Source organism: Leptidea sinapis, chromosome 1, assembly GCF_905404315.1.
Source record: "Leptidea sinapis chromosome 1, ilLepSina1.1, whole genome shotgun sequence".
NCBI classification, from domain to species: Eukaryota; Metazoa; Arthropoda; class Insecta; order Lepidoptera; family Pieridae; genus Leptidea; species Leptidea sinapis.
In genome coordinates, this window is record NC_066265.1 from 1,320,368 (window position 1) to 1,392,456 (window position 72,089).

Below are 72,089 nucleotides of genomic sequence, written 5' to 3' on the forward strand. Positions count from 1 at the left end.
TTTCCAACGGACGGCCCTCCCTTAATAATTCATCAACAATTCGGCTTTCGTGCTAAACACTCTTGTCCTCAGCAAGTCCACCGCATTGTAGAGTACATCTACAGCGGATTCTATCCCAAACGTAAGAAGACAATGGCTGTCTTCTTCGACGTCGCCAAGGCTTTTGACAAAGTCTGGCACGAAGGCCTAATATATAAACTCCACGCTGTATGCCTCCCATCCCGATTAGTCCGCATAGTGGCTTCTTATCTTCACAAACGTAACTTTCGTTTCAGACACGAAGGTGTCCTCTCCTCCCCTCGCCTGCTCACGGCTGGGGTACCACAGGGCTCAGTGCTCTCACCACTTCTATACATATCGTATACCAACGATATTCCCATCCCTAGAATTGGAGTCCAACTCTCTCTCTTCGCTGACGATACCGCTCTCTACGTCCAGTCCCAACAGATATCTTCAGTCCTCTCCAGGCTCCAACGCTCAGTTAATGAGCTAGGTGACTGGTTTAGGAAATGGCGTATTGAGGTCAACCCGGATAAAAGCTCCGCAGTCCGTTTTGATTTTAAGCGCAGACGCTTCTCCCGGGATCGACCCATTCATCTATTAGGCTCCCCTATCCCCTTCAGGTCCACAACCAAGTACTTGGGTGTGACCCTCGACTCACCTTCAGGCCTCACGTCAAGAAGGTGACCGGAACCGCCCGCTTCTCTCTGTACCGCCTAAACAGTATGTTAGGTAGGCACAGTAAAATGTCTTTTAGGAACAAGCGAACACTCTTCAAGGTTTGCATTCGACCGGTTATGACTTACGCCGCTCCAGTTTTCGCTCATGCGAAACCCAATATTATAGATAAACTCCAAACAGTCCAATCCATTTTCTGCCGTAAGGCAGTCAATGCCCACTGGTGCGTTAGAAACGCAGACCTTCACCGGGACTTAGAGCTCCCCACAATCCAACAACACCTTAAGTGCTTGTCTGAAACTTTCTTTAAGTCCTCAGACAACCACCCAAATCCCCTGATTAAGGAGGCAGCGGATTATACCGCCTCCCCTCCTTCACGTTATCAAGCCCTCTCCGATCCCCCTAACAAACTCTCGTCTGACCTGGAACGCCTCTTGTCATCTGGGGACAATCAGACGCATTTAGATTCACCTCTATTTTGTGATCATCCTTCTGATGTCACTAGTCCCAATTAGATAGCACCCTCTGTGCAATATCCCAGCGGAAACTCCATAGGGAGTGCCGCTTGCGCCTCTCTCTCCCCAAGAGAAGGTCCCCTTCGATGTAGGCTTAGAGGGCACCTGCCCAAAGCCAACTGCAGGTGGTGTTTAGTGGGTAGGCACCTAGGTTTTCACGTGAGTCCCACATAACCAACGCAGACTTAGGCTGCGTTGGTATGCAGGAGCATTCACCACCTCCCTCCCGTCGTTATCCCGGAGGGTAGCCCATTCCCTTGCTTGGGCGCAAAAAAAAAAAAAATCATATCTTCCATATATCTTCCACATATTCCTCACAGTCAAGCAGTTGTTTTATTTAATCGCCAAACGCTCAGTCTCTAAAATCGGTTTACGGTAAATACTAAATTATATGTAAGAATTAATCTCTGATTTGCTAAATGATCTCATAAGATCGGTAACGGTATGGAAGCTATATTTTATCTCAATGAAATGGATACTGGGCTCAATTGGCTCCTACTGATGGAGATTTTTAAGAGTCAACACAGATATTCAACGTTTACCAGCTTCCAAGGATAGAATGCCAAACATTAGTGTGCAAGCAATACTCGTATCTACTCACGGTGATGAGAGCGCAATTGCAGTGGTGTTCAGAATTTTATGGTTGTCAAGAATTGTGCGGCACTACATTGTAATGAGCAGGATGTATCATTTACCATTAAATGGCCTTGCTCGCCTTGTCAATTCTCATTAAATAATAACATTAATATATTATTAGCTAGTTTAGAATTTCGCAATGGTTACCACAAACATTTAAACCCCCATACGGATACGATTATAATTGCTTGTATGTAGTGCTTATTAATGACGGAGTAAGGTGAATAAAACAATATAGGATAAAATATAACACTTTTTTTTAATTCACAAATAATTTTGTTATAGAAGCTTATAGGTACGACACTTCCCTTTACAAGGTACATTAACCTTAACCCTATTCCAATCGCTTCCTTTTATAGTTACCCAACCGCTTGCATGCGGCCATAATAGTACCAAAAGTTTAAAATAACTACACTTAAATAGACAGTTACGGGAAATTTCCCGTGATTTTCATGTGATGATCATTCATTATATATTATACGAGAACACATCATCGTAGACACAGAAAAACTATTCCTGGTAATAAACAAAAAATACATTGTATAAATGTATTATTATGAAAAAAAAAACCCCCGCTGTGTTTGTTGCACCCGTTCTTCTCAGGTCTGAGGCATTGTTTTTGGAATGGGTGGTAGTTTTTGACTTTCAATAACTGATGTCACATATTATTTTGAATAAAAATATTTGAATTAGAATTTAAATTTGTATTAGAGGGTAATTGTAAAAAGGGTAATTATACACTAGTCAGAGTCGAACTCAATAGTTATCGAAAACTTGATCGGACTGAAAGAGCTCTTACTGGCGGATGCGTTCTTCGAGCTGATTGTACAGATCCGCTTGTACGCTGAGATCTGAGACTTGTACTGGTCGTACCGCGACGAGTTATCCTGTTGGCTCCAATTAAATCTGTGAACAATACACTATATTAGCTATGTACTACATTGAATCTATACTACAATACAGTAAGAGAACAGTAGCTTAACTCAGTGGTTCACTTGAAATTTATACCCACATCTGGGTGGATCGCTAGGGTAGGTACATACAACAAGATTGCCGAAGCGGAAGCGCGGCTCAACGCAGCTAATTTAACTCGGTCTGCGACCAGTCTCGGCGGCATACGGCATGGCACTCAAATATTTTGTTAACTGCCTTCAAAAAGGAACTAGTTTCTCAATTCGATCGGTATTTTTTTTTATGTATGTACACCGATTACGCTGAGATTAATTATCCGAAGTATGTAATTCTTCTTTAGTTCGATGCGGAATAGATGCCATTTGGTCCTATAAAAATTTTTCCTAGTTTGGCCCACTGGTTTTCATTTTATGGAAATTTTTTATGAAATTTTTTATCTACGTGGATGACATCATTGTTTTGACTTCTCAAGATTGCTTAGCGGCCGTGTAAATCATGTTGTGTATGTGTGAGTGCGTCGATTCGAGTTTAGTGCACCTATTCTTTCAGGCCTGAGGCATATCTATATAATATAGATTTTGTATGAAGAAATATGATTCGGATAGGATAACAATTTTATTTAGAGCTGTGCGTAGTACGGACTTACCCGACATAGGCAATCCATCGCCACTACACCTGGGACGAGTGTCTGCAATGGCGTCCATATTGGAACGAAGCAAACAACTAATAGCCTGGAATGATACACATTACTATGCGCAATTTGTCACTCAAGAAAGTATTTGAAATTTACGTTTGAAACAATGACGTTCTATATATACTTATAGACAAATCACGTCGAATAAAAAATTGCAATTAAAATATTTTGGGGGTATTTTTTGTTTTCGAGAGGAGGAAAATACATTTACGTATTGAAGGGGGCGAAAACTCGAGTCCGACATATGGGCCCCGAAGCGAGGCTCATATGTCGGAATCGAGTGTCCGCATAAGCGGACACCCCCTACCGACTAAATACATCCTCTATGCTGTTAGCCCTGAAGGCTTTTACAGCGACATAGGACTTTGGCCGTGGAGGCCGCATAGACTATGCAACAACAGTCGCGGGGCGTCTCCTATGGAAAATAGATTACCATTAATTCTAAGACTTGTCAAACATTCATATAAAATATTATAAAATCGATCTAGCCGTTTTGGAGGAGTATGGATTGAACCCTGATGCCAAACGGCATCATTATTTTATACATTTGGGTGTCAAATGTGTGTACGTTATGTCACCTGATTAGGTATAATAGTACCGGCGCCAATTTTCTCTTCCAACAAGGAAGGAATGACAGAAACAACTTTTCATTTCACAGTTTGAAGAAAATTCCGCTTTGTGGAGGAACGCCAAATGAACCTTCAAATTGTGACAATCCAGGAGCTGAAATCTATACTTTAAATATTTGAAATCTTATCGGTAAGGCGTATAATTCACCGTGACACCATACGGACACCAGAATCATGACGCGTCCGAGTCAGTCGCGCCACCAAATTCCATTGGGGCAGGCTCCTTTGCTTCGGATGCTGGCTAGATTATGGGTACCACAACGGCGCCTATTGCTGCTGTGTAGCAGTAATGTGTCAACATTATTGTGTTTCGGTCTGAAGGGCGCCGTAGCTAGTGAAATTACTGGGCAAATGGCACTTGATATCTTATGTCTCAAGATGACGAGCGTAGTTGTAATGCCGCTCAGAATTTTTGGATTTTTCAATAAACTTGAGCGTCGCTGCAATGTTATGCTCAATGCTCAGGGCATATTAGTTACCATCAGCTGAACGTCCCGCTCGTCTCGTCCCTTAATTTCATAAAAAAAATTGGTTGCGCAACCAAACTTACTCCAGGTAAGTAACTCCCTATACAGTTGTATATATTTTTTCTTTAAGGAATCTTGCTGTGCGAGAAACTGCTCATATTTAATTCAGTAGTTACTCGCTCTTACCTGTTGAAATCCTCGTCGATATCTGGAGTTCATGTAACAGTATATGACGGGGTTGTAGCAGCAGTGTGACATAGCCAGCCAGTGGGCGGCAAACCACACGTACGGCATTCCGGGCCACATAGCCCACTCCATGTCCTGCTCATGAATTGTCCAGAGAATCTACAAATTGCCAAAAAAAAGTGTGTGTGTACTTATGTATGCACGCAAGAAGTTTTACTTCTTAGGCCTAACAAAGCAAAAATCCTTAAAATTATTTTTTCCTCGTGCTATTCTACGTGTGTAGAAAAAATAATAATGTAAAAATCTTGCAACAATGGCTTTGACAATTGATTATTAAATAACGAATACGGCTGTACGGGATTGAACCCTTTGCCTATCCTAATAATGGACGAAGAAACCAAAAACAAAATAACGAATGTCGCAAACGTCAGAAAATTTTAGGAACCAACTTCACTTTTGTGTTACAGTGATGCGAACGCTTCCTTAAATTTCACTCTCGTCATTTTTTCATAACGCGGCTAGTAAAGTATAACTTCAAAATATTATTTGCGTTACTGCTGCTACTATAATTTTTGGAGGAGAATCATTAGATTATTTTCAACCTCATAGATATCTTTTAAGATGTTTTTCGTAGTATCTAAAGCCCCTCCCATTAGTCAAAGACAAATATTTCTAATTAAGTAGGTCCATTAACGCTTTTGGAGCACCAATTACATTTTTAGTACCTGTACCTTCTTGTAAAGCTGTTTGTTGAGAATAATTGGCAATAAATTCCACAATTCCTCGTTGAAAAGTTATATCAGTGTGAAACGATAGTTAATCAATATAATACAAGTATTATTTATTATAACAATTACATATTGTATAAAATAAAAAGAAGGTATACAATTGAAAACATAATGATCAGGAATTAAGAAACACTACAGAAACGGGTTCATCATTTAGCATTGCTGTTTGGTACGGAGTTAGTTTGGAACCACACTTTATATTATTATAGTGTAGTTTTCCAATTACAGAGCATAATGCGACTCAAGGCTGGTTTAAATGTACTAAGTAGTTAAGTAATTTACTAAATTTTAAGTGACTTATCGTGTGTAAACAGTGAATTTAGTAACAAGTTGCCACTTAAAATTTAGTGTCACTTGCGTCAAAGTAGAATAGAATTTTGTCTAATTTTCGGGTAAGTTGGTGGTCGGAGCTTATCACTTGACACGTTTGGACAGGTACAATTTAGGTAGATGCATAAGTTCGCGAATCGGTGTTGGGTCAAGAGTTCGTGTGGGTATTTCCTTGTAAAAGTGGAAGCATAAATATCTATTTCGGTATTGTGATATCCCTACTTATTTCATCTTTAATTTCGTCCAAATCCGCACTAATTAGAAAACTAAGAACAGAATTTACGACTTCCTGGCGTTGTTCATCGGCCATCTTTAGTGAACTAAAGAGCTAAACTACTTAAATATGTTTGGACACGCACTTAAACTCAAGTCACTTAAGATTTACTTAAAATTAAGTCGACTACTTATCTACGCGTAATTCAGCCTTCAGTGCCGCACAATGCCGAATTATGCTGATGTTTAATTGGCACGTGAATTCGTTTTCAAATGTACCAGCAGAGTGCGCTAAGTTCAGTGTTGAGAAAAAAATTAATAGAGTTAGCAACCTAATAATAAAATAAGATGTTGTCTTCTTCATTTTGATTGTAATATGTTCTTTTCCAAGAAAACATTTATTATTGGCTGCTTTATTTAATGATTCGATCAAACCATTGCAATATTGACAAAAGTTTATTTCTGTAAAATCAATGTTTACTATTATTGTGTTGCGAATTGCATTTGAATAATATCTGACCAATCAGTACGCTCGACGTCTCACACTGCTAAGTTCATTTGTAATATACATAGATTTATTATAAATAGCCGGACGACCGAGTCTTGCTCGAATTTTTAACAATGCACAAAACTTTAACAAAAAGAAAACTTATCATCTGATATGGATACGAACCGGGGTCTTCTGCTTTCCGGATCACCCAATGTTCCATCTGAGCTATTATAGTGGCGAAATTTACCTTTGTGTTCTAATGTTCCTCATTGAAACACGGATAAATCTACATTTTTTTAAATTGACCTAATTATCTAGCTAGATCGATTTATCGCCCTCGGAATTCCCTTTATACTAAATTTTATGAAAATCGCTGGTGCCGTTTCCGAGATTCAGATTATAAATTTATATATACAAGAATTGCTCGTTTAAATTTATAAGATGTCCATGTGACATTACAATGACACTAAAAGCAGGCCGTTAAATTGTAAGAAATGAAGTCGATTGACAATCTACCGGTAAATTACAATATCACTAGTGAAATTATAATATAACAGCTTTGAGAATATACCTGCGACATATACATCACTTGCTATGAAGTACCAAGGCAACATAACATCAAACATGCTTAAAACTTTGTCCACTCATGAAGCTTCGAATTAATTAATAATTACATTGAAGGAGCAAATTACTGTTCTTTATTGTCAATTGTCAATTTTCGAGAATAAATTGACATTTCACATCACTATTATAATATTTCAAAACGGCCATCATAGCGTGCCGCTAGTATAGTATCGTTCACTGTGTATGCATGTTACGGGCAAGGGTGTTGAAAATTTATTTAATTGAAATTACTTACGATAAATACGTTGAGAGGAAGCCAGCACACGGTGAACACCACAACTACAGTCACCATCATCCTTATCATCTATATAATAAAAAGAATATCTGCTGCAGTAACTGCACTTTTAATGATAAAGTAAAAAAATCGATAATATTTTTTTTAGAAAGAAACAATTCGTGAATTCTCAGAATTTCACAATCGAAAAAATTCAAACATCAAAGAACACTACGAGTGGTACGGACCAGTAAAAGTAGAGTTCATATACGATTTTAGCTAGAAAACACAGAATTGTATGAAGTAAAACGCAGGAAGTTTGAGATTATCTGACTGCCTGCGGTTGAAAATTAACGAGGAAGAGTTTATTGTTGACTTCTTCGCATATTAAGTAGAAGAGTTAGAGGGTGAAACGGCCCCGACATACGCTTTCTGTATTAATTGAACCCTTTGTACTGAGCGATGCTGAATACACAAAAAAAGGTAAATATTTTACTTCACAACTAACTCATATATTAGAGCCACTGATTGAGCAGCAAGCAAGGACTGATTTAAAAACAAAGGTAGTTTAAACGTCTCCAATGTGTGATTAAGTGTGTCTTGTTTTTAATCAGAAACAAAATTGTGTACTTTTTTTGCAGGTATGAAATCCCGTATCAGGTACTTATGAAATCCCTTCATCGAAATAAAACCGCATACTCGTAAATATATAGCAGTCATCTGCCTTCCCGTGGGGCAATTTACTGTTGAATAATATACGGATTATTTAAAAACTTCACAAGTAGTAACTGTTCTAAGTCTATCTCAGAGAGGATGTAAGTACTGTAATATGAGGCGGGACTCCCTAAGTAAAAATTGAAATTTAGTTCAATATGAAACGTGTAGTCATTTGATATAAGTTTGACATATAAGTAATTACAGTATGGTGATTGTCGACGAAATACAATTCGGGTAAGTTTGAACGCGAACAGTTCCTTAAAACGTAGTGGATTTTGGCTATCTCCATTTTTTACAAGCTTATAGCCGTCATCTGTTAATCTATCAATGACTACACGTTTCATACAATCGAGTGAATCGCTTTTTTCTTAGAGTTTCGCTAGGTTGGCTAAAGTCTAAGCGGTAGCTATAAGCGGTAGACGACTAACGTCGGTATTTACTATGTATCATTGAAAAATTCAAATTCACAACAAAAAAAGTGGACTTTTGAAATTGAAAACGTTACATGGGCAGTCAGTCATATGTTACTAAAACAGGCACAGATAACTTGATGGTGATCGCGCTGTATTTTGTTGTGAATGTTTGTAACATATTGTGTAGGGGCCTTGTCAGTTAAATTTTTATTCTCTTTGGTTCAAATGGAAAATTGTTCTATGGGTGCTTGAGAATATGAGATGAACGAACCATTCGAACTATTCAGAAGACTATCACTATAAAAGAGAGAGTACACTTTAAAAAAATAACAAATTGCTTAGATTTGAAAGAGCGATATCTCATGTCAATTTCCTAATATGCAAATATTGGGGTGAGCAGGTTATCAACTGTAAAGTAGATCCTGTAGATGAAGCTGCAACCTGAGAGTTGAACAAGACATTTTAGAGATTTATGAACAATACGTTACTCGAATGGTTGACTCAGTCGAAGAGCGCTCACGCAAGTTCGAGTCCCGCATCGTTTATAAATTTTGTTTTCAAATAAACTCTACAGAAAATAAATTAAATTGGTTTGGTGTATTTGTCAATGAAGGATGACTGGGAAGTGATTTTGATTACTGGTGATTTCACACGTTCACAGGTGACCGATTTTTGATCCACAAACATCGATATATAATAACCCTAGATATTAAATTCTATTCAAAACTTACACTTAAAACTGTCCGCTTCTAAATCTAATGAAAACATACTCAAATCAGATTTAGTCAATAAGTTCAAGAAATGTCACATAATGTCAAAAGTTATACTTATTACATTTTAACATTTAACACACTGGGTGTTTATAGAAGTGTCTCGAGAGGTTGAGTTTTAATGAGAAGAAGTGGCGAGAAGTTCATTGCCACTCTTAAATGTTTTTTTACAGATTCGCCATATTATTACAAAAACAATTATTATTTTAAAAACAATCCATGTGTAGCCATGCATCAACAATATTCAAACGTAATTATTATAATTATATAAAAAAAGGTATTATTTATTTTAGCCCCTTAACATCAGAAGGATTGTCTACTTTTCCTCCTGAACAAGTTAAAATAAAAATCCAATTGGCGGATGTAATTAAAATGTATGTAATTGGCGAAGCTGGCATAAACAAAAAATACGACGATACGACATGAGAAACTTACAAAAAAAAAGCGCGGATACCTTCCTTAAAGGCCGGCAACGCTCCTGTGATTCCTCTGGTGTTGCAAGAGAATGTGGGCAGTGGTGATCACTTAACACCAGGTGACCCGTACGCTTGTTTGTACTCCTTTTATATAGAAATATTTTCTATATGATCAAAATCTACCTTTCTTTTTGCCAATTGTAGACGCAAATCTCTTACAGTCTGAGCTTCACCAGGAGGTCTACCTCCCCACACCATGTGTGCAATCCTGGTGTATGTCAACACTAGTGCTGTGAGCGGTAGACCAAACTGCAGCAGCATCAAGACGCAGGAGTACTGATGACTTTGTTCTACATACTCCCACTGTTCAAGGCATACATCGCTGTAAATATACACATAATTCAATTAATTCCAGAGCTGTAAGCTTGAGCTGTGAGTTTTTGTAAGCTTATAATGCATACTACTCGGCTAAATCGAGCTAGTAAGTCTTTTGGGGCGATGTATATGCCTTTACAACAAGATCCCAGAAAATGTTCAAAACAAAAATATTATGTTATTCAAAAGAATGGTTAAAAAATGATCACACAAATTGGGAATGGAGCGACCGCCCTCAGGCTATTAAATAGTAAGTTTAATTGTACAATGTTACTTTGTAAACATATTTTTTTGATGAATAAAAAAGCCCGCTGAGTTTGTTGCGCCCGTTTTTCTCATGCCTGAGGCATTCATATTTGAATGGGTGGTAGTTTTTTAACTTTCAATATGTGACGTCACATACTATTTTGAATAAAAATATTTGAATTTGAATTTGTATTTTGATTAAACCAATTATTTTGCCTTTTGTTTCTATGCTATTCTTATGTGTATATTAAATGATGAAAATACGACACAGAGTAACTCAAGATTGCAGATAATTAATATGCTCTATATATAAGTTATTGTTTTTTTTGCTATTAAATTATGTACCATCGACAAAGTGGATCATGAATCAATTTTGTCGATGGTGCATAGATTTTCTGTGTGTTTATCAACATTTAAGAGATTTCCACCTATGTATTCAATCATCACGATATCACTCGAACCATAAGGCGGAGAGACTTGAAATTTGGTAGGAATATAGTTTTATTAGTATATGTATAATTTAAGTAAACATTTTTTAAAGTAAATGTAATGCTAATTTTAAGCAGACAACTTTTAACGGCTAAATTTCAAGACCCTGCTACATTATTTCCAGTTACATTAACATTGTTTCGGCTACATATCATATTTGATCGCGCGACTATAAAAAAAATCCACAAATCGCTCGATATTTTCACAATTTTCAACGCGTTCTAAATTGCACGTAATTCCAGGAAAACGTTCCGAACCACAATCATGTCGGAATTGGAGTTAAGAACACAAAACTGGTCACGTGATTCATATTAACAGACTTAACAAAACAATGACAGCCCTACTGTCACTCTTTAAATGACATCATGACTTAGTATCCCAACCCACATGTATGGAATACACTAATGTTTATTAAACTTTCAACACGAATTCCTTAAAATATGATGTTTGTGGCTTGGAACGTTTTTCAAGAACTACGTCAAGCAAAAGTTATTAATTTATTAATGCGATATACATATTGTTCGGGAATTATTGTAAAGCCGGCACATTAAATAACAATATTATTGCAATATTTAGCCATATTATGATTCGGTAAAAGTACAGCAAGCTTAGAGGTCTCATAAATTTGTAATTATACTTACGCCTCACAGATGTCATGCCAAGAAGTCGGTCTTTTGATATTTGAAACAACAAATATCGGCGCTGCAGTAGCACATGCGCCTGCCCATACAAAACTCACTATAAACTTCGCTGCTACACTTCCCAAACGTGGCTTCAATGGCCTCATCACAGCCAAATACCTATCTATTGATATAGCTAACAATGTATATGAACTAACAAACACAGACACGGCCTGAGAATAATTCACTACTTTACACATCACCATACCAAAAGGCCAATACCTTAACACTAGCATTGATACAAATGAAAATGGAATACACAGAATCGTCATTAGAATATCTCCAACCGCTAAGTTCATAATGAAATAATTTGTGACAGTCTTCATCCGTGGTGATGAATGGACAATAAAACACACAAGTCCATTTCCAATTAATGCTACAACAAACACTGAGCAGTACATGAAATATACAATGAGATGGAATACTGCAGATGATAAGAAATTACTTCCGTCTGTAGTACAAATTTCATTAAGCGTGTTTTCAGTTGCATTTGGCTCATTAAATACATCTCCTGTAAAATTACGACTTTCATTGTAAGCTTGCAACATAATGATGATGAAATGCCATTACCCTCCCAGCTCCTCTGATCTATTTTTCACGCATCTGTAACAAAAGATTACCTTAATATGACGATCGATAATTTGAATTTCAAAAGTAAGATTTTTCGGTCGATAAGATTACTACTATTATGCACTATCAGAGTTATATTTTACCTTACAAATCCTAGTCTTTTCGACTAGCTATGTAGGAAGCTAGCGACCGACGTAAATCGTTTAATGTAAAGAACTTTATCGACCTATATATTGTGAATAGTGACTTTGGGCAGTTCCTTTTTACTTTTTAGGATACTTTTAAAATAATACACATACAAACTGCTCTTTGCGCTGCTGGCAGCGCTCTTCATATTATACAGCGCATATACCTTGTCATTGTAGACAGTCTCTTTAATAATATTTCCCTGTGAACTTTAATCTCCCATTTCATCTCCATGTAGGTCAAAGTAAAAAAATACTCGAATAAATGTTAATAAATTATTTATATCGAGTGGCGTAATTTAAAGTTTAATGATTTTATCTTCGATAATAACGAATTTCCATACAAACTGCCATCCCCTATTTCAACCCCTCCATTTATTTTTTTTGCAATAAAAGGTAGCAAATTTCCCTTTTAAGGTCTAGTCTATCTCTGTGCTGTTGTCTGAAAGTTTTATTAAAATCGTTTCGGTTATAGATGTGAGTCAACTGTTGGTTGAGTCAGGGGCGTGCATTCCATATATGCCTTTAGGCATTGCCTACCTCGTTATGAAAGTATTAAATAAAATAAATAAATACAGTTACTCAATATATAATAAAAATAAAATATGAAATAATAAAGTTGATTAAGGTGCTTCCGTTATTCTATAACCAAACTTCTATTGAACACCGACTCATTCAATATTTCCTTACGCTAGAAATACATACTACATTCGTACGGTAGGCAGTCCCAAAAATGCCTATACGACGCAACGAGTATTTCATAGATCTTATTTAGAAAAGTATTGGTCACAGTTAAACGATATTCAGCAATGTATGGGCGGCTAGGTAGGCATGCCTACTTACGATTTGTAGAGAGATAAACCGATTACCCCACATCTGTCTCACTTCCTCCATATTAGGAGTTTATGGCTATTTCGCTTTTTTGTCTTCGTGAGAATCAGTAGATTAAATAGGTATATTCATTGATTAATAATTAATATTTTATTTTTATTATAGTTCACTCCGTCATCCGTGACCCGTGATTAAAAGTTGATGTGTGATTTGTGTTTAAAATAGGTATTGGTCTTAAAAATATAAGTAATAGATAAATTAAATTTGTGTGCCGGTTATGATATAGGTAACTACAGTTTCAATAATAAATAAAATAAAAAATTTTTCTTTTAATAGACCAGTACTTTTACGAGTAATGTTCAAGCATTTTTGAGATATTTGTGTTGGTGAAAAATTACCGTTCGACCGACCCATAACTAATGTTATAGTAATCAAAACAAGTTACAGCCCGAAAAAACCGGCAAAAGAAGTGGTAAGTGAATTTATAGATATATATATCAAGTAGGCATAATAATATTATCTCGAAAAGCTAAGGAATAGTATTAAAATTATAATATGAACTAAGAAGCCGACAGCGCTTTTTTGAAACCACAAACGTTTCAAAATAATATTACTTTATTAAGAGTTTTCAATAATAATTAAAGGTATAAATATTATCATAAACGCATGAAATTTTAGATTTGTGAGTAAATGGCGGCAAAAATGAAAATATGTGTAATCTTAGAATTTTACTATCAAATATTTTTTGTTAAATGAACAGGCATGGTTAGGTTATTGAGATAAAATAAGAAAGCAGTTTAAGGTATACTTGTTCCTTGAATGACACAAACTCTAATATTAGGTTGATCATATTTGGTTTGCCCTGTACTTTTCCCGGGGCGTAAACGGAATAGCCCCAGGCCCATGGGTGTCGTAAGAGGCGACTAAGGGCTTTTTAGAAGTGGGAGAGTCACGCTGCCGTCTTTTGACGTCAGCAATCGGGCCAGACTCGTCCGGGTTAATTACCACACTCACGCAGAATACCGGCGTGAAGTAGCGGCCTAATGCCGCTATGTTTCGCATAGGTTAGTGTCGAGGACCGGTGGCCATTGTTTACATAGTTTACATTGGCGTATGGTCTGTCCCAATTGGTTGAGTCGCCAACGTGGCTCCCGGATGTGGATAGCCACAAGGCGTCCTTACCGGATCTTCTGCTGACTACACATCCTGATGGTTACCAGGTCTTTGTCGACGACCCTCTCGGAACGTGCGACCATTGCCTGGTCAGGAGTGTAGTGCCTATCCGACGCCAACGTCGCAGACCACCAGCGACCCGCCGCGTTTGGCACTACAAGTCAGCAGATTGGGATAGGATGCGTTCCTTTTTTGCATCCTACCCTTGGGGCAGGGTTTGTTTCCTCTTAAGCCATAACCCTCTAAGTCCATGCCGCCGTTGCACATGAGGAATGACACCCTGGCCCATACGGCAAAAGAGAAAGCCGATCTCTTGTGCACTCTTTTCGCCTCCAACTCGACTCTTGACGACAACGGAAAAACACCGCCGACCATCCCGCGGTGTCAGAGCTCTATGCCTGAAGTACAGTTCAGACAAAAAACTGTTAGGCGAGCTCTGTTTTCGTTGGACGTCAGGAAGTCGAGCGGGCCGGATGGCATTTCTCCAATCGTGCTCAGAACGTGTGCCCCTGAGTTGACGCCGGTGCTAACGCGTTTATTCCGGCACTCTTATTCTGAAGGCGTAGTCCCTGAATCATGGAAGTCTGCCCTTGTCCATCCGATCCAAAAAAAAGGAGACAGTTCGGATCCGGCAAACTACAGGCCTATTGCCATCACCTCCCTGCTCTCCTAAATCATGGAGAGCATAATTAGCCGTCAGCTCTTGGTATACCTAGAGGGTCACGAGTTGATCAACGACCGACAATACGAGTTTCGCCATGGTCGGTCGGCAGGTGATCTTCTGGTATACCTGACACATAGATGGGCTGCGGCTATTGAAAGCAAGGGGGAAGGCCTGGCAGTTAGCCTGGATATAGCGACGGCCTTTGATCGTGTATGGCACAAGGCGCTCCTCTCCAAACTTCCATCATTTGGGCTTCCCGAGAGCTTATGCAAGTGGACCTCCAGCTTCCTCACTGGGCGTAGCATACAGGTCGTTGTCGACGGATATTGCTCGAACCCGAAGCCCGTGAATTCTGCAGTGCCCCAAGGCTGTGTGCTGTCTCCCACGCTGTTTCTTCTGCATATCAATGATATGTTGGACACCTCCAACATTCATTGCTATGCAGACGACAGCACTGGTGATGCCATATACACGGGCCATGCAGGTCTCTCTCGGGAAATCGTCGACCAGGCCGGAAGAAACTTGTGTCTTCTATCGAGTCCTCTCTTGAGAAGGTCGCGGGATGCGGAAAATTTAACCTTGTCCAATGCAACCCCCAGAAGACTCAAGTTTGCGCGTTTACCACTAAAAAAAAACCATTTGTCGTATCACCGCTCTTCGACAACACTTCCCTCAAAGCCTCGCCTAGTATCGGAATACTGGGTCTCGAAATCTCGAGCGATTGCCAATTTCGTGGTCATCTGGAAGGCAAAGCCAAATTGGCTTCAAAAAAACTGGACGTCATTAATAGGGCACGGCAATACTTCAAGCCGGCCCACATACTAGCGCTCAACAAAGCGCAGGTCCGGCCACACATGGAGTATTGCTGTCATCTCTGGTCTGGCGCACCCCAGTATCAGCTCGATCCATTTGACCGCGTGCAACGCAGAGCAGCTCGAATTGTCGAGGACCCAGTGCTCTGTGAACGGCTGGATCACTTGGCGTTGCGTAGAGACGTCGCTTCATTGTGTGTCTTCTACCGCATTTATCACGGGGAGTGTTCCGAAGAGCTGTTTAACCTGATTCCTGCCGCCGAATTCCACCTTCGCACGACATGCCACAAGTTAGGATATCATCCTCACCATCTGGATGTGTGGCGGTCCTCCACAGTGCGGTATTCAAGGAGCTTTCTTCCACGTACTACAAACCTGTGGAATGAGTTTCCTTGTGCGGTGTTTCAGGGACGATACGACATGGGTACCTTCAAAAAAAGCGCGTACACCTTCCTTAAAGGCCGGCAACGCTCCTGTGATTCCTCTGGTGTTGCAAGAGATTGTGGGCGGCGGTGATCACTTAACAACAGATGACCCGTACGCTCGTTTGTTCTCCTATTCCTTAAAAAAAAAATCATATGGTACGGAAACTACTTGCGAAACTCAAACAACTCCAGTTTGTAGATTTCAAAACCTGGTACTGTCAGACTAGAGCGCGGTTCTACGACTAGTTAGAGCTACAGTGCTTACCTGGCTAGAAAACCAATGCACGCCACTGGGTTGAGTGATTAGGTACTGATGCAAACCCTTTTGACAAAATCAAAATTTGCACATATCTGTTTTCTTTTTCAGATGCGCAAAATAGATGCGACATGGAAACCAAAAAATTTTCTCCCGTCCATTCTGTCTTAATTGTATCATGTTTATAAGATCAATAAACCCATAATACATCTTGGCCACTATCCATATCAACACAATTATTCCTTGCTACAGGACTCGTATATTATTATGGGGCATTTCGGCCGATATTAATACTGTCTTTGTGCTGCAGAATCAGGACTATTCATGCTATTTATAACATAAATTCTAAAGAATCATTAAGGGAAAAATTTAAAGAATTAAACATTTTTAACTGTCTCAATACATTTTTGACTATTTTTCTGTATGTTTATAAGCGAGTAGTACAGTACACATTTAGTAGAAACTGCGACGATCATAATGTTTAAATGCGGAAAAATCATAAACTTGTTATGCCTACCACTCGGTTAAAGTCAAGTTAGTAAGTCATTTATTTGGCGATGTATATTCTTTCACAACATGATCTCAGAAAATGTACAAAACAAATGTGTTACGAAATTTAAAAGAATTGTTAAAATATGTTGTTTATGTGGTAAAGTTTACTATAACATAAATTACTTTCTTAATAATATCACAGACCAGCTATTAAAGGCCGGCAACGCTCCTGTGATTCCTCTGGTGTTGCAAGAGAAAGTGGACGGCGGTGATCAATTAACACCAGGTGACAAGTACGCTCGTTTTTTCTCCTTTTCCTTAAAAAAATGGTAGAATAAATATAAAGATTATTGGCTGTATATAAATACTTTTTATATGTACAATAAAGCATAGACTACAAATCTTTGTTACAATAATAACTCAACATGACTAATAGTACATTTCAGCTTGTAATTCTCATGGCAAAGGTACAAAATATGATGTAGAGCCTCTATTATGACGTCATCCTTGAAGGGTGATTTGCTAAATATTTAACGGGAGGCGCAAAATAATTTTCGTCAAACTCTAATAATGTTACAAAAATATTTCACTAAGGGGCCTGATAAATTGTTTCAAAGATATTTAATATCTGAATTAGAGTGTGATGAAAATTTATTAGCTAAAGTGTGTAGTTTGTTAACAGTTTCTCATTTAGCTTCACAAGTTAGGAAAAGGCGTGGAGTTAACAGAACAGAGAACTAGCCATAATTAACAATGCTGTGTTTTGAACAGGATACAGATAATTAATTCACTATCCGTTTTTGGTAAGCGATTACTCGCTTAAAATCATAAATTATTAAGAATATTGACTCGAAGAATAAACCCTCAGAAAAAAGCAGCTTGAAAAAGATTTGCATCAAACTTCCAAATTCGTGACATGGTTTGATGTCAGCATAACTATTATGCTGAACCAAATCCATCAAAAAGAGCTTAAAAACTACAGAATTTGAGTTCGGGTCCCGAGGATTTACCGCAAAGTCATTCCTGTGGATAGTTAAAGCCAGAAATGTATATATAACGACGGAGAATTACTATCTACCATAAAAAAAATATTGAACATTCTCCAGTACAAAACAACAATTTTATACTTTAACCTCACATATTTTCACGAGACTTTTTCTGAAAGATAATTCATGCTAAAATAAGTAACCTAAACTACTACACGAAATTCACGCACGAAAAATATACGCAGTTAGAGTCGTAGGCGACGTAAATTAAGAGATCATAAAAATTATAATTTACATTTTGTGCGTTAGTAATGTTCAGACGTAAACAAAGTAATTAAAAATACTCTGCGACTCGGGTGAAATTCCCCAAAAAACAGCACGACTAAACACTCGTAATTTGCCCTTTTTATGGCAACAAGAAACACCTTTCATACGCTACGCTGACGCTAACTGCCTTACGTGCTGCAGGGACGCTGTTATGTGATAAAATTAGGAAGGGTACTGTGGAACATTCCATTTAAAAGAACCGCAAATTAATTTCATAAAAGCACAGGGGATCAGTGGTAGCATTATGATTTTCTCTCAGACAAAAAAATATACATAGTAAAGTAGTAATAATTATTTGCAGAGATTTTTCGTAGTAGTTTTATAGTGCCATCAACAAAATTGATTGATGTCCCAATTTGCTAATAAAAATCATGAAAACAGGTTTATATTTGTACGAAAGGATTGTATTTTGAAAAGATTATGTATTTACAATTAGGTACGATCACGGACGAGTAAAAAAGAAAGACTCCGCGCCGTGATATTAGCAAGTGAAGCACCGCTATGTTAGTGTGTGTGCGGTTACGGGAGATACTTGTTAAACAATTTTTTCTCTCTTAAATAATCATATATGGCTACAAATACTTATAAAGTATCGTTTTTACACTTTTTCACAACGCACGACAGCATTTTTAAAATATTTTATTGAGACGCAAACTAATCTGTCACAGACGATGACAATTCTCATAATGGCCGCCTATCGGCCTGTAGTAGTGTAAGTGTGTGCGTAGGGCCATGTATTTACACGTTAATCGGTTAGTTTTTGTGCTACACTGTCACTCCATGTCACCTTACATAACAATGTAAGGTGACATGGAGTCCTTATTTTTTTACTAGTCCGTAGGAAATGACAGTATCGTTGAACTCCTGAATAGAACCGAGAATGCTAGCCGTATTAGGGCTTATTAGAATCTTGACATTTCCTCTCTCATATAAAATAAATACCCTTTCCTTTGACTGTAACAATAGTGTCTTTAGTAACTCCTTATCATTTTACTTTTAATGTATAAATGTTAATTCTCTTTCTGTAAATATTTTTTTGCGAATGAATTGTGTTGAACTCAAAGCAATCGTTAAGTAGAATCAGACTTATCTTGATGTGTGTCAATCTTCGTTTTCCTGTTATCGTTTCCTGAAGTTTTGTATGTCTGTCTGGAGGCTTATCTCCATCCATATTATACAGCTTGAGTAGAGTAATAATAAAATTAATAATTAATACTTTGAAGAACAACTTTGAACTAAAACTTTGGAATTAGTAGACGGAGCTTGTGAGACAAAAATTTGTGATGAATGTAGCATAAGAATTACATAATCAGAATCTTATATTATTCTTTTATGGAAGTCGAATCAATGACAGTTATGAATGTACAAAGTTACTTTATTATTTATTGAAGTAGGCGTTACTTTGCGGAAAACAATAATTATACAAATGATATCAGTTTTCTCTAGTGACTAACTTGAGTCTTTGAGAGACTTTGAGTCTCGTGCTAGATTTTGGCGAGACAACACGTCCTGAGGATGCCTCGTGTAGAGGCAAAACTCGTGTCGAATTGTTTAAAAACAAATATTGGCGGAATTAACGCTAAAGAAAACTCAAACCATTTGTATACTTTATTATTTACAATAATCTCGGAATATTAATAAGATGTATTGTGGGAATTAGATCTTTGGCACTCTTTTTTAATCTATACAAAGTGGATAAAGTCATCAGTTGCAATGACGCAACGAATGATCTTAATAAAAAAAATATAATTGTTCGCGATGAACAAAAGAAAGATTGATATCTTCTTAAAGATTTATATTTCGTCTGTCTTAACAGGATTAGATAAAATAGTTCTTGTGTAGTTGAGGTGTCGTGTGCAAGTAGCTGAAGTAGAAGAGTGAATAAATAATGTTGTATTTGACAGATAGATGAAGGATGAAGTATGATTGACAGAGTAGGTAAATGGAGTAATATTAGAGTAATTGTTTGATAGTTTGAATGTGTATGACTCGATATAATAATAAAATTAAATTTAATCCAGTCGACGATAGGAAATCTAGCGTCGACAATAATATTATACTTACTTAGAAAACTTCCAAGATGTCAAGCTAAATATTTGTCTTAAATGCGATTATCTTTTGATTGGTTTGAATTAAAAACTTGTTGTTTTGTTGTTGATGTTGTTGATTTTAACTAAGGTTCGACCTTGTGCACCAATGGCGCTTCACTTGGAAAACTTTGGATTTATATAAGGTCTGTGCTCATAATGTGGCAAGCATCTGAAATTATTGACCATCCATCAGGCCTCTATGGGTTCTAAGGTCTATGGTTTTGTGCAACGAGGAGCAGCCAGCCAACTATGTCAGGATCGTATTCTACCGATGTATAAATAATAAACAAATTTGCGTTTACATTTTCTTTCCTCTTTATATATGAATTCTAGTTAGATATTCGGAATAATATAAAAGTATTGTTTGATTAGAAAGGGTTTCCGACACGATAAATAGGTGGATTTTGGAAAGGCGGTTATATTTCCAAGATCACAAGCATTTTCCTTACGCTATTAGACGTAAGACGTAATCTTGAGACGACCCAATTATGTAGAAGGTCATGAACGCTCCTATGGTTCCTCAGACGTAGCAGGAGATCACAAAACTTCAACTTCTACGCTTGTTTGTCATATAAATATGAAAGATCCTCCAGAACATTACTTAGTATCTGACGACCTGTATAGCCGAGTGGTTAGCGATCCTAACTACTAAGCTAGAGGTCCTGGGTTTGAATCCCGGTAGGTGCAAGCATTTATATGATGAACTAGCTGACCCGGCAAACGTTGTTTTGCCATATAAAGTATAATTCACGCGATAGTTTTATAAGTAATAAAATATTGCCTATATATATTGTACATCATGTTGTTCTATTGTCAAGTTTTTGCAGCGCACGCAAAAATAGGTTTTCGATTTTACACCTTGTGTTACAAAATAGCAATTTTATTACGGAACCCTAATTTTGAAAAAAAAACATAGCCTATACCCTACCTCGATAAATGGACTACCCAACACTGAAAGAATCATTCAAATCGGGCCAGTAGTACCAGAGATTAGCGCGTTCAAACAAACAAACAAACACTGCAGCTTTATAATATTAATATAATATAGATATGGATGTTTGTTCCGAGTCACGGATGTTTAAATGTATTTATGTATCTTTATATGTATTTATGTATGTTTAAGTAAGTTTAATGTATTAAATATATCGTTGTCTTGAAACCCATAACACAGGCTATATATGCCTTATTTGGGGCAAGATAATTTGTGTAAAAAGTGTGTCAACTAATTAATGAGAAACGTATTTGCAAAGCTACTTTGTAGAATCACGTTGTACGTACTGTACGTATGTATGTACCAGTGGGAGGCTCCTTTGCACAGGAGGCCGGCTAGATTATGGGCACAACGGCGCCTATTTCAGCCGTGAAGTAGTAATGTGTAAACATTATTGTATTTCGGTCTAAAGGGCGCCGTAGCTACTGAAATTACTGGGTAAATGAGACTTAACATCTTATATCTCAATTTGACTCAGAATTTTTGGGGTTTTTCAAGAATCCTGAGTGGCACTGAATTGTAATGGGCAATTTGTAAAACACCGTATTCGCTAATGACACTTGACCTTAAACAGACGAATTAAAAAAAAAACAAACTCACATAAGCGGACTTTGATACATAAAATACCACACCTATACTGAAACGTCAGAATACCTTAAATGGATGAGAGTTTAATTAACTAAAACAGAATGATAATTGCGAATTGAAGGTGTTCAGAATTAGCTGTAGATTAATTAGTGAATTGAAATGTAATGGGGAACGTGCTTTAAGCGCAGGCAAGGAGACACACCATTGTAATTGTAATTTTGAACAAAATTCTACTTTCAAAACCTGTATGACTTCATACTTGAAAATATAAAACTTTATTATAATCTATATATTATAATATAAAATGAATTGCTGTTCGTTAGTCTCGCTAAAACTCGAGAACGGCTGGACCGATTTGGCTAATTTGGTCTTGAATTATTTGTGGAAGTCCAGGGAAGGTTAAAAAGGTGAACAAATATGAAAGTGTTCGGAATTAATAAAAACAACAATTTTGTTTTTCCTTTGATGTGTCCACCGTCGTCCGATATTTGTTTTATATAGACATATTTTCTATGAGAGAATTTATTGACGCACGGTTTGACAGTTCTGCTGTAAAATAATTTCATTACAACAACAGGGAGCATATTTTACGAAATAATTCTTGATGTTATGAAATATTATTGACAAATTCATAAAAACAGTATTTTATTTATCATATATAGAACAACGTCTGTCGGGTCAACTAGTTACATATAAACAACAGACGAAAACACAGCTGAAAATAACACTGGCAAAAACAGCCTACAAACCGGAACACAACAGCTGCCTCTGTTCTGAATCGTAGAATAAAATAAAATCATTGAAAAATTTACGAGAAAAGAAAATACTTTCTTTCATTTCAACATTTTTATCACAATTTTCTAGAGCGTAATCTTTTTATGGAAAATGCGGACTAAAGTGCATACGGGCTGTGCCACCTGGTGTTATGTGATCACCGTCGCCCACATTCTCTTGCAACACCAGAGGAATCACAAGAGCATTGCCGGCCTTTTTTGTGAGTGTCATATATACATTTTCATGGTAGTTGTGTTTGTAAAATACGTCGGAGAAAAAACCGTCAAACACTAAAAATAAATTATATGGCAAAACAACGTTTTCCGGGTCAAATTAGGAATGCAGTTCCGGTAGCATCAAAAAGGTAAGGTTCCCTTCAACTTAAGATGACTACACAGGGACAAAATTCAAATTCAAATATTTTTATTAAAAATAGGATGTGACATCACTTATTGAAAGTAAAAAAAAACTACCACCCATTCCAAAATGAATGCATCAGGCCTAAGAAGAATAGACGCAACAAACTCAGCGGGCTTTTTTTCTCTTTTCATCAAAAAATATGTTTTCAAAGTAATATTGTACAATTAAATTTATTATTTAATAGCCTGAGCGCGGTCGCTCCACTCTCAATCTGTGGTATCATTAAGAAAGTCATTTATGTTATAGTAACCTTTACCACACAAACGTTTTTTAACATTTCTTTTGAATAACGTAATGCTTTTGGTTTGAACATTTTCTGGGATCTTGTTGTAAAAGCATATACATCGCCCCACAATAGACTTACTAGCTCGACTTAGCCGAGTAGTAGGTTATAGGTTATAGGTATTATATCGACTGACCGACCGCAACGAACAGTATCGAAACTACAAATTACATATTTTACAGTAGAACAGTTTGAAGTTGTATTTTGATCTCAAATGATAAATTATAAAAATGTTATAAAAGGTATACCCTTAAAAGATAGTTCATTTAATGTGTTTTCTTTTGCTTACACCTGCTTTTAGAATTTAATTAGTACCTTGTCAATATAAATTGCCAATTCATCAAAAGTGGCAAATTCGATAGTACTCATGGTTTATAAAATCATGAAAAGTATTGAATCTACCAGTTTAGATACTATTCCTCGGCAATTTATGAACCAGCTATTGAAATATGAACTGTCAATAGTTGGTTTATAAGTAATTTGTTTATATTATATTATATTTTAAGAATGAAGATTAAATATTATAGGTTTTGTAATCTTATTTTCTCAAATATTTACTAATAATGAAATAAAAAATAGCTCAGCATGAGATCTATTACTTGTAACATAAGAGTACCTGCTTATACATAACTAACAAAATTGAGCACCACAGAATTAAATCACACAACATATCGTACAATAACTGTTTAAATTTAATATACTTTTGTACTATACTCTGAGTTTAATAAGTCTTACGTTCATTAAGGAATCTTACCATGTAACATAACATATCTTTTAATCACTACCATAATCAGTACAATTAAATTTAAAATTATATCAAAATTAAATAAAAATCCCTTCATTAGATGTTTTTTATAAAAACAAAAAGTAACAAACCCTTACTAACTGATACAAATATAGAGCCAAAAAAACATTTTCATAAAAATCTAAATTATTTCATCATAATCATCTTCATCACTCCCTAAAACAATTTTAATTTGACTTTTTTTTTAATGAAAATAAGGGACGAGACGAGCAGGACGTTCAGCTGATGGTAATTGATACGCCCTACCCATTACAATGCAATGCCACTAAGGATTCTTGAAAAACCCGAAATTCTGAGCGGCACTATAATTCCGCTCGTCACCTTGAGACATAAGATGTTAAGTCTCATTTGTCCAGTAATTTCACTAGCAACGGCGCCCTTCAGACCAAACACAGTATTGTTTACTGTTTCACGGCAAAAATAGGCGCCGTTATGGTACCCATAATCTAGCTGGCTTCCTGGGCAATGGAGCCTCCCAACTCTTTTTAAGATTAAAAAAAAGAGTGGTATTGCCTAGAAATATATCCTGCTTTGCAAACACTTATTTATACTTTATCTTTGACTTCCAAAACTGGCATACTCTCCAAATATAGTGGCTTCAATGCATCGTTGTAGGTAGTTTTCTTATTGTTTTATCCAATATATTTAACCTGAAGTAATTAATAAGTAAGTAATGAATCCGTATCGGAAGGCATAGTGTTGGTAGGCCCCCTAATAAGATGGACCGACGATCTGGTCAAGATCGCCGGTATAGGTTGAATGAGGGCAGCGCAGGACCAATCGTCATGGCGATCATTGGGGGAGGCCTTTGTCCAGCAGTGGACGTATTCAGACTGAAATGATGAATCAGAATCAAAATCATACTTGTATAAAATAATGTATGGTTCAGATCTCTTCACGCTATTTTCCTTAATATTATTCCAGTATGACCAGAATCCAGAAATCTGTGTGTGATATCAATATTACATTTATTAATTTTGTACATGGTAAGACTGTATATCACTATATTGCGAATGTGTTCATTACAATTGTCCGACCAAAACTCTATATCTAGTGTACCTACCTCTAGGTACCGCTGTTTCAAAAAAAATGTAGCAACTTCCCACCTCGTTTACCAATCCGTCGAAAACAGTAAAATACATCAGTGATAACTTCCTTTTATAATAAAAAAGAGATACCACCAGATGGACAATTTTGAAATTTGTGAAAGTCGAAGGTAGCGCAGACTATTTTAGATGACCTCTGCTTTATTTTTATATTATGTTGCACTTTTCTTATTTGAAATGTTTGTTATGAGCGAGTACCTGTTCTTCAGTGGGGATGACTTCGTTGGAAAATGCATGGCACTTGTCGCACAAATCTTTTTTCAAGTTTATATTTATTATTAATTATGAAGTCCATTTATTTATATACTCCCATTGCTTAATATGATCTGAGAACCGCCAGAACTCATCAAAAATATTTTTGACCCATTCATTGACGTGTTGTTTTTGTTTACGACCAGGATCGGTTTTTCAGGTAGGTTTCCGCTTAGTCATTATCGGATGTCAAAATTATCAAACTTATACTTGGTTACAGTTGGTGTTCTTTAAATGAGAAGTCTTGTCCGAAAGGAAACAACTGAATCGGCGTTCTTTCTTTATTCACAGCATCTTCTGGATCTACGGGGTCTTCAGTCAGTGGTGATCTGAAATTGAGTGCTTGTGCGAAGTGAAGTGATGGCATTGGCAGTGTACCTTACCTCTTCATTGCCCAGTATTACATTGTGCGTGTCATTTGCCATGCTCTCATTTTTCTTCTTCTGTTTGTGAAGTGGGAAACACATTGTCACAAAGATCGTTCACTTACCTCCATTCTTCTTGAGAATAGTAGTTGTCATGTATATCGGGTACTTAAACAAATAAAAAAAGATAATTTAACATCTGACTTTTATTATTAGATCATAAGAAGTAGTCGTTATAAACTGAACACAATCGAATCCGCCACTAAATTAAGTATCCAGCGTGGAACAGTATAATAACTGGTAGATTCGATAAATGTTTTCCTAAGTATACAATCGAAAGTACCACGTTCGATAGTTACCTTACTTAAAATGTACACGTATACTATCAAAAGTATCGCTTTCGATATTTGTCAACCATACGTGCACTTGGAATATTATTGATTCTACCACATTCGATAGTTTTACTTGTTAACCTTCATTTAGATACAAAAAAAAACATAATTACTAATTATTTTAAGAAGGTCAAACTATCAGCTGATAGCATTACGTAAGTTATTTAAGCAAAATGTACACTTACCAGATTGATCGTTATTTTTTTCATAGCACGCGGTTTCACAACTCCGATTTTGTTTTCCTTTTTTGACTAAATTTGCCATACAACTACCTCGACAATTCATTTTCGAACTTAGAATAAGAAATAATAACAAAATGATGAAATTAATAAAACTACTAAAAATTAAACAAAACCAACACGCGCTTCTTCGCTCACATAACGGCGAACACTATCGACTCGGGCAGTTTCAGAATGTGCGCGCGTATCGACTCGTACGAACACTGTCGAACTGTAACATTCGATGATGTTAGGTGCTCAAAGTGTGAAGTATCGATTGTGTTCAACTCAAAATTTATTAATATAAATTGTTTTTCAAAAATGTTTTCATTGATTCTAAGACTAATTATAATGCACTATCGATTAGTTTAATAAAACAAAAAAGGAAATTTTTCAGAATCGATACTGTTCGTTGCGGCAGTCGATATATAAAACTTTAGGTATTATAACTGGCCACTGTCTCTTAAACAAGCATCTTTTTACCAAAGTTGTAACGTAAAGTTCTTTATGCAGAGGGATGCCTAGAGGCTGAATAAGCGACACAGCACGTGCTTATAGAGTACAGGAGTGTGTCCTGACAACGGGCGCAAATCTTTCGACCTCTGGCATTACTCTTAGATGCCTGTGTCTATTCAGATTAGCTATAGAGCTATCTTTCGCAGACGGCTTGGGCTTGAGGTTAACTTTTTTTTATGAAAAAGGGACGAGACGAGCAGGACGTTCAGCTGATGGTAATTGATACGGCCTGCCCATGCAGAGCCACAATGCAGAGCCGCTCAGGATTCTTAAAAAACCCAAAAATTCTTAGTTGCACTACAAGTGCGCTCGTCACCTTGAGGCGTAAGATGGTAAGTCTCATTTACCCAGTAATTTCACTAGCTACGGCACCCTTCAGATAGAAACACAGAAATGTTTACACATTACTGCTTCACCGCAGAAATAGGCGCCATTCTGGGTACCACAATAATTTAGCCGGCATCCTGTACAAGAGCCTCTCACTGGTGTAACTGACACGCACAATGTCACAATCAAGTATAGTACACTAAATAGAGGATAATGATGCATGGATCTGCGACCTAAAATTGTATGATAAATAGACTAAGTTGTATATATAGGTATATGATTTAAAATATGGGCTGGGAGTTTCTTATTTCTTATTATGTCAAAGGCCCTTTACGAACTGATGTAGCTCTTCATGACTTACCAAGTGTTGTTGCAATACGTAGGTCACACTAAAAGTTTTGCGTAACTTAAAAAAACAACATGTTATTACCAAAATATTATGTTTATTGCTTTTCAAAATACTCTCCTTTATATTTGAAACATTTTTTCAGCGATCGAAACATTTTTTAAAACAGGAGGACCACAGATCTAAAGGCATGTTTTCTACGTGCTGATTGAACGGTATCACTGCCTCTTTGGAATTGGTAATAGTAAAACCTCTCATTAAATCTTTGATTTTGTGGAAAATACAGCAATCACAGAGTGCTAGGTCGGAGCTATGTGCAGGATATTATATTACTAAGAAGGTTGCAACGTTTCAAAAAATATAACATTCGAAATTCAAATAGTTCCGATTGGCTAGAAGTGCAAAACTTTTAGTGTGCCCCATATATGTTATGTTTTAAATAAAACACTTTTAAGGGATTAAAACGCGTGTAATGGTAACTGTTTTACATAAGATTTTGCGTAAGGGTTACCCGACCTTTCCATATCTCGTTTTCACGGGGACTTCCCCCATCATAAGTCCTCCCGTGAATGTAAAAACAGTTACAATTCCATGCGTTTTAATCCTTTAATCTGTGTTTAATTTAAATGATTTAAACTCTCGTTAATCAAAGAAAATCCTATATAATGTTATGTTATTGTCACTCCCTATTGTGAATACGTCTATTTCAAGAAACTAAGCGCGTATTGTATCCAGCAAACTAAACTGAACTATTCCCAGCGAAACACTAACCAATTGCTTAATAATTAGACACACATTAATTCAACAAACGGACTTGTCAGATAATATTATTATATTCAATCGTATCATAAATCTCCCCGCAGAAAATTATTATAATTTCAACAGACGACAGCTGTATTGTCGAGCATATTACCTTCCTAATGACTCACGATATTAAAGTGCCAACCATTGTTATCCAACCACGAAGGGTTCAAGGGAAAAGTTGTTTAGCTATCATATAAAATGGTACGGAGTTGGAGTTTAAATCTTATACTATTTTAAGAGCAGTTCTTGTAAATAGATTTTTCGTATTTTCGAAACGGCTTTAACGATTTGGATTAAATGAAAAAAAAACAGTAGTCGTTTCTAGGAAAACACGATTTACCGCGATTTCACTGCCATCGTCTACTATTTTGCACTGTTTTGGGTCAACCTGTTTTACGTAACAGCAAATTCATCGTTACTTTTCGTAGAACTAACATAGCTCGGTCACCCTGGTTCTGCGTAGAAGATCGCTGATGATTATCATGGCGAAGAATACACTCATTATGCTATCGACGCGTCCCGTATAGAGTCCTGGATGGATGAAGAACGCACGAAAACTAGTTTTCGTTGGAAGTGTTCGGACAAAGAGTCCTGCCATGGCGATGGACATATTACGGTTCAGATATAAACGAAATATTCCCTCGGGTGTGAATTTGAAAAAAGAATGTTGTTCAGGGCAAGGTTCATTTTAACCCATTCCGCGACCTTCTCAAGAGAGGACTCAAGACACAAGTTTGTTCCAGCACTGGTTGATAATTTTAGATTATATTCAGAAGAAATAGTGTAGGAGACAGCACATAGCCTTGGAGAACTCCACCATCACGGGCTTCGGGTTCGAGCAGTAACCGTCGACAACGACTTGTATGCTGCGCGCAGTAAGGAAGCTAGTGATCTAATTGCATTAACTCTCGGGCACACGCCCAAATGCAGGAAGTTTTTAGGGATGCGCCTTGTACCATACACTATCAAAGGCATTCGCCAATGAAAGTGTTGGAAGGCGTAGACCTAGGCGGACGTTTCAAGATCAAGTCAGGGACGTCTTGAAAAAAGGCCAGGTCAAGAGTACCCTAAATCGGAGGGCATGTATGAAACGAATAATGAAAGTGGACGAAGCGAAACAAGTATGTAAGGATCGTAGCAAGTGGAAAGAAGTGGTACCTACCTACCCCTACGGGAAAGAGGCGTGATATTATGTATGTATGTATACAGAAGATCGTCCGTAAACCGACCATGGCGAAAGCCATACTGTCGGTCATCAACTGGATTGGTGGGATAAGGGTTACTTCCACGAGTCCAATTTCCTTTTGAATTATAGGAGTACTAGGTAAACGCATTTACACTGTCATCAACTCAAGAGCACACATTTTAAGCACGATGGAAGAAATGCCATCCGGCCCGTTCGACTTCTTTACCTCCAACGAAAACAGAGCTCGCCGAACAGTTTTCTGTCTGAACTGTATGTAAAGCTCTGGCACGGCGGGATGGTCGGCGATGTTTTTCCGTCATCGTCAAGAGGCAAAAGTACACACAAGTTATGCTTTCTTTTTTGCCGTATCGGCAGGCCAGGGTGTCATTCCCCATATGCAGCGGCGGCCTTTCATTGTAAAAGTGAAACAATTTACTACCTTTTCTTAGTTAAAGCTATTGTTTGTGCACTGAGTGTAGTTTGAGGTAATGTGCGCATAGCGAAAACAGAGAAGTTTAACCATGACTTATAATATTTATAAATATAGAAAAAAGCCGTTATAAAAATATGCCATCTTAAGGTTTAAGAGTACAGACAGATCTTCTTTATATATTTTTAAATACATGCAGATTTCTTGTCTTAATATTCCGAAAGCCTATCCACCGCCTGTGTCTACCTGACAAAACATATTGACGTGCGATAAGAGAGTTTAAGTAATCCACTGTCAATGCACTCACGAAACTCGAAAGACATCACTTAATTAACTCATAATTACAACAATTTATCCCCTCGCAATACGCTTTATGGAAACATGCAAAGTTCAACAAAAAAATTACAACGGAAGTATTGTGATGTGACATATTATACTATATTCAAGTAGAACAATTTTTATTCAAAAGAGTATTTATAATCAATTATTGAACAACTACTCATTTGAAAAAGTATGCTTATGTGGACCTGAGAAAAACGGGCGCAAAAAACTCAGCGGATTTTTTTCATAAAAAAAAAAATTATAATAATAAAAAAAATAATATTGACACACTCTTACACAATTTATCTTGCCCCAAACGAGGCATAGCCTGTACTATGGGTACAAGACAACAATATACTTACTTAAACATTCATAGATACATATAAACATCCATGACTCGGAAACGAAAATCGACATTCATCATATAAATGATTGCACCTACCGGGATTCGAACCCGGGACCTCTAGCTTAGTAGTCAGGGTCACTAACCATTCGGCTATATCGGTCGTCAAAATTATAATATCGTACAATAAAATTTATTATTTAATAGCCTAATAGTGTGTGGTCGCGCGAGACCTTGAAGAAAATCCGTCAACCAAATTGAGGACGTTTTGGGAAAAGGAAAGGTCCAAAGCACCCGGAACCGGAGAGCATGTATGAAAAGAGTAATGAATGTAAAGGAAGCGCGTGAGGTTTGTAAGTATAGAAGCAAGTGGCATTCTATTGTCTCTGCCTATCCCGACGGGAACAAGGCGTGAGTGTGTGTATGTGTGTGTATCCTAAGGGTGGTCCATCTATTCCCAATCTTTGGCATCATTAAGAAAGTCATTTATGAATTTCGTAACACATTTATTAGTTTGTAAGTTTTCTGGGATCATGTCTTAAATACATCCCTCAACAAAACGACTTACTAACTTGACTTAACCGATAAGTAAAGTATAAGAAAGCTTATGATTTTTTAGTAACTTCGCTGATTTGCTTATAAACATTGTCCAGAATATATTAATATGCTTTAGTTAAAATGTTTATTCCTTTAAATTTTTCGCGTAATTATTCTTTAAAACCTAGGTTATAAATAGCGCGATTAAATTTCTTCTGTAACACAAAGATGGTATTGTACGCCAGAGAAACAGTCCTTCACGGAAGTAAATGGTGGGTACAGCCTTCCCTATATTGAATATTTCTAGAAGATACTGTCAGTACTCTATTTATATTATCATTTTCCATTTCTGCGTATAGAAACAACACTTACCCACGCATAATTCGTTTCATGCGCAATCATTTCACTTCAACTAGATTCGTATCCATAAAAACAACTAAGTGCCTAGGATTAATACACAAATAAAATTTGAAAAACAACAAAATTTTATGAACGATGCGGAACTCGAACCCACGAAATCCGGCGTTCCGTGCCGGTGCTCTAACCGACTGAGCTAACCGTTCGAGTGTCGTATCGTTATAAAATCTTGTATGCTTTGTTCAACTCTCAGGTTGTGGCTTCATCTACAGGATCTACTTTACAGCTGATAACCTGCTCAACCCCAATATTTGCATATTAGGAAATTGACTTGAGATGTCACTCTCGTAAATCTAAACAATTTGTTATGTTTTTAAAGTGATAACCCTCACTTCTAGGATTAATACACAAATAAAACTTGAAATTCAAATTAAAAACATAACAAATTATTAAGTGCCTAGGCACAACCAAATTTCTTGCACTATACTACTACTTACCAAAAATAGTTGAAACTCCCTGATATTCATCAAAAGAAAATTAATATAACAATAAAATCACTTTAGTCCACTAATGTAACCGAAAGTTTGACGCATATGCGGTATGCTCATCAATCATTTAGCCTTAAATACGCCTAGCCCAACATATTTTAGCCAATACATTATCGTGTAAAAGTGCTAGCTTGACCCTTGTTTACAAATGAATAAAATTAAAGGTATCGTAACACTGTGTTGGTTGGGAAAAATGTTAATTAATTAAAGTATAAAATATACAAGTCTTTAGTCATTACATAATATTATGAATTTATAATAAGATGATAAATTTATAATAATTAATGTAATATTTATACATAATAGTAGCCCGTTAACAAAATTTAAATTAAAAAAAAACATTTAAATTTGTTTGCGTTTTTTGGTTTTCGAATCTGGTTTTAAATATTATTGCTTACTAATTTACATTTATCTAAGTCATTTGTTGAATTGTTCATGTCACGTCAATAATTTTTCTGTAAAATTTCATATTTAGCTGTGCCAAGTTATTGGTTAGAATACTCCTCGCATCACTACAGCAGTATTACTGCTATTCTCTTCTTGATCAGTAATATTATGCCGTCTTCATATTATTTTTCCACACCTAGATTCCTCATCTCTGTCCAATGCAGTGACCCATAAAAATATTAAACAAAAACTATAGGAATATTTCCTAGGTAATCTTTGATCGCATTTGTAATTAATAAGATGGTCATGGGAAATGTTTGAAATATCTGTTTTTTGGTTGCTTCGTGTTGAAATAAGTATTGGTAAGGTACATATTATCTGTAGTTGATTTCTTGTAGGTATTAGTATGTAATTAATGTACTTGTAGCCAATTGTTACTTTCTATAGATATTAATAATTGTATGTAGGTATAGAATTTAATGTTAAGATTATATTTATTTTGTAAAAAACTGAAATAAGGCGTAGACTAAGATAATGCATTGAGGTCAATCCTCTGTGGTTTTTACAATGTATCATTTTGTAAAATATGTATTTTGATAAATAAAAAAAAAAAAGATAAACTTCACATTCGATAGAAATATCTAGGTCTTTAGCAGTGAATCCTCTTTACCAGTACCAATTGACGAAACTTACGAGTTCGAGGTACTACTGAAACGAATTCATCTTATCCGAGTATTTTAAATCTTACTGTTTAACTCGACGATAGATAATTTTTATTTAAATACAATAATTCCAATTTTGTGGCTGTTATATTATATCTGAAGGTCGTTTTATTGTCATTTAATGTACGTAGAGCGAACAATAAAATAAATGTGTATGTTGTCGCAAATTTTTATTAAATCTAATTTTGTCGATAAATTGTTCTTCTTACATATCATCATCATCATCCTTTCCGCCGGAAGACTTTCACTGCTGGACAAAGGCCTCTTAGCATATAACACTTGGAATATGATTCATTGAAACTTAAAATTCATATTTTATTAAAAATCTCTTCATCGTGCATAAGGTATGTAAATAAAATAAGCGATGAAACGAGCTTTGAAATGTTCAGATTCTTGTTTTATAAATTCCAAAGAAGCTCTAAAAATTTTGAGCCTCGTTGGATTTTTTCATGGGTGAGCATTCTGAGAACCCAGCGCGCTTTTAATTCTTTCAATACTGGGCTATCGCGTAAATGCCATGCACACTATCACTCGAAGTTTTTTCTTCGGCTACAAAATTAACTGTGAGACGACGATTTTCGAAAACATTCTCTGTAACTTTTTGAACAACTTTTTTGGTGAGTGTTGGGCAACCCGAATGAGGTTCACTGTAGTAAATTAAGTAATCAATTTGGCATACCCAATATCAAATGAAGAATACAGTAGAAAATGTTGATCTTGTTCTGTACTGATTTTTTTAAAAACACATATACCTAACATTCATTATGAACAACATGTTTCGACAATCTGAAATCCTAAATTTACCATTTAAATAAAACAAAACAAAAGATATACCAATTATTAGTTTTTTTCATCTAAAAAAAACACACGTTGCACGTTATTCTAAGTATCGTTGAACGCACCTTGTTAACATATCTTTGATTACTCTCCCATGCGAGAATATAAATGAATATTAAGTCGTAGGAAAAGTTTCATTCGCATAAAGTTTATATTAAGTTGTAATAAGATCAATTTGGCTGTACTATTTGTGTTTAGCTTCTTTTGATAAATTTTGCAATTACATTTACATTACTACAAATATTATAATTAGTAAAGTGTTACTTCGAGCTATTTTTGTGGGAGTGAATCAAATGAAAATATTCGATACATATTTAAATTTTAATACAAAATAGGAAAACATACAATGCAAGCCTTATTTTATATTATATTGTTTTGGAATAGTTGTTTTTTATATCGATTTTTACTGAATTACTTCTAATTTGCCTGAATATGTGTAAAATTACTTAACGTGCTGTTAAAAAATTTGAGAACCTAATCCTTTTTTAAATCCAGTTAAAAATGTACGCCATTTTGATCGCCCACTGAAAGAAACCTAATGAATCATGTACTCATTTACGATTATTAATTGAGACTGGAGGTTTTTGAAAAGATTGATAACTGGAATTTAAGAGTGTATCACGTACGACAAGTAAGTCATAGAAAAGTCTTGGTCAACGGTAATTCAGGTTGTTCAACCTTAACATTTTTTTTTAATTTTTTGACCAAATTTTTTGTTTTTATTTTATTATGATTCAGCATTGAAAAATACATACAAATTCGAATTTTCACCCTTCTACGATCTACAACTTTTTTGTATCGCGATTTTTATTTTATTCTGTTCCATCCACAAATCCGCTATAGGGTTGCAAGATGGCAATCGAATACAATAATTGTAGTACGATGTATTTGGTAGGTCTGAGAATCGGTTGCATCTATTATTTATACCCCAATTTTTTTTTTAAATACTTTATATGGCAATACAACCTTTGCTGGGTCAGCTAGTAATATATATAAAATGCGAATATATTTTTCCCACCCTAATAATACAGTTCTTTAATAGAGATACACAACATTAAATTATTGCATTCTACCTAGTGAAATTATGTACTTGAATTAAATTTCTTGAAATTCATTAACTGCAATTTTATCTATTGGAACCACACTAGTGTGGCGAGACTCTCACCCGCATTGATAATGGTCAGCTTTTTTATTTTATTTCAGAATGTTGGCTTTGTCATGATGTGCAAAGAGGATGTAAATACTAAGTAATAAGAGCCGGGACTGCCTGAGTAAACATTGAAATTTAATTTAGTATGAACTGTGCAGTCATTTGACATAAGTTTGAAATAGTAGTAATTACAGTATGGCGATTGGCGACGAAGTATAATCCATCTAAGTTTGAAAGAGAAACAGTTGCATAAAACGTAGGCTATTTCCGTTTTTTACAAGATTATAGCCGTCTACTGTCAATATATCAATGACAGCACGTTTCATAAAATTGAGTGAATCGCTTTTTTCTTATAGAGTTTCGCTAGGCTGATAATGTGTTAGAGTCAATTATAAAATACAAGTTCTGCGAAATGCTAATTTATATGGCAAACGTTGTTTTGCCACATAATATATTGAGTATCCCGCTCGAATTGTCAGATGTAGGTACCTAATGAAATGTCATTGACTAAGTTTTTTGTATTGCGAATATAACTTAGAAACACATGGATGGTTCAGTAGATTTTGCAGTAAAACCGGTTCTCCATTAATAGTGTAGATATGACAGAAACATATTACATCTATAACCTTTACTCAGCGAGTAGACTTGTATCTGAAAAACGTTATATAGCCGAGAGCGCAAATAATACTACGCTTCTAATAATACTACAAGATATAATATATATATAATCTAGAGGTCCCGGGTTCGAATCCCGGTAGGTGCAAGCATTTATATGATGAATATGGATGTTTGCTTCCGAGTCATGGATGTTTAAATGTATTTATGTAAGTTTAAGTATGTATATTGTATTAAATATATCATTGTCTTGTAACCTATAACACAGGCTATATATGCTATACAGGGTGTCCCAAAGCTATGGGACATGAAGGGAAAGTACCTTAAATATCGAAGATGGGCTATTTTACTGAAATAAGACTTGTTGTTATTTTTAAAAGTTAGTACTTCTGCATTCAAAGATTTTCTAAAAATTACTTGCCTCGTCTGGGAATCGAACCGACTGAAATGTAAAAAAAACACCCCTAGTTTTATAATGCCAATCGAAAGAATGGCCAAAAACTAATAACTCTTCTTAAGTAACATAGTATTTTAAAAGAAAGGAACAACGTAAAATGAATGTTTTCCTACTTGGATTGCTACGAATGGACCGATTAGATGGCCGGCCAGATTCCCGGACCTTACACCATTAGATTTCTTCTTTTGGGGATACGTGAAAGATATGCTATACAAAAAACGATACTAGAACGTGGGTGAGTTACAAACAGAATTGTGCCATATCATATCGAGTATTCACCATAAAATGATAAGAAAATCAACAGGCAGCGGACTCATTAAAAGATTGGCGATTTGCGTAAGACAAGAGGGATCACATTTTGAGCATTTAATTAATTAATTTATAAAAAAATACCCACTTAATTGACTACTTTCTTTTAAAATACTATGTTACTTAAGAAGAGTTATTAGTTTTTGGCCATTCTTTCGATTGGCATCATAAGAGTAGGGGTTTTTTTTTTACATTTAAGTCGGTTCGATTCCCAGACGAGGCAAGTTATTTTTAGAAAATCTTTGAATGCAGAATTACTAATTTTTAAAAATAACATAAAGTCTTCTTTCAGTAAAATAGCCTACCTTCGATATTTAAGGTGCTTTCCCTTCATGTCCCATAACTTTGGGACACCCTGTATAACTTGGGGCAAGATAATTTGTGTAAAAAGTGTGTCAATATTATTATTATTATAAGAAAGACGCTGGGATCACATCACATCATTAGTAAGTATTTTGTATTTGATGAATTTCAATATAAAATAACACGAGGCGTATAATATATAGATTTATGATCGAGTATGTTCAGAGTGTATTAGCCTACTCCTTAAGGTTTGCAGTCCTCTGCTCTCTACTCCGCATACGAGCCCGTATACAACGCTAAAGTAGTGGGGATAACTATATAAACCCTATGAATATGTTATAGTTATTTCTTTTTGTTACACATCATCATCATCATCAGCCGGAGGAAGTCCACTGCTGGACAAAGGCCTCCCCAAAGATTTCCACGACGATCGGTCCTGCGCTGCCCTCATCCAACGTATTCCAGCGATCTTTACCACATCACACCATACGAGAAGAAGTTTCACTTCAATAATTCTGTGTAATGATAATTATTACTTTTGTGTTTCTTAATCTGACATTTTTTATATTGAGAAAAACACAATCAAGCTCTTGGTAATGCTGAAATATGTAGGTATATTTCGAAACCCTATGCATTCCAAAACCTGTTTTTCATCAGTGTTATATTGGATACTCTAAATTATACCGATAGATTATTGATATTACATAATTTATACACATACAAAATTAGGTATATAATCCATGCGATGTAACTTTTATACATGTGGTTCGCGAAGGGTTAAACAATTGTAGTGTTTATATTATGTCAGTATCATCAATGTGTAAAGGCGCGCTTTGTAAATCTTTATAAATCAAATTACAGAGTTATTCATTTGTGCGTGCATCACGGTAAAATTACTACATACATTGGCAATAAAGTCTTCTTAGGCATAAAAAGGCATAAAAGGCATTTATTTTCTCAAAATTGATTGCTTTAGAATTCTTTTTGATGTCATTTCTAATATACTAGTGCCGTTTCGGAAACAAATGGCGCCCTGAGAGAGAAAAAGCGGCGCGTGAAACTCTCTCAGCATTTTTTTGCGCTCTTTTTAATCAAATATACAATATTGTACTGTCATTGCTATTGCTATTGCTATAAAAGTGTATACATTTACCCTTAAAGCAATTATGTATTTTATGAAACCTACTTGAATTAGTTACAAGCAATCCCTTATATCTAGTGTTCTAATAATGAAAATCACCATTAAGAGGAAAAACGCGACGATTTTGTTTTAATACTTGGCCCCTATCTAAAAATATTTGCGATATCTTCATTTAATATGAAGTTATTGGAGTTTTAAGAAACAACGAATCTTATAAGCACGATGTGCTCAGTCATGTGTGTACGCGAAAGAAAAGGCGGGTAACAGCTTGTAAGAAATAAATGTATCAATTAGTGGAGACTCATTAATCAACTTGACCCAGTGCGCTCTCATATTACACTATTAAACTAGGTTCTCCTATCGGCCTTGGGGCAAACCCGTTTAGCGTAGGCTGAACTTATAGTTGAGCCTAATATAAATAAGTATACTTCAGGATATCCTAGTTTGGTCTGGTCTATACTAATTCTGCCTCGTCCAATATCTGGTTTAAGTAATTTTTAATTTATCTCAGAAATGGCTCTATTATTTTACTTATGTTTTAAGCTTAATTTATACGTCTAGATAGTCTCTTGCTGTTAGACAACCGATAAAAACAGGCCAGGAATATTAGTTTAGTGTGCATGACAAGCTAAACTAATATTCTTGAGCTACGTCTTACACTCGCGGTTTGTATGACACATTGTGTGTTAGATTGCGTCACTGACCTGTATAAATACCACGGGACGGACGGGCTGTTCCATATGTTTGACGGTAATTTTTTTGTGCCTATTTGAAGCGCCACTTGCGAGCGTCCAGAGAACTAACTAATTATGACGTATAATACAAATAGCTGCGAAGGAACGTACAATACTCTGAACAATTTTTGAATTAATTTCTTTCGTTTTCCGTGTTATTTATACTTCAAGAATCAACGTAATAAAGTACTCATTTTTTAATACGTTTTTATTAGCTTCATACGTATGTAAGTATGTAACGGAATCTTTGAACATGATTTTGACCCCCTTCAAATCGTCGAAATTTGGCATACTTATTAAGGACCGATGACAAATCAATATAACAAAAAACTAAAAAATTAAAAATAGATAATAGTTTTAAAAAAACTTAAAAAACGTTTTTATAGAAAATCCCACTCAAAAATAGAAAATAAATCTTAATAAAATAACAGTCGCCTGTCGTTTTCCGACGTTTTCACAGCTGTCATAGTCTATCTAGAGATATATAAACGATCTAAAGCTTTAAGTTCCAAAGATTTGCGAGGTGAATATACAGTTCTATTAATGTGATGGCATTAATAAAAAAAATACCTACAGTAATTAAGTTTGCGTACCTCCATAGTAATGTTCAAGGCACACCACGTTATGTTAAACTAATTTGACTCAGAAAAGCATATTGTATATTCAATGAGAACATTAGCAAAATACCTTTGATTATTATTAAATTTCAATATATGCATGAAAAACTTACAGGATTTGCATGAAAAAAGCATAGTAGCGAAAATTCGACGACCCATTTAGCCCAGTAGTTAGTGACCCTGCCTACTGAGCTAGAGGTTCCGGGTTCGAATCCCGGTAGGTGCAAACATTTATATGGATGTTTGTTTCCGAGTCATGGATGTTTAAGTATATTGTATTAAATATATCGCTGTCTTGTACCCAAAGTACAGGCTAGGCCTAGTTTGGGCCAAGATAACTTGTGTGTGTCAATTTTTTAAAAATAAATATAAAAAAATAAAATTAAATTATCAAATCAAATAAATAGTCATCACGACGAAGTCGACATATTTGATCACAACTTACAAAAATTTAAAAAATATATTAAAACGGTTCTATGAAGGGAGGGATGACCTCAATCGTTATTTTTCGATAATATTTTGTGTAAATTTATATTAAGATTGTATTCGTAGTTATATGTAATATATTTATAGTTCTTTTTTATTTTGTGGCTTAATTTAATTGAATATCATGTCATTTTCGCCTATAATTGAGGCATCACTTACTATATGAATGTTATTGTTTTTGTATTATACTGTGTTTATATTAGTGTATTGTTGGCGGAATTTAATAAATAAATAAATAAATTAAACACTAAAAACTTACAGTATATAATATTATGTCAGCATTTATTCCACACTATATTATATGACTAACACATAAATTAATTATTCTGTGCGCGTTGAGTCTGTTACATTTACAAAACTTATGAAAAACTATCCAAACACCATTCATCATGTTCTTATTTTAGCACGTGGAACCTTGATGTTTCATAGTTGTTTTATGAATGTCGACGGTTTACGAGTATCAATCAACTAAACGCGAGTAACTCTTCAATTTTTCTGTCATGTTTATGTGGAATATTCGAGGCGTTTACATATAAAGTGTATACAGTAATTCAGAAGGTCGAAAATAAATTAAAATTTTGTATAGATTATAATGTTTTTTTTTTAATGAAAATAAGGGACGAGACGTGCAGGACGTTCAGCTGATGGTAATTTATTCGCCCTACCCATTACAATGCAGTGCCGCTCAGGATTCTTGAAAAACCCGATAATTCTGAGCGCCACTACAATTGCACTTGTCACCTTGAGACATATGATGTTAAGTCTCATTTGCCCAGTAATTTCACTAGCTACGGCGTTCTTTTTATATTTAAAACCTTTTAATTAAAGTAAATTACGTCAATGTGTATAAATGAGAAGCTAGATGTCCCGAAAACTAGGCTTAATAAAATAAATAATTCATATATAATATAATATTCATATATATCATAACTGTATAACGTATTACAAGTCTCTGCCGAATGATATTCAAAAATTTATCAAAGTAAATTGAGTTAAAAGGCCGAATACTGTTTAAAAGACTTCATTAATGATAAGCCTGCTTGGCAGTGAAATAGATTGCTTATAATCCTATAAATAAGAGTCTTTTTTTATGAAAATAAGGGACGAGGCGAGCAGGACGTTCAGATGATGGTAATTGATACGCCCTGCCCATTACAATGCAGTGCCGCTCAGGATTCTAGAAAAACACCAAAAATTCTGATCGGCACTACAACTGCATTCATCACCTTGAGACATAAGACGGTAAGTCTCATTTGCCCAGTGCCCTTCAGACCGAAACACAGTAATGCTTACACATTACTGCTTCACGGCAGAAATAGGCGCCGGTTTGGTACCCATAATCTAGCCGGCATCCTGTGCAAAGGAGCCTCCCACTGGTAAAGCGTGTCTCTGTTATAATTCCTATTCATAATTAAATATATGTTGGCCGATTCTTAGACCAACCAGCTGATATACACAAAAATTTTCAAACAAATTGGTTGAGCCGTTTTGGAGGAGTTTGGTAACAAACAACGGGACACGAGAATTTTAAATAAAACTAGCCGACTCAGCAAACGTCGTATTGCCATGTAACATATTAAAAAAAATCAATTATTAAAATTTTGATGCAACCGTTTCAGACCTACCAAATATATCGTACTACAATTATTGTATTCGATTGCCATCTTGCAACCCTATATCGCTTTGGTGGATGGAACAGAATAATATAAAAATCGTGATACAAAAATAGTTGTAGATCGTAGAAAGGCGAAAATTTAAATTTGTATGTATTTTTCAATGCTGAATCATAATAAAATAAAAATAAAAATTTAAACACTTATGGGGATGAAAAATAGATAGTAGCCGATTCTCAGAGATAAAATAAAAAATGGTAAAGTAAAAATCAGCAAAGCCGTTTCGGAGGAGTAAGGTAACTAACATTGTGACACGAGAATTTTAGATATATTGTAGTTACCAAGTCTCTTGTAAGTCATATATCTACTGAACGAGAACCAATGGACGAGTATTAGATAAATAATAATATATACTTTGAATTTATATACAAGTTTTAAAATAATAAAAAAATATTTCTCTCTAATTGTATAAAAACAATTTAATGATATTAAATTACACGTTATTTAACTAAATTATGTGGTAAAGTAATATTTTCATTGTTTGTATCTAATAACTTCATTAATATAATATTGTTTTTTCTACAAACGTAAAATATTTTTAAGGAACGAGGAATAATTTTTTTAAGTATTTTTGTTTTATTACGCCAAAGAGGAATAAGTTATTGCGTACGTACATAAATACACACACATTTTTTTTAATTTCGATTAAAAAATATATTATCATACTAGCTGACCTGGCAAACGTTGTTTTGCCATATAAATTATATATATTAACCTTCCTTGAGCTTCAACGAATCTATTATAAAAGATTTCATTGAGATCGGTTGAATAGTTTTCGAGTTATTAGGGAACATACAACAAACATACATTCTCTTTTATATATATAAGATAGATTAAAAGATATAAATAATTTATAAAAAAAATATTTATTGATCCGGCTTTACTCACGTTTGATCTGTGTCGATACCGACTAGTTTTGGACCATTTGGAGGTTCTTCATCAGAGTGAGTGTGGTGGGTTCGCGATAACGTCCCACCTCTTACTGCGGACTTGAGCTCGTAGTGCGCGGCTGGACAGAGCGGGGGGCGCCGGTGATGATGACGAACACGGTATCACTGACACTGTATCACTATTGGTGTCCACGGGTGCACAGAATGTACTCACAATATCCACTACGTGTTCATCGGCACTATGGGTCTTATTGCGAGACGCGTTTTGTAACACTGGTTTCCATGTTTGAACGCGTTTTAATAATTTAATTTATAAAAATATTAAACTTTTATTGCGAGTGGAGCAAATATATCACACATCTGTAAGATTTCAACTAATTTATCATTAACTTACACAAGAATGTCAAAGCGTTTGAGTAATTTTGGTGCATCACTTTACAAACATTGCATAAAATATATTGTAAAATGCTGTTAATATAGATCTAAAGTGAGGCAATGATTTTCTTGCCACTTCTTCTCGTTAAGGCTCAACTTTCTCGAAGTGGTGGTAAAATCTATGACACTCATAAGTGTCATTTTGACCAAAGTGAATAATGATTCTTTCTCTCTGTTACTCCCCGTTACAATTGCGGCAGAAGATGTAAGGCCGGTCATATGGTCAGAATCTACGTGGTTGTCCATTATTTTGTGGGCGTTGAACACGACAGCAAGTAACCAGTTAACCACTGGGAGGCTCCTTTGCACAGGATGCCGGCTAGATTATGACTACCAAAACGGCGCCTATTTGACGGCTAGATTATGGCTACCAAAACGGCGCCGTGAAGCAGTAATGTGTAAACTTTACTGTATTTCGTTCTGAAGGGCGCCGAAATTACTGGGCAAATGAGACTTAACATCTTATGTCTCAAGGTGATGAGCGCAATTGTCGTGCCACTCAGAATTTTTGGGCTTTTCAAGAATCCTGAGCGGCACTGCATTGTAATGGGCAGGCCGTATAAATTACCATCAGCTGAACGTCCTGCTCGTCTCGTCCTGTATTTTCATAAAAAAAAAGTAAAACACAGTCTTATATACGATCACGACCGCACTCGCACCGCACGCCATTACACCCGAGCCAAGATTGGCCAAGCTCAACTTTTTACGGACATAATTATGGTAAATTCAGTAATTTTAAAATATTTGTAGGGACGATTCAAAAGCGCTTAGTTAAAGCCTGATTGAGTAAAGTATATTTGACTTTGACTATATTAATTAATGTTTGTAAACAAAATCATGTGGCTAATCTTAATAGAAATAAGTGGGCAGAACGCCGAATAAATGTATCCTCCTATCATATTAATATCTCTGCCAATAAAACGCTATCTATGTTATGGTAGATCATGAGAATGACGGTTATTTATTTTATGATTTATTGCTACAGTTATGGCTATTCAGAGCGCTTAATTTGTTTTTGATATCGATAACGAATATTGTTAGTCTATCTATATCTATATATCTGATATACTACCTAAAATCGGCAGGCCGTATCAGGCGTGATGCCAGTATGAGGACATCCTTAGAGCATTTGTTGAGGTTGTCGAGACATTTGGCCTTAATAAGACTACCGGAAACCCAATCGCTGGCAGCTTTTTCGGTCAACGGATCAGCCTAGAGCTATCTTAAAAAGGCAAAAGGCAAATTTCCTTCTTCTTCTTTTAGAATTCTTTTTCTTTTAGATTCTTTTTGAATTCTTTTTGATGTCATTTCTAATATACTGGACACTACTATCGCTTCGGAAACAAATGGTGCTCTGAGGAAGTGCCGCAAGAAACTCTTCTACTATTTTTTTGCGCTCTTTTTAATCTAACGCGAAAGTGGTCTCAGTATTTTTGTTACACTTCCCTGTAATGATAGTTTTAATTTAATGTAATCATAATAATGTATAACAGAAAAAGAATGCTTATCCACGTGAATAATAATATGATCCTATGTACAATTTTGCAGTTTAGGTTTTAACATACACACATATAACGTACATACTTATTTAATCAAAACAAATCTTATAACTATATTTACAATACTACGACTACATAAAATTAAAACTATCATTACGTGGAAGCGTACCAAGAATACTGGCAGCATTACCGCGTTGGATAGCAAGGCTGATCCGTTGACCGAAATAGCTGCCAGCGCTTGGGTTTCCAGTAGCCTTATTGAGGCGCGAAGATAGTATTTTGAACTTTCTCCGCGCCTCTGGGCACCACGGGCCAAGAGTCTCGACACCAAACGGCACAAAGATGTATAACTCACTGAGACCCACATATTTGCGACGCTTGCTGTCTTCGGCAGTCGAAGCAACAGCCCCAGCACCAACTGACGTAACTTGGACATGAGAAGGAGCCAGAGTGTCGACGCAAGTAGCGTCCCACACCAGCGCCCTTCCCCGTGCCCAAGCCACCAGCGTCATTCCATCAGGACGTTTGCCGTCGCGGCGGGTAATACCATTTGGCTCTAAAACAGCTGGTATATTAAGAGCGGGAAATGCCCTGCGGATGACTTCATTAATGCTGGCGTGACGACTGATACGGCCTGCCGATTTTAGGCAGGATAACCCGTGGCGTCCAAGAGCATCTACCTGAACGCCACATCTACATTGACGTGGTTCATTCAGTTTTATACCTAGCCAGAGTGATACGCATATTGACAATGTCATATTGTCAAGTAGCGTTCCAATCGGCGCAGAAGGCAAGTCTTGTAACCAAAATCCCGACTCATTTTCTGTCACGGCCAAAAGACGAGCACGCTCTATTATGTCAGTAGATGAGATCAAAAGATCATTAAAGGCTGACTTACAAAGAAGTGCGTCCCATGCTTTTTGACACTTTAAATCGTCTGGAAAATTTTGAATGTTTGCAATATTTAGCCAAGCATTGTTAGCTTCGTTCAAATACACAATCTCTGAGTTACCTGGTACATGATTTACAATTCTAGTAACCAAAGGCTGCGCATTATGAACTGAAGATAGAAATGCTGGTAAGGCAACGCCCGAAACTTTGCGAGTACCCAAACCACCAAACCGTATCGGTAAAGAGGCTTGAGACCATGCACGATCTGTAAACACGCAATTCAAAACGGTTTCTAAAATATTTTTGAGTGAAATATCAATCACATCAAGCAAATTTGGAAATTTCCATAACGGGCTAGACCTTAAGAGGTACGTAAATTTTGGAACAAATAAACAAGACCGAATAATAGTTAAGGCCATATGAGAATTAATTTTCAATAATCTGTCCGAAACGTTATTAAATTTTTTAATGTGATCGTTTAAGATCGTTGGAATTGAAACAGGAAATAATGGAGCTCCAAGAAGGTCAAGTGAATTCTTATCCAAAACTTTAATATTGGGGGCCAGAACATTAAATTTATTGGTAATATCAACCCGGTCTGAAATTTCGAAATTTTCGCCGATAAAAAGCTCGCATTTCGAAAAATTTAACTCAAGGCCGATTGAGCTAAAACTTTCTATTACAACTTTCAAATCATCTAAAACAGAGTCCACTTCACCACCCAAAGTACCATCATCCAAGTACCAAACATTAAATTTTGATTTTAGTTTTGTTATGGCGGAATGAATGGCAAGGCTAAATATTGCTGGACCAATAGAACCAACAGAAGACCAAATATTATGATTTTTGAATAATAATTTGGATGGTTTACTATAACATTGCCAAATATAATGATAGATTGAAGGAATTGAATTTTTAACTTCTCTCAGCATAGCTCCTCTATCAACAGAGGTAAATGCATTTTTCACAACTAATTTTAAAAAGACATCACCAGAGTTTTATAACACATAACATATAACGTTGTATTTTATTTTTAAAATAATATTTTTAGGGTCCTGTGATGTAAAAATAACAACTGTTGTCTTTATCAGATCTTTTAATAACAGAAATTAACAATAATAGAATATACTGCAGAAACTAAGGTACACACGCAACTAAACATTTTTTTGACAAAATGAAATTTCTAAAGAAAATGAATTTATTGTGAAAGGAAAGTATGGCCTCCTCAGCTATTCAGAACTTGTCGGCAACGATTATTCATTGAATTAATGAGACTGTTTATGTCATTTTGCTGTATTCCCTCCCAATGGAATTGTAGCAAATCCTTCAACTGTTGGGTTTTTGTCACTTCGTCCAAGTCCTTCAAAACACGTCTCTGGAGCATGCGTGCTCGATGGGGTTAAGGTCTGGCGATTGTGCAGGCCAGAGCAATACCCGGACGTTCTCCGTTGCCAAGTATTGACTGGTTCGCCTAGCTGTATGTGGGCGCGCATTGTCATGCATTAACGTAAAATCGGAGCCAAAGGTTTGTGCAAATGGATGTACATAAGTTTTGAGAATATCCTCAACATAATTTTCAGCGTTCATGTTTCCATTTACAAAAACGAGCTCAGTTCGCCTGTTCTTCATAAGACCCGCCCATACCATAACTGTTGAGCCGCTGTATAGATGAACTTCCTGAATGCACCTGAGCCTTTCAGTATTCCGGGCCGACGTTACACTCGCACCCTTCGTGTATCAGGCCTAAACCCGAATCGCGACTCATCGGAAAACATAATTTTATCCCATTGTTCTTAGGTCCATGTTCTGCGTTCTCTACACCATTCATTTCGACGAGCGCGATTCCCGCGACGTATCGGTTGGCACCTAATTGGGCGTCAAGCTCGTAGGCAGTACTCATGCAGTCGATTTCGCAGTTTGGGGACTTATATCAACACCATTTAAATTTTGTAGCCTCAAACTTATCTCTCGAGCGGTTAACATCGGCTGGCGCCTTGCAGTCAGTTGTATGTACCGGTCTCGCCGAGAGATTGTACTCCTTTTACGGCCTGAATCAGCGGGTTCCCTTTTATTGTTGTAGCGCTGCCAAAGACGACAAATAACACTTCTATGAATGCCAAAATGCTGAGATACCTGAGATTGATTACTTCCCGCTTGCACCATCCCTACAGCTCTTTGCATTTCATTTGCCGTCAAATGACGTCGCTCCATGACGTAAAGAATATCTAACAATTCAATTTTGTTGCTAACTTTATTTAAATGGTTGGTAAAATTATAAAATCAAGACTAAACGTAGCAATAAAAACGCACTAAAATTCAAACAAATTTCCTTTCATTTAATTTAATAAAAACAGCAAAACATAATCGATTTTTTTTTTACAACCAGCCAGTATATCATCAATAACAAAACGTTTACATACCTATACACTTTGAGTGAATAAAGACTTAGAAATTAATTAATATAAATGGTAAATTTGTAATATCATGCATGTTGCTTAGACTTTTTTGATGTGTGTATTATATACAAAGCAAAAGATTTTATCTCGCGAGATGAAGATAGCACCTAGAACCATGTCACATATTTTAAAAGATAATTTAGGACTTGCAGCCTCTAAGAGACGTTCTCATTTCTTAACTGATAATTAAAAGAATAGGGTGGTAAAATCGAATCAAATACTAAAGCGGCACGCAATTGGAGGTCACAGAATTTTTTTGTGATCGGATGAGAATTTTTTTACAATTGATCAACATTTTAACAAACTAAATGACCGTATTTATGCTCAAAGCTCTGAGGAAGCTTCCCAATTAGTCGACAGAGTGCAACGTGGGCACTATCCGACTTCAGTGATGGTTTGGTGGGGTATTACCGATAAAGGAGTGACTGAGCTATACTTTTGTGAAAAAGGCTACAAAACATCGGCACAAGTGTATCAAGATTTCATTCTTGAGATGGTAGTGAAGCCCCTTAACAATACCATGTTCAATAACCAAGAATGGTCCTTCCAGCAAGACTCGGCGCCGGGTCTTAAAGCTATAAAAATCTATAAAACACATCCAGATGGTGGGGATGATATCCTAATTTGTGGCGTGTCGTGCGAAGGTGGGATTCGGTGAAACAGCTCTTTAGCACATTCCCTGTGATAAATGCGGTAGAAGACACACAATGAAGCGACGTCTCTACGCAACGCCAAGTGATCCAGCCGTCACAGAGTATTTTTTGTTCTCTACATCAGTTCCAATGTACCAAATCATATTTCAGTATACAATTGCTTGTTTGCTGAAAAACACTTTTGGTAAACTTCTTTTCCTCAATTACACATCTAATCATCAGATTCCATTTTTAAATAATACGGAATTACTCGACGTTCAACCCTTACAAATAAACAAAAACTTTTTTTAGAGTTTTGAGTCATCAATTTATTTTAAATCTGTTGAAAGTAGCTGAGCTCGTACAAATGGAATAAATAGAATAGAGGAAGGATATGTAGAGGATATGGATACATAATAAAAGTCTTAAAGCAGGCAATTGCATTTTTGACTGACCAATAAAATATAATAAGCAAATAAATGTACCTACATAGGCAATTTTGTAAATTCTTAGAACATAAATGGGTCTAGATGAACTTTGACAGCTGTGAAGAAGTCGAAAAACATTGAAGTTGACAGTTAACCTCTATTTTGAGCAATGCACAAGTAATTAAACTGGCCTGTTTTCATCGGTTGTCTAACAGCAAGAGGTTATATCTATACGTATAAACAATACAAGTGTAAATTTATACAGCTTACATAAATTCTTTATTAAAACTTGCATATTTTATTATAAGATCTAAGTTTAATTTTTGAGGGTCGCTTTACATAATGCGATCTGGATAAGGTCAAGAAAACACTCTTATATGAATATTAAAATATGAACCGCTATTTTATTCCATTCCTCAGGGAAAAAATTTAATCAAGTGACACTTGAAATAAGTACAGAACTTCAAAACACTTATAAAGTAATTTTAAAACTTTCGGAACACTTTAGAGTAAAGTATATGAAACACAGACGCAGACGGGGCAGAGAAAACTGTTGTAATGAAATAAATCGCCATTTGAATATATTCATATCTCGGCACTTTTAAAAGTTCGAAGTAAAACCTCTTTAGGCGTGACCACGGACGAGTAAAAAAAGAAGGTCTCCGCGCCGTGATATTAGCAAGTGTGTGCGGTTACGGGGGATACTAGTTACACAATTTTTCTCCCTTAAATAATCATATATGGCCACAAATACTTATATAGTATCGTTTTTACACTTTTTCACAACGCACGACGGCATTTTTAAAATATTTTATTGAGACGCAAACTGATCTGTCACAGACGATGACAGTTCTCATAATGGCCGCCTATCGGCCTGTAGTAGTGTAAGTGTGTGCGTGGAGCTATGTATTTACACGTTAATCGGCTTGTTTTGGTGCTACACTGTTATGTAAGGTGAAACGGAGTCCTTATTTTTTTTACTAGTCCGTGGGCGTGACTTGGGGGTAACTCAGAATATTTTCCTGACGGAAGTAACGTTAGTACTTTCGGCAGAAAATAGTCAATTGAAATAATTTTTAACCATTACAAGTTGATGGTTTAAAAAATTATTTCAAATTTCTCAGTAATAGTTTCTGAAAATCTCCAAGTGTATTTATTCATTTTTGACTACTTTGTAATAAATAATAAATAAAAGTCTGACATTTGCGACATTCGTTAATATTTCTTCGTCCATCGGACAGGCAAAAGGTCCGAGCCCATAGAGCCATATTCGTTAATATTCAATAATAAATTTATATTGATATGTGTGATATTAATAATTTAATTATTTTTATTCCATTGTTTATTAATAACACAGTTTTAATTATTAATGTAATTATATAGTTACTGGTATTAATTAAAACTTCTTGTCTCTCAACTTTTTAAGAATATTTGTTATATACTAGATGTCCTTAAATTGGTGGGACAAACAAGGGCAAACGAAAATAACATATTTTGTCTATGAGCTTTCAGATAAACAAAAAAAAGTATATATATATGTATCTGTAAATTATTCCTAAAGTTAATAATTAAGGTTTACTTCAATCGCGCGTAAAGATTACACTAGTTTTCTCTAGCTTTTCGTATCAATAGTTACCGAATCTGAGAAAAAGTTCACCCAAAACTATATTTGTGTTCAAGGGGGAGTATTATAGAAGAAAGGAAAAATAAGCCATAAATACTATTTAAACAATTACTAACCCTTAAAAAGATGCCCATACAATTTCATCGTCCACACTGCCTTGACGATTTAGGTATCTAGCAGGTACCTTTATTATGATTTAAATCAGAATAATATTTAATTATTTTCCTTAAACTATTAACGTAATTTTTAACATAACATTAATATTGTCAGTACACACATAGATGTTTTAACTAGCATTTAAGCACATGTATATCTTAAACCAGATGTTACTAAGAATAAAGTTATAGATAATCGTATGCATCGTATTTACGTGCATACTAAAACACACAAACGTACTTAAACTGTTACGTTATTTTTAACATAATATAAATATTATCAGTACACACATATATGTTTTATTAGCATTTAAGCACATATTTTTTAAATAAGATGTTATTAATAATAAAGTTATAGATAATCGAATGTATCGTTAACTTACTAAAACACACAAACGTACCACGATAATATCAGCATAAATTAAGTGGAAACACATTAGATTCTGATATCAAATTCAGCTTCAAATTGCCATGAGAAGGGTGTCATACAATATAACCATTATCGATAATTACATTACTAAGGGCCTTCACATGCCTCGGGAGGTGACGGCTATGAAATCGCTGAAGCTATACTTTTACTATACTATACCTCTCCTGCGGATTCAGTCGCGTATTTTTTTATGAAATAGGAGGACTTGGTTGAATAATGACAATGTGAACAGCCAGTGGGAGGCTCCTTTGCACAGGATGCCGGCTAGATTATGGGTACCACAACGGCGGCTATTTCTGCCGTGAAGCAGTAATGTGTAAGCATTATAATGTTACAGTGTGACGGGCGCCGTAGCTAGTGAAATTACTGGGCAAATAAGACTTAACACCTTATGTCTCAAGGAGACGAGCGCAATCGTAGTGCTGATTTTTCAAGAATCCTGAGCACTACTGCATTGTAATAGGCAGGGCAGTACCATCAGTTGAACTTCCTGCTCGTCTCGTCCCTTATTGTCATAAAAAAGATGACGTTCTATTCTATACATTATATAGACAAATGTCATCGAATAAAAAGAAAACCGAAACATACATTGCCGCATTTACTCCAGTAGCTTAAAATGCACTTGATCAATAACCAGCAATGTAAAACATTTACTCTGTTTAGGTATAGATATAGAGTCCGATTCAGACAGTGGCAGTTAACATACGACTAAGAGTTAAAGTGTGCTTACATTGTCTTTAAGCACACTTTTGCCGTTCCGCTATTAGACTGCGAATGGTATTTCCGGAACGATGAACTGAACACAGTTCCAATAAAATATATAATAACTTAAATTTTAAAATGATTAAATAAAAGAAAACATTAAGCAGACCTATCGTTTTAAAAAACCGTTTATAAACCGAAAAACTAGCTGACCCGGCAAACGTTGTTTTGTATATATGTAATATAAATATGTAAAAAAAAAATGTTATTTTGGTGTATGTATATTCATATACATGTAGTAAAAAACGGTTATTTTAATATTACAAACAGACACTCCAATTTTATTTATATGTATAGATAAAAATACTATCTTGCTTCTGTAGTACATTCATTGCCATGTCTAATATTGATCATTTGGTAACAAACACTCCCACGTTATAAATGGTACGATCTGTAAATCTTCAATCTACAAATACATCAAACGCGTTGAAAGAGCTTCAAATAAATTTAAATAAACCAGTAAAATTCGTTTACGTTTTATTTGAATCATTGTTGTCACTATCAAATTTAATTTATTGCGTTTCAATGTTATTTATCTGTTTTTAAGAGTGTCTTTACCACTGTTATCTTCTATACATCTATACATATCAATAAATTTGGAGTGTCTGTTTGTAATATTGAAATAACAATTTTTTACTACATGTATATGAATATATATACGGTACATACACCAAAATAACACATTTTAAAATTTTTGTGTGTCTATCTGTCTGTTTGTTCCGGCTAATCTCTGAAATGGCTGGACCGATTTTGACGAGACTATTATTTGCAGGATCAGATGTAATAAGGAATAACTTAAGCTACGTTTATTTTAGAAAAACTCTTTTATTTTAGAAAAATAAAGTAGTTTTACAATGTCTAAGACACTACGGTCTAACTCTTAAAATAATTTATATGGCAAAACAACGTTTGCCGGATCAGCTAGTTTAACATATACGAGTATGTAGGTAATCTTTGTTCTTTAATTAGAAATGTTTTCATTTAACAAAGTTTAAATAAAACACTTTTAAAGGATTAAAACGCGTGTAATTGGAACTGTTATTACATTCCATTTTTGCGTAAAAGTTACATTTTTATTTTAGTTAACCCGACGTTTCAAGACCTTTCCAGATCTCGTTTTCAGGGGGACTATAGCTGAAATGAGTCATAGTTGTAATTATGAAGTAAAGCGCAATTTATTGCCTCGAAGGTGGTATTTGCTGTAGAAAAGTGTTTTATTTAAATGTGTGACACTCGCGTTAATCAAAGAACATACTATGTTTATTAATAAAAACAACATTGTTAATAGATAGTATGTTTGTTGCAACAATTTACATATTGTATTATATTGTAATTGAAATGATTTGTAAATGTAAATCATGATTTAAAAGAGTGGCAATGAGTTTTTTGCTACTTCTTCTCATTAGCTCAATCCTTTACAAATTAGCAGTGGATTCAATAAGAAAATTTTGACATTCATAAGTGTCATTTCCGTGACCTACATGAATAAAGTGATTTTGATTTGATTTGATCTCGTAACTTTATGATGTATAAAATTTGAATCTACATTAAATGAACCAGGGAAGGAAGGAACAGGAGGAGAAAGGGATCACTTGATGGTATGTGATCACTGCCGTCCATACGCTACGACAACAGAGAGAAAAAACAATTAAGCTTGTGTTTAGATGTGCATGGATTTTTTTTTATGAAAATAAGGGACGAGACGATCAGGACGTTCAGCTGATGGTAATTTGGTACGTCCTGCCCATTACAATGCAGTGCCGTTCAGAATTCTTGAAAAACACCATAAATTCTGAGCGGCACTAAAACTGTGCTCGTCAACTTGAGACATAAGATGTTAAGTCTCATTTGCCCAGTAATTTCACTAGCTACGGCGCCCATCAGACCGAAACACAGTAATGCTTACACATAACTGCTTCACGGCAGAAATAGGCGCACGGAAGATTCTTTGAGAGCTCGAGTACTAATCAATTATTAGTGATTTGCTTTCATGTTACCGATTCGATTTCTTAATATTCGACTCATAAATCGACGAAATATAAAAAAATGTATATTATTTATTAAAATCTTTTTTTAAAACATTGATACATAATATTAATGAAGATAGAAACATTCGAGTCAAAGCGCGAAGAATTTATACAAGACTGCTATATTTTCCTGCCACTTAGAATTCCATTGTCCATTTAAATATATATATTAAACCACGGACTAGTAAAAAAAGAAGGACTCCGCGCCGTGATATTAGCAAGTGAAGCACCTTTATGCTAGTGTGTGTACGGTTACGGGGTATACCAGTTACACAATTTTTTCTCCCTTAAATAATCATATATCCACAAATACTTTTATAGTATTGTTTTTACACTTTAACACAACGCACGACGGCATTATTAAAATATTTTATTGAGACGCAAACTGATCTGTTACAGACGTTGGCAAATCTCTTAATGGCGGCCGATCGGCTTGTATTTGTGTAAGTGTATGCGTGGGGCTCTGTATTTACACGTTTACCGGCTTGTTTTGGTGCATCACTGTTACGTAAGATGACACGGAGTCCTTATTTTTTACGCGTCCGTGATATTAAACATACTATTTATTTTTTTGAAGTAAAACTTGTGTAGACGCGACTTCTCAATTTTTTTTCTGACGGAAGGACGGAACGAATCAAAAAAGAAATTGATCAAAATTTTGTAACCGTTACAATTTAAAGGTTTGAAGTTTTTGTATCAAATTACCCAGTAATATTTTTAAAGTGAAACTTTTATTACATGTCTCACACTTTTTCGTCTGTGTGTTGCATGTCGCGCGACGGTCGGGCGGCGCCTATAGTTCCCAGCACCTGACCGTGTAGTGTATAGACTATTACTCATTTTAATATGTGTATATTAAAATCTAAATAATTGTTAAGTATTATGTACAACGTATTCTCCCTGATTAAAAATATTGATTGAAAAGTATTGGGAATCAAAGTCACCCAATGTAAATTGTATATCTATATATACATGAAAAAGAAGTGAAAGTATTCAAATGTATTCAAATTTCATCATTTTCAATCCTTCTCAATCAATATTTTTAACCAGAGCTAAGACACAGAGTTCAATATAAATATTAGTTGGAGACTTAGTCTACTTTTATTATTTCCCATTATCATTCCAATTTTCCAAGTATAACATTAAGATTGATAAAGCGATTTTTATACCCTTAATGGAATATTATTCCAAAAATTTGTAGTTGAATGTGAAAAAAAAGTTTCACTTTTACCCTGGTTTCATAAAACCAGACAATCCTTTTTTCGAAAATCTCCCAGTTTCATTTATTACTACTTTGGCAATAAATATATATATATAAGAGATTTGCACGTATATAGTCACTCATCACGATATCTCTGGAACCATTAGAGCTAAAGATTTGAAATTTGGTAGGAATATTCTTTTCACCGAGTAGAGGTCAGCTAAGAACGGATTTTCCAAAATTCCATCCGCAAGAGTTTTTTTTTATTATGAACAGAACAACGTCTGTCGGGTCAGCTAGTTATTTATAAAGTTTTAAGAAATTTTCAGACGTTTGTGACATTCTTCAATACTTTTACTCAATAAAAACTTGTTATGTTATTGTTACGTCAACGTTAAGTGTAACCAGGCGATTAATACGTAACTATTAAATATATCAAAAAACTTTTAACTGATATTAAAAGTTACCTAATCAGTAAAATAACATCAATATAATTTTAAAAATCAAAGGCGAATAATCCAAAATAACAAAATAACATCCAAAATCCCATACATTTAGTATGAGATAATAATTTAATCCAGATTTCTCTATTATTTACTCTATTTATTAAGTGAGTTTTGGCTTGACACCCTAAATGTTACACTACATTATTGGCGCACCCTTAATTTGGTTGACAATGGAGCTATATAAGCATTACCGGACTTTAAAAAAAGACGATTTTATAAAGAATAAACGTACAAATGTTTACATACTTATACAGCGTGTCCCAAAGTTATGGGACATGAAGGGAAAGTACCTTATATATCGAAGATAGGCTATTTTACTAAAGGAAGACTTTATGTTATATTTAAAAGTTTACTACTTTCTTTTAAAATACTTAATGTTACTTAAGAAGAGTTATTAGTTTTTGGCCATTCTTTCGATTGGCATCATAAGAGTAGGGGTTTTTTTTACATTTAAGTCGGTTCGATTCCCAGACGAGGCAAGTAATTTTTAGAAAATCTTTGAATGCAGAATAAAAATATAATTTAAAAATAACATAAAGTCTTCTTTCAGTAAAATAGCCTATCTTCTATACGAAAACACATCACCATTCACCAAGTGTGAGGCTCCTTTGGATCGGATGCCGGCTATATTATGGGTACCACAACGGTACTTATTTCTCCCGTGAAGCAGTAATGTGTAAGCATTACTGTGTTTCGGTCTGAAGGGCGCCGTAGCTAGTGAAATAACTGGGCAAATGAGACTTACTAGTCTAAAGGTGACGAGCGCACTCGTAGTGCCGCTCAGAATTTTTAGGGTTTTCAATAATCCTGAGCATTGCATTGGCACTGCATTGTAATGGGCTGGGCGTATCAATTACCATCAGCTAAACGTCCTGTTCGTCTATTCCCTTATTTAAATAAAAAAAAAACACATCAAAGCCCCTTTACGAACTGATGTAGCTCTTACTAAGTATTGTTACAATATATTATTATGTTATTATCACTCCCTATGGTAAATAAATATATTTCTATTCTGTTCTCCTAGTACGCGCGGGGAGGATCGTACCGAAGGCTTCGTGGTAAGAGTCAACGGTTACATCCTATCAACTTAAGCTGGTAACTGCTGTAACTGTAGCCTTATTAGAATACTTAACCATACTGTTGCAGGAACTATATAAAAAATAAACTTATCGTAAAAGTTATACATTCATATAAACAACTTTGTTATAGCCCATTTGGTAAAACAATTTAGCAGTGACTCTTCCCTATTTCCTTCTTTACATATAAACATCCATGACTTGGAAACAAACATCCATATTCATCATATAAATGATTGCACCTACCGGGATTCGAACCCGGGACCTCTAGCTTAGTAGGTATGATTGCTAACCACTCGGCTAAACAGGTCATCAGACTCGTCGTACTGGAAGTATTATTTAATATTATTTTCCCCACAAGTTGTTTGTATAATAAATAACCCTAAATGTGAAACATTTGGACGTATGTTTATGCACAAAAGATTTATTTTTGTGTATTTTTATATTTAAGCACAATTCTTTGTTGGCTGTATTAAAAATAAAACAAAAATAATATCTCTTTTTTAAATTTAAGCTATGTTGGTTCAAGAATAAAATCTAAAAAATATGCTAAAAAAGATATATAAAAAAAACTTACCCTTGTGTTGAAATAACTGTATTGGTTAATCCAAGTAAATTAATGAATAAACAATATGTAAAAACATTGTCTTCCGTAGATGCGTATGTGACGCGCCCACGATTCAAAATGGCGGAACTAATTCCAGCACACGAAAAGATAGAGAAAATTTTCGCGCGAAACTTTTTAAAGCCGTCGACCGCACCGAAGCGATTCATGAGTCTATCCTAAATGATGCCGGCATTTAGAATAATAGTATATCAAGTGGAATGATATACCGTGCTACTATTTGTTACTTTAATTAATAATTGTTTTTGGTAATATTCTTTGTAATTATTTACAATAAGCCGCCCAAAAATAAAGTCCGGTTATTTTTGAAAATATATCTTTTCAAGATATTATATACAAGAACCTTTTTATACAGATATTTTTTCTTTTATTTTTTGTTTTACTAGTAGAAAGCTTGACTTTTTTTGGGTTTTATTTGATGAGCGATAAAGATAAAATGGTAAGATTTGGGATGTATTTAACAGCAAAGAGCTGGTGAAAAACCATTTATTCTCCGATATTTTAGTTTCGAATTAGTTAAACGAGTGAATGAAATAGTTTTCGGATTATCTCTGTGCTACATGCTCGGGTAATAATAAACGATAACCTGCAACTAATTTAATTTAAAAAATGTAGTTTTTTATGAAAATACGGCACGAGACGAGCAGAACGTTCAGCTGATGGTAATTGATACGCCCTTACCATTACAAATCAGTGCCGCTCAGGATTCTTGATAAGCCCAAAAAATTCTGAGCGGCACTACAACTGCGCACGTCACCTTGAGACATAAGATGTTATGTCTCATTTGCCCAGTAATTTCACTAGCTACGACGCCCTTCACACCGAAACACAGTAATGCTTACACATTACTGCTTCACGGTAGAAATAAGCGCCGTTGTGGTACCCATATTCTAGCCGGCTTCCTCAAGGAGCCGCCCACTGGTTATTTTGTGTAGAAGCTTACGTATGACAACAATACCAACTCACTTAAAATTCATAAACTTTATAATTCCTACGGAATCTTACTCTTAGGAAACGCTGCCGAAATTTACATATTTTATACATTTTAGACACTTAATGAAAATTTCGAAAGATAAAATTATAGATTCTTAAAATATTTCAGAACTTTATGTACATACATTTCGCAACCTTATTGGGAAATTATTACATTACACATTACGCATTACGCAGTACATTTTTAAAAATGTATGACCATTGGTGCATCGCGAATTTTCTCGAAACTGCAACAATCATAACACCAGGAACAAACATTAACTTGTTATACCTACAACACGGTTAAGTCAAGTTAGTACGTATTTTATTGGGCGATTTAGTGCTTTTAAAACAAATGTTATCGTTTATGTGGAAAAAAGGTTTTCAGGTTAAAATTAATAGGCGCAAGAAACTATATATACAATACTAAAATAACTATAAAATTCATTAAATTTATAGTGTTAGGGTGGTCGCTCCATTCCAAGATACTTTCGAAAAATATTTTGGACGTGGGTGATCCTTATAAATAATAAGGGGTATGAAAAACAGATTTTGGCCGATTCTCAGACCTACCCGATATGCACACAAATTTTCAAACAAATTGGTTTAGCCTTTTCGGAGGAGTTTGGTAACAAACACCGGGACACGAGAATTTTACGTACAAGACTAGCTGACAGAGCAAACGTTGTATTGCCATAGAAAGTAATTAAAATAAATTGGGATATAAAAAATAGATGCAACCGATTCTCAGACCTACCAAATATATCGTACTACAATATATGTATTAACAAACATCGAGACATGAGAATTTTATATATTAGATTTTATTTGCTTATTTAGCACATACAATTAATAATAATAATAAAGTTAACACACTTTTACACAAATTATCTTGCCCCAAATTAAGCATAATATAGCCTGTAATATGGGTTACAAGACAACGATATATTTAATACAATATACTTACTTAAACATACATAAATACATATAAACATACATGACTCGGAAACAAACATCAATATTAATCATATAAATGCTTGCACCTACCGTGATTAGAACCCGGGACCTCTAGCTTAGTAGGTAGGATCGCTAACCACTCGGCTATACAGGCTATACAAAACTTATCAAAATCATGTGTAGTACGTTTGAAGTCTGTTAATAAATTTGTAAATAAATTCGTGTTGCATCTGCTACTGTGACTATAACCACAAACTTTTATGACTCTGTTTGATTATACATAAACCAAAAACTTATTAACAACTTTACTATCTTTTAAAATATTATACCACATAGTAAAATTGCTATTAATATTCATAATATTTACACATATACAATTTGAAAACAAAATTTTATGAACGATTCGGGACTCATGACCTCTCGCTTGTTCCTTATAATCGATAAACAGGACATGCCCTGAATGAATGCCCCCAGTATAAGAGTGAAAAGTATTTACAGAAATGTTTTTTTCACTGGTGAAAAATGTTCACAAGTTTCACCTTCGCACGACACGCCACAAATTAGGATACCATCCCCACCATCTGGATGTGTGGCGGTCTTTCACAGTGCGTTTTCAAGGAGCTTAACTTCCACGTACTACAAACCTGTGAAATTAACTTCCTTGTGCTGTGCGATACGACAAGGGTACTTAAAAAAAAGTGCGTACACTTTCCTTAAAGGCCGGCAACGTGACTGCTCTGTTGTTGCAAGAGAATGTGAACAGCGGTGATCACTTAACACCAGGTGAACCGTACGCTCGTTTGTCCTTCTTTTCCATAAAAAAAACTATTCTTAGCAAATAATTATGCATTCTGTAAACAATGTTTTCAATCACAAACTTATATTCTCTTTCTACATCCTCCCTCAATTTTCTGCAAAATTAATTATATTGCATTTAATCAAGAATGTTTATTTTAACTAGTGGACCCGACAGACGTTGTCCTGTACACACGTCTTAAATTTGAAAAATCGGTCCAGCCGTTAGGAGGAGTTCACTAACATACACACGAGCAGGAGAATTATATTATATGGACGGAATTGAGAATCTAAACCAATCTCAAATTCACTGGAACACACAAAAAAATCATCAAAATCGGTCTAGCCGCTTAGGATGTAGTTCAATTGTGAATCTAAACCATTCTCGAATCCACCTGAAGACACACAGAAAGTTTCATTAAAATCGGTCCCGCCGTTTAGGAGGAGTTCAGTTACAACTTACGCACAAAAGAAATATACTCGTATATATTGACCCAGCAAACGTTGTATTGCCGATATTAAAATCGCGATACAAAAGTAACTGTTGATTGTAGATGGGTGAAAATTAGAAGTTGTATGTATTTTTTAATATTTACTCATAATCAGACAAAATTAAAAAAAAAGTCAAAAAAATAATAAAATAAATTTGGCGTGGACCACCCTTAACATTTAGGGGTATGAAAATTGATGTTGCCCGATTCTCAGACCTACCCAATATGCACTCAAAATCTCATGAGAATCGTTCAAGCCGTATCGAAGGAGTTTAACTACAAACGCCGCGACATGAGAATTTTATATATTAGATATGTACATCTTTATTCAACTCTGATACTCTCGAAGTTTTAATCTTCTTAGGGAATGTTTGCTGTTTACTCAACAATAAGCTCTTCGGATTTAACAGCAAAATAAACAAGTCTCTTTCAAATACACTGTAGCTGCTATCATACTCAAGTCCTTATATTGTTTATTTAATGAAAACGTTCCCTCTGTTATGATATGAAACATAACTAGAATACTGCAAAATGGACTTGAATATTGACCTAAATTAAATTTTGTATATGTACATTATAAGTATCATTATTAAATCCTATAAAAGTATCAATTGGAGCTAATTATTACCAATATTGTAGCTAAATTATCCAATGAAATTTTTACATTGTATGTCATCTAGAATAATAATAATAATAATAAAGAAACTGTCAGAATTATACCCATTATAATTTCAAATCTGCTCTCAAACTTTTAGATCTTCACAAAAAAAAAGAATCCCTTACAAAAATCAATAATGATAGGTACTTGCCCCCTTATTCATAATGGTCCGCTAACTTTAAACTTAGGAGTGTTTTTTCTCATTCTGACTTAGGTCAATAGAAGAAGACAGAGTGAGAATAATAGCAATGCTTTAAGTTAGCAGACTATTATGAATAAGGGGGTTGCTCTATAGTCCGCCGTTCCACCGACCTAAAGTCGAGAACAAAAATTTGTTGTAGAATAATAATAATAAAGAGTATTAATAAACAAATGTAACGTTTATAATTGTTTCAATAGATTTTTTGGTAACGGACGTATCGCGTTACATAACGAAGCGATTTACCTATATTCTATAAGATTTAACCCCAAAAAGACTCAAGTTTGCGCGTTTACCACTAAAAAAAAACCCATTTGTCGTATCACCGCTCTTCGACAACACTTCCCTTAAAGCCTCGCATAGTATCAGAATACTGGGTCTCGAAATCTCGAGTGATTGCCAATTTCATGGCCATCTGGAGAGCAAAGCCAAGTTGGCTTCAAAGAAACTGGGCGTCATTAATAGAGCACGGCAATACTTCAAGCCGGCCCACATTCTAGCGCTCTACAAAGTGCAGGTCCGGCCACACATGGAGTATTGCTGTCATCTCTGGTCTGGCGCACCCAGCTCGATCCATTTGACCGCGTGCAACGCAGACCAGCGCGAATTGTCGGGGACCCAGTTCTGTAGAGACGTCGCTTCATTGTGTATCTTCTACCGCATTTATCACGGGGAGTGTTCCGAAGAGCTGTTTAACCTGATTCCTGCCGCCGAATTCCACCTTCGCACAACACGCCACAAATTAGGATATCATCCCCACCATCTGAATGTGTGGCGGTCCTCGACAGTGCGGTTTTCAAGGAGCTTTCTTCCACGTACTACAAAGCTGTGGAATGAACTTCCTTGTGCGGTGTTTCCGGACATGGGTAGGTACCTTCGAAAAAAGCGCGTACACCTTCCTTAAAGGCCGGCAACGCTCCTGTGATTCCTCTGGTGTTGCAAGAGATTGTGGGCGGCGGTGATCACTTAACAACAGGTGACCCGACCCGTACGCTCGTTTGTCCTCCTATTCCATAAAAAAAAGAAGTTATCACTTCAAAAATAAAAGGTTGTTGAGAGATTGCTGGGGGATTAAAGATTTGATGACACCACAAAGAATCCAAGCGGGATTATTTCTCTCGACTTTTTTTTTACAATTTCAGCGAATTCTGGTTATAACAGAGATCTATAGAGCGTACTTAGAATTCACTCATACTTTACTTACGTAAAACTTAGCGGAGTTCTAGCTTATAGAGCAGTACTTAAGCCTTTGAAAATGATAAAAAGCAAAAAAAATTGTAGAATGAATGTCATTGGAAAAGGAAGACAATATAACAAAATAAAAGAAAAAACAAATGACGGACGATCTGATGTCGGGAAGTGGAAAGGGACCCCCAATTTTTATGAAAATAAACGAGAAAAGCAGGACGTTCAGCTGATGGTTATTGATACGCCCTGCCCATTACAATGCAGTGCCGCTCGGGATTGTTGAAAAACCCCAAAAATTCTTAGCGGCACTACAACGGTGCCCGCGCTAACGACAAAATATGAATTGAGTTTTCAGATCATGTAATTCTAGATAAGTGCTGTCCAAGCAAACATTGTTTTTCTATATAAATTAAGTACCACGCGCCCTGGAACAGCTGATGGTGACAGGCAAGGTAGATGACAGGCGTCCCAGAGGACGCAGTCCCACGAGATGGTCGGACAAATACGATCTGCTCTAAACATCAACTTCCATGATGCCCTTCATAAGGCAAAGGATCGCAGCAGATGGAGGGGAATCCTACGGGAGAAACTGATGCAGCGGGGGAGTCACGACCCTCAGTAATGAGGAAAACGACGCGAGGAGGGACCACGCGCCCACTCATTGCATAAATTTTAATAATATATAATGAAATGTCACTGAATTCAAAAACATAGGCACACATAGGTTCCGAATAAGTTATCACCAACATATTACCTTCGAATTTTAAATTTAATTAATCCTGCGTCTTATTGTCCTACCTACTAAGCTAGAGGTCCCGGGTTCGAATCCCGGTAGGTGCAAGCATTTATATGATGAATATTGATGTTTGTTTCCGAGTCATGGATGTTTATATGTATTTATGTATGTTTAAGTAAGTATATTGTATTAAATATATAGTTGTCTTGCAACCCATAACACAGGCTATATGCCTAATTTGGGGCAAGATAATTTGTGTAAAAGTGTGTCAATATTATTATTTTTTTTTATTATTGTACAAGTACTATTCCGATCGGTTCAAAAAAATGGCTCCATTTATTAGTAAATTATAATATCTATGCGAATTGACAGTATACTTAAAACAAATTTTCATAATATTATTCAATCATTAATTCGATTTTGAACTCAATGAGAGGCTTCTACGTGATGCGCACACAAACTCGGATAATTCAAAAAAGTATAAGTATTTTTAAACTTTGTTACTTATTTGTAGCCTGTGTTTCGGTCTGAAAGGCGCCGTAGCTAGTGAAATTACTGGGCAAATGAGGCTTAACATCTTATGTCTCAAGTTGACGAGCGCAACTGTAGTGCCGCTCAATTTTTGGGTTTTTTGAGAATCCTGAGCGGCACAGCATTGTAATGGGCATGGCGTTTCAATTACCATCAGCTGAACGTCCTGCTCATCTCGTCCCTTATTATCATAAAAATAAAAATAAAATAAATATTTTTGTAGCCTCTTAAATAATTTATGCGTCTGAATGGAGCCTTTGGCTGCTAGGAAACCGACGAAAACAGGCCAGGTTTAGATTTAAGGATAGGTCTTGCTGCGCTCCGACTAGATACCGACATAGGCGGAGTCGCAAAGTGCGGCAACTAATACTACGCTAAGAGGGCGTACTCAAATCAGTCTCGAACAATGTGTGACGTTGACGGGCCAGGACATGTTCTGCTAAACTTTGCTAATAATTAAAACAAAAAGCATTTTTGTTGGTTGCGTAGTAAAACTTTGTAAAAATATTACTAAAAGAAATAAGAATGACACTGGGATCACATATTATCATCAGTAAGTATTTTGCATTTTATTAATTTAAATCTAAAATAACTCGAAGCGTTTAATTACAAAATTTGAAAGATGCCATTGAGTGTCAAGATGCCACGCACACAAGCATAGCCAATACACACTACAATATAAAGTTGCCGTAATAAAAAAGCTATTGTTCTTAAGTAGTTCGGTATCTAGTTGGAGCGCAGCGGAGACTAATCCTTCATCTAAGATGCCAGCAACTTCAGTCTGCACGTATGCTATATAAAATTACACTTGTATTATTTATACACCTAGATAAAGCCTCTTGCTGTTAGACAACCTATCATAACAGGCGAGGTTTATTACTTTAGTGTGAGTGACAAGCTACTTCTTACACTCGCGATTTATATGTCACTTTGAATTAGTGAGCGTCCATTGTTCAAAATAGAGGTTAACAGTAAACCTCAAACTTAAAATTTTTTTCGACGTTTTCACAGCTGTCACAGTCTATCTAGACGTAAATATGATCTAAGTGAAGCAGGTTTAAGTGCTTTATTTGCAAAATAACTTAAGGTTCAGAAAAGGTAAATCTATGTTTTGATTATTTGTATACAAAATATGTATAGAGAGTTTGTCTGAAAGAATCAAAACGCTCGAAGTTCATTTCATTTTATATGTTTCTTTGATATAGCATCCCATTCCCCTGGTGGGGAAAGCATTTGTTTTCTCAAAATTGATTCCTTTAGATTTATGTTTAAGGTTAGTTCAAACAATACCACCGCTTCGGAAACAAATGGCGCTCTGAGAGAGACGACGCAAGAAACTCTCCCGGCATTAATTTTTTGCGCTCTTTTAAAAAAAAAATACAATATTGTATTTTTATTGCTATAAATAATCATTATTTAGTCCCAAGCTGTCCTATCGCTTAGATATTCAGCTGTGGAGTAGTAGGATTTACGACCGAGCCATTTTTTAATAAAACACTCTTAAAATATTTAAATTTATTTATACAATACTAGTTGACCCGACAGACGTTGTTCTGTATAATTAAATAAAAAAAATAATGTTTTTATGAATTTCTCAATAATATATCCTAACATCAAGAATTATTTCGTAAAATATGCACCCTGTTGTTGTAATGAAATTGTTTTACAGCATAACTGTCTAACCGCTGCGTCAATAAATTCTCTCATAGAAAATATGTCCATAGAAAACCAATATTGGAAATAAAAAAAATGGTTTTAATGAAATTTTGCCGTTTAAGGTGGGTCAAAATCGCGCCCAATAGAGTCGGTTACAAACAAACAAACATACAGGTGAAGCTAATATTCTTATCGCTTTTGCGTGTAAAAAAGAGCAAACAACTTGAAATGTCATATCCATATCACAAAGGATAACCGAAGTAAAAAAAGTTCTCGCGCACGCGTAGCGGTAGTTGTCACTCACAAAGATAGAAGGATGCACTCTTTATCTAAGGTATCGATCAACATAGAGAATGGATCGACATATTATATATATATTAGGTTCAGAAATTTAATTTGTGACAAAACTTATTATTTGACAATCTACATAAAAATAATCTTATTTTTTTTATTCTTTATTTATTAACATATATCAACTTACAATTAAAATTACATTTATTTACTCGCCAAACGTTATGTTTATCGGCGAGACGCGCTCATTAATTTTATACATAACCTACTAATAATCTAATCATATACAAACATAACATAAAATGGTTCTAAAATTAAAGTATAACAATGCAAGCTGCGAATAACTATATTATTATGATATATTATACTTATTACCTAATATTGTCTAATAATACATTCTTAAACTTTTTCTTAAGTAATCCAATTTTTATCTTGGGGGTCTGTCTTAATATGTCTATATTATTAAATACATAGGGTGCCATATATCTATCTGTACGTTTACCGTAATAATTTGATATTTTATTATTAACTAACTTTTGTTCCCTAAACCTTCTAGTATTATATTTATTATGCAGAGTCTCTTTATACCTATCACTATAGTAGTATTCCACGCCTATTAAATATTCGACTTATAGTTCAATCGGTAGTATTTCACATATACAAAATAACTTATTGTACTCTTTTTTGCATGCTATTTTTACTTTATTACTTACTAAATATTTAATCAACCGAATTTGTAGATTCTTAATGTCTCTAATGTAAGATATAAATGTTTGCCCATACACTACCAAACCATAATAAATCAATGAGTCTGCAAGCGCGTAGTATACGACTTTTAATGTGTCTAAATTCAATATTTTCTTTAAGTGATAAAATTTTCCTAGTACAGATCTTAATTTATTACAAACATTGGATACATGCATTGCCCAGTTAAAGTTTTTTTCAATGTTGAGACCCAAATATTTGAAATTTCTTACATATTTCAGCATCATACAATTACAATTGTGTTTATTTCTATGTAAACAATCATATGTGTGTCCTGTTATGGTAAGATGCTCTCGGTTAATATGTTTTGCGTTTTTATTATGTGGTGAATGTATATGAATGCATTTTGTTTTATTGAAATTAAGAATAATACCGTTGTCATGAGCCCACTTCGTGATATTTTCAATGTCGGTCTGTACGTTTTTTTGTGCAATAGAGATATCTTTTGACCGGTATATTACACACATATCATCCGCATACATAAATACTAGACAGGTTTTAACTACGTTTGCCACACTATTGACATGCATTACATACCCTACTGGTGCAAATACTGATCCGGTCGGGACACCTAAACTCACTACTGCGTCCTCTTCAGCAACTCCATTTATCATAGTACGTATTTTCCTATGAGCCAAATAGCTTCTAAACCAATTATTAGTAGGGCCACGTATCCCGCATTCATGCATGGCCTGAAGTAGTATATTATGGTCCGGAGTGTCGAAAGCCTTTTTGTAATCAATAAAGAGCGCTATCAGCTGTTCACCTGAGTCTAATGCTTCATTTACATACTCGGCAAAGCTGGTAAGGGCAGTGGCAGTGCTCCTTCCTTTTCTGAACCCTTGTCTGAACCGCGAGTCAGAGAGTATATTATGTGTTTCCAAGAATTTACTTACTTGTCCCACTATTATTTTTTCCACGATTTTATCAATTACTGATAATATTGCTATAGGCCTATAGTTGGCGTATTCTATGTGGCTTCCGGACTTGTATATAGGGCGAATAGCACTTTTAAGCTGGTCAGGATATACGCCTTTCGTTAAACACATATTAATGAAATTAGCTAATATGGGACTTATTTGTTTTCTCAAATATTTAATATCTTGTAATCTTATTCCATCCAAGCCTGGTGATTTTCTACTTGATAATGAAATTATATTTTTTTCTACATCTGACGGCAATACCTTCATAAACCTGAAACTTACACTACTTTGACATACGTACTCCTGTCTATCTAAAAATTTTGTTTTATATATATGTTTAATATCGTGTATTTCTTTTGTAAATGTCTGTGTAAAATTATTACAAATATTTTCGATGCTTTGTACTTTCCCTAAATGTTTCATAATAACACTATCTAAACTAGTTTTATGCCGACCCAACTATTCATTTAAATTTTCCATATTTTTCTAAAATCCACATTACATTTTAATATTTCTGATCGTCGATATTTATTCTTTGCCTCAATAATTAATTTATTAACTTTATTTCTATACCGTGTGTATTCTAAACGCTTATTCATGTTTTTTGGTTCCGCTTTCCAAATTCTAAATAAGTAGTTTCTACGTATTAACATCGAATACAAGTTGTGATCTATCCATGGTTGTCTTAATCTTTTATACTGTTCAGTTACAGTAACTTCACAGGCCTTATAAAAATTATTAAAAATACTACACAATAATTGAAATAATATTAGTGGACATTCTAATACATACAGTTGCGTCCAATCGTACTCGTCAAACTTTCGTTGCAATAACTTATCAGTAATAATTGTTCGCCTAATGACACTGTCTTTACTGCTTGATATTAAAGCGCGACTATCTCCTTCACTCTTAGACAAGTTTAATGACAGTCCTACTGCATGATGGTCCGACACGTGAGTTTCGAGTACAAGTGAAGTTGCATCGCCGTCTATGTATCTCGCTCGTACCCACACGTGATCCAAGCACGACGTGTCACTCCGCCCGTCCACTATCGCTTCGCGTGTAACTTCACTGCTGGGTAATACGCATTGAAGGCCCCATTCACACAGGCTGTTTTTGTATTTCGTCGTTACTGGGTTTGTGATCCCGTTCAGAGTATTTATGTTTGTGTCGCCAATCAAGATTATATTTTCGGTATTTGGTATTGGTTTTATTATGTTTTGAAGTTCATATAATATAAAGGTTAACTTGTTTTTCTTTGGTGGTCGATATATGGCAAATATATGTGTTTTAGTCTTTCCACTTGTCAACTGCCCGTGAATTACTTCAACGGATGTTGTATTTATTCCTTGTGCCTCGAAGGCAAGAGTATCCTTGGCGTATATTAATATACCTCCTCCTCTGGTTGTTTCTCTAGTCAATATATGAGTAACATATCCATTTATTTAGTAAAAAATCAATTCTTCCTTCTTAATATTTATTTCACTAAGGATTACTATATCTATTATATATCTACTTTCTTCTAATAATATAAGTATTTCATTATATTGTTTCCGAAGTGATCTTATATTTTGATACAAAATATGACTGTGTCCTTCTGCCTGTCTAATGTCTACACTAAGTGTCTTCATATCAAGGTACCTTTTGTATGTAATATCATTAATTAATACTTCTTCTTCTAGAGAATCGAATGTTATAAATAATCACCTAGTGTGTACCGATCGTGCTAGCAGCACTGAATTATTCCTTAATTTGTGATTTCTCAAATTTCTCTAAGTCTATTTCTGATCTTATGTTAAAAATTTTGTTTCTCTTCGCTATTTTTTTTAACTAATATATTGCCATTTTGTACCCAGATGTATAGATAACCTTTTGGTTTCAATTTATTTCTCACCATCCACATAAGTTGACGTTTATACTTTGGCAGGGATTCATTAATATATATTTGATCATTGTTATTGTTATGGTAGATATTAGTATTAGTAATCTTCTTGTCCTTTTTCGCCATCATCCACATTCTACGAGTATTTTTAGACTTGAGTGTTGCTACAATAATTTTAGGCCGCGAGTCATTTTGTTTTTGTTGACCTTCCCTCATAGCATCTTCGATATCATCCGGGTTTACATTCAATATTTTAGCTACACTTTGTACAACCGATATGGTGTTTTCATTAGTCTTCTCTTCTATTCCGTGGATTTCTATTTCTTTTTCCTTTTCTTTCACTTCTAAGCTTTGTACTCTTTCTTCTAGGGCTTTATTGCATTTTTCTAAATATATATTTTTTTGTTCTAGGGCCTTAATCTTCTTCTGAGACTCTTCTTTGTATTCCAATAATTGTTGGTACATTCCAGCATAGAACTCGACACTATTGGTCAGGTCCCACAATTTTTTTTCGACGCTATATAGTACTTCGAGTTTTTTGTTTACCTCATACAAAACCTTCTCGCCTGATACTTCTGATGGATTTATGTTAATTTTTGGTGATTGTGTTAGATGTGTAGAGGTACATTAATTCTTCAGGCAATCATCACACATTGTGGATTGCATAAACTGCTTGTTTTGTTGTACACATTTTTTGTGATACACGCCTTCACATAAACATTTACACTTCACTCACCAAATCATCTTTATTAAGTGACATAAAAAGCTTACATTTCTTGAACTGAACCATTATTACGTTTATTACTTTACACTAAAAATATAATCCGCACAACTATTACATCGACCGTACGCCGAGCGCTCGCGCAAGATGACGCAAGCTAACAACTATAGTTAATCTACTAACTATAGTTAGCTAAAATTAAGTTTAAGTTTATTTTATACCTCCTGAGAAAGTTATAGAGAAATGTAAAAATTCTAATTAATTATTCATTTGAAAATATTGTTTCTGAACGACGGGGGACACATCAAAGGAAAAACAACATTTTTGTTTATTTTTTTTTTCGAGAATTTTAATATTTATTCACCTTTTAAACCTTCCCTGGACTTCCACAAATAATTCAAGACCAAAATTAGGCAAATCGGTCCAGTAGTTCTCTCTCGAGTTTTAGCGAGATTAACGAACAGCAATTCATTTATATATATATAGATATATATATATATATATATAATGCCTGGACAGCAACTGGGACCGTAGACCACCGTAGAAGGCCTAGCCATAATATTTCCAATTTATTTTATTTATTGCACCAACAAAATATTATAGGTGCAACTAACATTCATAATTAAGAAGCTAATTAATACATTAAAAAGGAAAACTTTTCATGTATTTTATATTTATTTATTATTTATATTAAATAAAATTAATATGCCATAAGTTGAAAGTTGACTCACAATTAAATTAAATTAAATTACAATACATACATAATTATTATTTTACAAATTTTAATAATAACAGGTTGAACAATAAATAAAATTGATTTAATTACAGCAAATTACAATTAAAATTAACTCAATAAAATTATATTTAATTAAAAAATTATTTCACTCAACTACAATACCTATTAACAATTAATAATTTATAATTTAATAATTTTTTATTTTCTCATCCGCCAATTTCTTGAATTGTGTTATTGAATTTGCGAAAATGTCTCTAAGCTATCCTTAGTAACACCAGAGATTACGTTATTAGTTGAATTATAATTTTTCATGCATCGGTATATTTTGTAACCATAACAAAAGTCACCGAGATTATTGCGAAACTGAAGTGGCAGTGGGCAGGGCACATAGTTCGACAGACAGATGGCCGTTGGGGCAGTAAAGTCCTCCAATGGCGATTATCTACCGGAATAGGCAGTGTTGTTAGGCCCCCCACAAGATTTTCCGACGATCTGTTCAAGATCGCCGGAATACGTTGGATGAGAGTAGCGCAGGACCGATCGTCGTGGCAATCTTTGGGGGGGGCCTTTGTCCAGCAGTGAACGTCTTCCGGCAGATGAGTATGCTTCCGTATAGTGGAGCATTTTGACCCAAATTCGATTAAGTTCCATTTAGATTGAATTGTCCAGAAGGAGGAGAAAGCGTCCTCAGAGCTATGCCACCCTGGTAAGTGTTCTATAAGTTTCACTTTACTCCAAGATATCTCAATTATCATCACTATCTACTTCTGGTTTCTTTTGAGCGACACTTTTACATTTTTCTGGCCTCCAGATTTTACCATCTCAATATACATAAATCCAGTGTTCTGATGTTTGTTCTCAGTGAAATCTTAAGCTAATGAACGGATTTTAATGGGGATTACTTCATGAAGTGCAGTTTAGTCCAACTTGAGAGATAGGATAGTTATTATTTCAATTTGGGACCCAAAATTATTGTTATTTCTAACTTACTGACCCAGAAGAAGGTTTCTCTAATCCTTGTACTTTCCTAGAAATATTAAGGATCACATCAACATCGCTAGTGCGGTTTTTGGTACTCTCTAAAATTACATATAACCACACTATCTCCGCCAACAGCCCAGGAATGTCCTCACATATCTGACTGACAACTTAATCTCTCTGCTGAGGTCTGTAGCTCTCATAGAAGCGACGCCTTGCACTGCCCCGAATATATATAAATATAAAATAAAAATGAAAAAACCTTATATTTCTTACAGCTTATAAAAAATGAAGTTATATTAGATTAAATTAGTTTACCTACATACGATAATAAGTTTTG

At 35.2% G+C, this 72,089-nt stretch overlaps 1 protein-coding gene across 5 annotated transcripts; it reads right to left on the reverse strand.

The window, feature by feature from the left end:
* Window positions 1-2,067: 2,067 nt before the first annotated feature.
* LOC126979892 (RYamide receptor-like) lies at window positions 2,068-57,407 on the reverse strand. 5 transcript variants are annotated; one of them, XM_050829489.1, is made up of 8 exons: window positions 26,455-26,630; window positions 26,003-26,045; window positions 11,444-12,085; window positions 9,876-10,074; window positions 7,398-7,466; window positions 4,718-4,876; window positions 3,388-3,472; window positions 2,068-2,735 (listed from the first exon to the last, which is right to left on the reverse strand). In XM_050829489.1, the coding sequence occupies exons 3-8, from the start codon at window positions 12,028-12,030 to the stop codon at window positions 2,593-2,595; spliced, it is 1,242 nt and encodes a 413-aa protein (XP_050685446.1). In that variant the 5' UTR covers window positions 12,031-12,085; window positions 26,003-26,045; window positions 26,455-26,630; the 3' UTR covers window positions 2,068-2,592. The 5 variants fall into 5 exon arrangements, with proteins under 5 accessions (XP_050685446.1, XP_050685430.1, XP_050685463.1 ...); XM_050829473.1 differs by lacking the exons at window positions 26,003-26,045; window positions 26,455-26,630 and adding an exon at window positions 57,223-57,407; XM_050829506.1 differs by lacking the exons at window positions 26,003-26,045; window positions 26,455-26,630 and adding an exon at window positions 42,617-42,698.
* Between the last annotated feature and the right edge of the window lie 14,682 nt (window positions 57,408-72,089).

Bases quoted from the DNA above. Each gene is read 5' to 3' on its own strand.
- LOC126979892 (XM_050829473.1), bottom strand. From the start codon at position 12,030: ATGTTGCAAGCTTACAATGAAAGTCGTAATTTTACAGGAGATGTATTT. The intron at 4,877-7,397 runs GTAAGTAATTTC...GGCAATTTGTAG, and splicing joins TTCCTCTCAACGTATTTATC to ATTCTCTGGACAATTCATGA. The intron at 3,473-4,717 runs GTAAGAGCGAGT...GTATCATTCCAG, and splicing joins ATCGACGAGGATTTCAACAG to GCTATTAGTTGTTTGCTTCG.